Source organism: Rutidosis leptorrhynchoides, chromosome 6 (assembly GCF_046630445.1).
Source record: "Rutidosis leptorrhynchoides isolate AG116_Rl617_1_P2 chromosome 6, CSIRO_AGI_Rlap_v1, whole genome shotgun sequence".
NCBI classification, from domain to species: Eukaryota; Viridiplantae; Streptophyta; class Magnoliopsida; order Asterales; family Asteraceae; genus Rutidosis; species Rutidosis leptorrhynchoides.
The window spans coordinates 148,638,110-148,710,198 of record NC_092338.1 but is presented as its reverse complement, the minus strand read 5'-3'; the positions used below and the strand labels follow the sequence as shown (position 1 = coordinate 148,710,198).

Below are 72,089 nucleotides of genomic sequence, written 5' to 3'. Positions count from 1 at the left end.
ATTAAATACAATAACAATAAATAAAAGTGCAATAATTAGAAGTGCAATTAAATATGAAAATAAAGGAATTATGCTTATTTAAACTTCCGTAATCATGATGTTTGACGTGTTGATTTTTACTTTTATGCCCATGGGTTAATTGTTCTTTGTCCTGGATTATTTAATATGTTCGTCTGGTTTTTGTCCATAACAGTCCATCAATCATAAATATAAAGTGCGAGTGTCCTCGTCAAATTATCCTTATACCCGAAGTCAAATATTCCAACTAATTGGGGACTTAAACTGTAACAAGGTCTTAATACTTTGTTTAATAATTACACCAGGATATCGACTGTGTAACCCAAGGTTTTAATACTTTGTTATCAATTATGCCAAGTGTCCTTGTACATAATTTCACCCCTGTTTTAATAATTCCATAGACTATTAATCCATTCCCGTGTCCGGTTAAATGAACGATTATTCGTACATATAAATATCCTGCCCATCGTGTCCGATCGAGTGTATATGGTTATTTATAGGGACGTCCAATTGTAAATCTTTATATTAAAATTAACAAACTATCATTTAGTTAAACAAGTATAAAGCCCATTAATAGCCCATAGTCTAATTTCCACAAGTGTCGTTCTTTTGTTCAAACCCCAATTATGGTGCAAAGCCCAATTACCCAATTTTAATATTTTTAGCCTAACATCATGATTACTTCGGTATTAAATAAGCATAATAATAACTTAGCTACGAGACATTAAATTAAAAAGGTTGAACATAACTTACAATGATTAAAAATAGCGTAGCGTTACACGGACAGAATTTCGACTTACACCCTTACAACATTCGCTAACATACCCTTATTATTAGAATTAAAATTAAAATTAAAATTAAAATATAATACATATATATATATATATATATATATATATATATATATATATATATATATATATATATATATATATATATATATATATATATCGTATGATGAATGCGGAGAAAAAGATGTGTTTGATGTTCACCAAAAACGCGATTTTTATAGGCATGTGGGCTGGAAAAGTTAGCCATGCGATCGCATGGGATTTCTTCCTCCAGGCCATGCGATAGCATGGCCGTCGGTGACAGCTCAAAGTTCCTTGTTTTCTTGTTTGTCAACGTTTTAATTAAATAAATATAATATATAAATAATTATAAGAATTATTTAAATATTATATTATATTTATGTGCATAGTTGACTTGTAATTTTTAGTCCGTTGCGTCGAGCGTTGAGAGTTGACTCTGGTCCCGGTTCCAGATTTTCGAACGTCCTTGCGTATAATTTAATATCTTGTACTTTGCATTTTGCTTCTTGTACTCTTGTAATTTTGTGACGTTTCTCATCAATAATTGGAACCTTTTTGATTGTATTTTGTACTTTTGAGCTTTTTGGTCGTTTGCGTCTTCAATTCGTCGAATCTGTCTTTTGTCTTCACCTTTATTTATTTAAACGAATATCACTTGTAAATAGAACAATTGCAACTAAAAGCTTGTCTTTTTTGAGGGATAATGCTATGAAATATATGTTCGTTTTTAGCATTATCAGTAACCCTTTTACAAATGCGTCGAGTTTCTCCTCTTCATCTTCGAACGCTCTTGGGCACAATAAACACAACTCCGTGAATTGTCGTTCGTATGTGGTAATGTCAAAACCTTGTGTTTGTAATTCTTTAAGCTTTACTTTGTGCTTATTGACCTCATTTCTGGGACAATACTGCTCAGTCATCAGATGTTTGAATGCTGACCACAGTAGTGCGTACGCAGCATCTTGTCTCACTTACTCTAGGTAGGTATTCCACCATGTTAACGCAGTACCTGTGAAGGTATGCGTAGCGTACTTTACTTTGTCTTCTTCAGTGCACTTACTTATGGTAAACACTGATTCAACCTTCTCAGTCCACCGTTTTAATCCGATTGGACCCTCGGTTCCATCGAATTCCAAAGGTTTACAGGCAGTGAATTCTTTGTAGGAGCATCCTACACGAGTTCTCATGGCGTTAGTTCTATTGCTGGATTCTGAGTTATTGTTATTTTGCATCGCAGCCTGTACTGCGGCTATGTTTGCTGAAAGGAAAGCACGGAAGTCTTCCTCGCTCATGTTCAAATTCTGACGAGTCGTCGGTGCCATTTCCTTCAAAAATATCCCAAAAGAATTAAGTTAATCATATAGAATATTAAGAGTAGTCAATAGTATTTCGTAGCATAATATGAACTCATTTATAAAAGCTTTTTCTTCATATTAGCGTTTTATAGTTTTAATTCGGGTAGTACCTACCCGTTAAGTTCATATTTAGTAGCTAATATACCATTCAACTACTACAATTCTATATGAAAAACTAATTATAATAATATTTCGCGTTCAAACTTTTATACAATATTTTACAAACTTACAATACCGCTATAATACATATAGCATGAAATATAGCACACAATAACTTTGATACAAAACAGTTGTGACAACAATCCTAGTTAATACGCAAGTCGTTCAGCAAAGGAAATAAAAACACGTAATTCATAAGTCCAGAAACAAGTCATGCATTCTGGTATTACTAAGACTACTTCCCATCCTTGGTCTTGTGGAACATAACCGGTGTGGCCGTTGACAACACAGCATGTTGTAACGTCGTCAAAGGGACGAGGGTTTCGTAATGCCCAACAGCCCCGTAATAATCTAAAAACCTTGTTTCTCACCCCAACTATTGAATCCATCACTTGTGGGAAGGTTTTATTTAAAAGTTGTAATCCGATGTTCTTTTTCTCACTTTGGTGAGAAGCGAACATCACTAACCCGTAAGCATAACATGCTTCTTTATGTTGCATGTTAGAAGTTCTTTCTAACTCACGAAGTCCTACGTTGGGATATGTTGAGTCAAAATAGGTTTTTAACCCGTAGCGTAAAATTGCATCTAGTTTCCCCGCATTTAACGCTTTAAAGAAAACACGGCGTAACTTACAGTGTCCCCAATCTGATATACCCCATCTTTCAAATGAAAGCCTTTTATAAACTAAGGCATGCCTGGAACGTTCATCAAATGTTCTACACACTAATTTCGCCGTAAATAATTGTGCCGATGAATTCTGACCGACTTTAGACAAGATTTCCTCAATCATGTCCCCGGGTAGGTCTTCTAAAATTTTTGGTTGTCTATCCTTAACATCCATTTTTGTTTTAATACTGTAAAAATAGACGAGGGTTAGATTCGTAAAAGATAATTATCAAATAATACAAGCAATTTTCACATACAACAAGAAAAGTACAAGCACACTTATTTTACATATTTTACACCTCATGATTACAACTCTTTATTCCGACTCACTAGTTTCTTCCTCTTCGGACCTGTTTCATTTTGCTAATTTTCTAGAGATATATGATGTTCCTCTAATACGAGCCATTGTTTTCACAAATGGTTTAGAAAAACCTGGTGGCTTAGAGGTTCCCGGGTTATTGTTACAACTTAAGAAATACGGGTGTTGACGATACATATAAAGTTCGTCGGGGTTGGAATCAGGTTTCTCTATTTTTATGCCCTTTCCCTTATTATTTTCTTTTGCCTTTTCAAATTGGGTCAAGGTAATTTCTATAACATCATCGGAATCCTCATCGGGATCCGATTCATCGAAAAATTGGTAATCTTCCCAATATTTTTCTTCCTCGGTGAAAACACCAATGACCATTTTTAACTTTGGTCCATTGTTTGAGGATTTTCTTTTATTTATCTGTTTTTATATGGTTCCTAATATTTCCTCCTCCGGAACCTCTTCTTCCGGTTCCTCCTCTTCCGGTTACTCTTCTTCCGATTCCTCCTCTTCCGGTTCCTCTTCTTCCAGTTCCTCTTTAGGAATTTGTGAATCTTCCCAAACTATATTCGACTCTTCATTATTATTAGGTGCGTCGATGGGATTTGTACTAGAGGTAGACATCTAACACAAAATATCAAACACGTTAAGAGATTAATATATCACATAATATTTACATGTTAACAATATATAGTTTACAACAAAAATGTTAAGCAATCGTTTTTCAAGTAAACACGTTCGAAGTCCAGACTCACTAATGCATCCTAACGAACTCGATAAGACACACTAATGCAAATTTCTGGTTCTCTAAGACCAACGCTGGGATACCAACTGAAATGTCCCATTCATATTGATTATAAACGTTCTATATTAATTGATTTCGTCGCGAGGTTTTGACCTCTATATGAGACATTTTTCAAAGACTGCATTCATTTTTAAAACAACCATAACCTTTATTTTATCGATAAAGGTTTAAAAAGCATTACGTAGATGATCAAATAATGATAATCTAAAATATACCATTTACACACGACCATTACATAATGGTTTACAATAAGAATGTATTACATCAAAAATAAGTTTCTTGAATGCAGTTTTTACACAATATCATACAAGCATGGACTCCAAATCTTGTCCTTATTTTAGTATGCAACAGCAAAAGCTCTTAATAATCACATGAGAATAAACATGCTTAAAATGTCAACAAAAATGTTGGTGAGTTATAGGTTTAACCTATATATTATCAAATCATAATAATAGACCACAAGATTTCATTTTTATAACACATCTCATATTAGGCATTTTGCAAACTGCATATAGATAAAAATCATTCATATGGTGAACACCTGGTAGCTGACCTTAACAAGATGCATATAGAATATCCCCTATTGATAGTGCTCCAAATGAACATATATTTAGTAGCAATATCCTCCCAATATGTAAATTATTTAGTTGTAATTGTCCTATTTTAAGTTGTAATTGTTTATATTAAATAAGTGCGAAGATAAAAGGCGAAAACGAAGATTTGAAGACGTAAACGTCCAAAAAGCTCAAATGTACAAGATACAATCCAAGTGGTTCAAATTATTGATGAAGAACGTCTAAAAAAGACAAGAGTACAAGTTACAAAACGCAAAGTACAAGATATTAAATTGTACGCAAGGACGTTCGAAAATCCGGAATCGAGACATGAGTCAACTATCAACGCCCGACGCAACGGACTAAAAATTACAAGTCTACTATGCACAAGAATATAATATAATATATAAATAATTATATTAATTATTTATATTTTATATTTATATATAAATTATATCGACAAGCAAGGTTCCAAAATTATGTGAGCTGGATTTTCAAACTCCACGACTCGCGGAGTTTGCAGGCTTAAAACTCCACGACTCGCGGAGCTGTCAGAAATCAAAACGCCTATAAAAGGCCATGCATTCTGTCGAGTAAAAATAATAATAAATAATAATAATAATACTCTGTAATAAATAAATAAATAAATAAATAAATATATATAATATATATAGTATAGGGTAGTTTTATATTAGATTAGTTCGGGTTATGTAAAGGTTATTTTACGGGTTTTAAAGTTGGAGCTCTGTCCGTGTAACACTACGCGATAAATAATCAATGTAAGCTATGTTCTCCTTTTTAAATTAATGTCTCGTACTTAAGTTATTATTATGCTTATTTAATACCGAAGTAATCATGATGTTGGGCTAAAAATATTAAAATTGGGTAATTGGGCTTTGTACCATAATTGGGGTTTGGATAAAAGAACGACACTTGTGGAAATTAGACTATGGGCTATTAATGGATTTTATATTAACTAAACAATACCTTGTTAATTTAATATACAAACTTATAATTTGACGTATTTATATATAACCACATACGCTTGACTGGGTACGGTGAGCGGGATATCTATAAATACCAATAATTATTAATTTTACCGGACACGGAACTGGATTAATAGTTAATAGACTCATTAAAACAGGGGTGGATTACATTCAAGGGTAATTGGTGTAATTATTAAGCAAAGTATTAAAACCTTGGTTTACACACAGTCGATAACCTGGTGTATTCATTAAGCAAAGTATTAAGACCTTGTTACAGTTCGAATCCCCAGTTATTTGGAATATTTGACTTCGGGTATAAGGTTAAATTTGCCGAGCAGTTTATAATTATGACCGATGAACTATTATGGACAAAAACCAGATAGGTTTCAAATACATCCAGGACAAAGGACAATTAACCCAGGGTAATAAATAATCAAAACGTCAAACATCATGGTTACGGAAGCTTAAATAAGCATAATATATTTTATTTCATTTTTCCTCGTACTTTTATTTATTGTTATTTTAATTATTGTTATTTATTTTATATTGTTATTTAAATATCGTCATTTACTATACGCTTCGCTTAAAATATAAATCGACAAACCGGTCATTAAACGGTAAACCCCCCTTTATATATTATTATATATAATTATATATATTTTGTACAAATATAGTTGTTTAAAAATATAGTGTGCAATAAGCCCGCTCCCTGTGGAACGAACCGGACTTACTAAAAACTATACTACTCTACGATTAGGTACACTGCCTATAGTGTTGTAGCAAGGTTTAGGTATATCCCATTTGTAAATAAATAATTAAAACTTGTGTACTTTGTAACGTATTTCGTAGTAAAATATAGTACTATCACGTACCCCCACGCTACGACATCAAGTTTTTGGCGCCGCTGCCGGGGACTCGGCGAAACGCTATATTTTTAATTTATTTTTGTATAAATATATTTATATATATTTTTAGAAAAACAATATAAAATTTAATAAAAAAACACGTTTTTCAAACTCCACGACTCGCGGAGTTTGCAGGATTAAACTCCACGACTCGCGGAGCCACCCTGACGCGCCTGCAGAAACCCTAAATTTGCATTTATTACGGAGTTTTAATTATTATTATTAATTATTTAGTATTTAGGGTTAATTAATTTATTATTTAGTTTAAGTTTTAATTAATTTGTAATAATTAATTTTAATTAGTTTTATTTAAATTGTAAAATTAATAGTTTTATAAAATAAATAATATAAAAATAATATTTTTATAAAAATTGTACTTTTTACAACTTTAAGTTTATTTTTATTTTTTGTTTATTTTTATTTGTTTTTAGCGTAATATTTGTATTTTTCGCTCGTATTTAGTTTTAAGACATAGTTTTTGCCGTAGCTTATTTTTATTTCTAGATTTTTAGGCTTTGCCGTAAAATCCCTTAAGTGCTTTTCCTTTAGATTAAGATTTAGGCGCTTTAGAATTTTGCGACGCCATTTTTAGATTTTAGTGCCTAATTAAGTTATTGCCGTTTTGGATATAGAATTCCTTTAAGCTTTAATACCTTTAGGCGTAACTTTTTAGATTTAATTTTTAGACTTTTAAGTTACGACGCGCTATTTTCTTATTTTTATTTTTCGACGCGCACTCTTTTTCTTTCTTATTTCTCGACACGCTAGTTTTTAGGACTTAGAAATTTTCTCTATTTCTTCTCTAAAATTTCAAAACGAAAAATTATTTTAAGCGGTTAAATTGATAGACATCCAAATTTTCTTCTTCGTAGTAATAGTTAGATTTGTTAGTGGCTGAGTTGCGAGCTTCCGATTTAAAGGGTTCTGGCTCCCTGCTGCATCTATTGGCTATTCGAAACGTGGGCAAAAATAGAAAAGTCTATTAATTGGACAACTTATATAAGTTTTTCTATTTTTATAACTAATAGGATAATTAAAATTTGGTAATAAGCGCATTATGAAAAGTCTCGAAGATATTTTGGAAACTCTTTATGAAATACAAAATCAATACTCTCAACCGAGTGTTGATGACAATTCGATCAGTCAATCTTGGATCACGAACGACGAAACAATAACTGGTTGTGAAATCTGTGGAGATTATCACTCAACATGGGAATGTTACTATTACGTTCCTATGGAATGGAATGATTATGAAGAATACAATTTAAATTGGGATTATTCCCAAGAATATTTTCAAACTCAACAACCAGTAGACGAGGAAAATTGCGTGTCTGAAAATTTATTAGACAATATGAAAATCAAACTCGAAGAACTCAATGCTCAAAATGAACAAATGAGAGAGTTTGTAAACCGGCAAGCTGAAACTCTATCAGACTACACACATGTTGATCTGAGGAGTATTGTGCAAGAAAATCTCATATCATCGAATTTTGATTAATTCGAGAGCTCCGAAATCACCAACTATCCCGATGATACTTTTTATTCAGTCTTACCAATTTCACAACATATCGACACATTAGCCTCTACCGACGAAATCATCGATCCATCTATGGATGAAGAAGAAATAAGGAAGACAAATTTGTACTCTTGGGAAAACGATAACGTTGAAAATTTTACCCCCAATACCAAAGTGGTGGGACCGATAAGTACCGTTAATGAAGAAGAATCTACTTCGATCCCGAAATTCACCATTCCACAACCTTCCAACCCAATATTCTCAATAGATGAGTCATCTATCGAAGATGAACTACGAGCTGTAATAGATAATGACACCTCAGATTTCACCCAATTGGGTAATAGAGGTGAAACCTTTAATCCCGAGAATAAAAGGAAGGAAATGTTAGGAATTGTCCACCCTATAATATGTATGTCGGTGTATATCGATCCATTTAACCAAGAACCAGAAAAGAGACATATCCATTTACTACAAGCTACACTTAAAAAAGAATTAAGTAGTGACGATCGGGTTAGTCTAAACTTTAAACCCATTGATATATTATACACCACCCGAGATGTAAATAACTGGCTCACTATTTTAATTCGTGGAACTTATTCTACCGACTTCACATGTCGTCAGCTAAGTATGGGGAAGTCTAACCCCACTTAACGTTAAATTCGGGGTTCGGGTTAGTGCATAACTCGTTAATAAATATGCATGATAATTTAGAGTAAAATATGTATATTCAAAGATTAGCAAATAATTCAGAAAAACAACCGTTTTTGAAGAAAAACATGTGTGAAATAACAAAAGAAGGAATGAACGATGAGGCGCGCCATCTATCATTCGACGAGCTTTGTAATTACAAACTGGGTATTTTCAATCACTTTTCTACACTAATCACCCTCATGAATTTACAATTAGAGTCTGATATCATGCAAATGAGGGCATTGCATGATCTCAAGTGTGGGGAAGGGTTATAAATTCTCTCAGGTTTATACTTGGTTTATTTTCTAAATTTTATGAAAATTTGAAAAATTTTCAACTAAATGAATTCAAAATCATGTTTATATATATTTATGAACGGTGAAAACTAGGTGTTAATACCGAAATTATCGTTACCTCGAAAAGGACATAAATTGATAAACACCCTAAAACGCTTGAATTCATTTAAAATGGAATAAAGGAGAATAAAAAGGCAAAGAAAGAAACTAAGTGTGGGAAGAATGTACCTAGTTATTCAATTAAAAACTATCTAGCACATGTTTCTGTAAAGTTTATTGCAGGTGCTTTTGTTTTGGACTAAATTAACTATTTTACCCGATGAAAGAAAAGAAAAGATGGATCTACACGATGAATCAATTCCATCATTAAAAGGAAGTAAAGTCTTCCGAAAAAGACACGCGCTTCTTGATTTAGGTCAAGAAGTTGTCGTCCAGACCAGCTGTAGGTTGATGAAAAATCTAGAAAAGTCATCACTAAAATCAGCAGGAAATCCACGGACCTCAGCATCAAACAGGGTCGCCAAGTGGTCAGACTTATCCTAACCATGAGAGGATCTGTCTCGTAAAATGGGGAGGGCACCGTGCAAATTAGCTTAATAAGACTAATGAATCAGACCCCCAGAAAGGATAATCTTCTTAAAGATTAAAAATCAGCTTTTAAGACTGATATTACTCAATCCTTGAGATTGACCTTAAAGATTGAGAATTACAAACTCATGGAATTCAATGATATCTAAACTCGAGCTTGAACGAGAAAATATTTTGATCAAAATTACAAATCGATTTGTTTTCTGAAAACCCATTTTTAATGCGTTCATTACCATTGAACGTAAAATCCCGAGAATTCATTGGAATTCATTAGGTCACCTGAACCAAATCGGGTGTCAACCGTAAGAACGGTGGTTGCATAGCATGGTCGAAGACAGGACCTTGTGCCAGACCGAAAAATTATAGGATGATCTTTACTATTGCTCCTACAAAGGATAGTACTAGCATCCGACACGTTATAGACCATAATTAAAAGTATGTCAGGGGACATTGCCTTAACAGTTGCTTGTTCAACGCTTTCCTTTACAACCGAACGGTAGTTTGCCGAAAGGTAACATACGGGACAAGTAAACTGGACGTGTTGCTTTCCTAATACAAGGTTACCAAGTGGGTGACACAAAACCATAAGTTTTGAGCTAAAATTTTCAAATCTGAAACCCACAAAACCCACAAAAATATTTTGCAACACCGGTGAAGGGTTATTCCAGAAAACTTCTCTAGGGTAAAAGCTAGATTGAATTTTCAAAAGATCAAATGTTTTCAGAAAGATCTAATTTCCTAACGGATCTAAATTTTCATAGTCATGTGGGACTGTAAACCGCCTTTCAAATGTGCACTTTGCTTTGGAAACCGAAAGTAAATCGGCTATTTGATTGCAAGTGTCGTTGACCTAAACCCGAGGCAACTGTGGATGACACACCCACCTTTAACCATGGTTCTATCATTACTATCATTATTTATACCGCCATATCAAAATCACTGATGTACAAAGTGTGAAGAATAAAGAAGTGATTCGTGTGATGTATTATATTATTTCAAGTTATGTATTGCTTGAGGACAAGCAACGTTCAAGTGTGGGGATATTTGATAGTGCTCCAAATGAACATATATTTAGTAGCAATATCCTCCCAATATGTAAATTATTTAGTTGTAATTGTCCTATTTTAAGTTGTAATCGTTTATATTAAAAAAGTGCGAAGACAAAAGGCGAAAACGAAGATTTGAAGACGCAAACGTCCAAAAAGCTCAAATGTACAAGATACAATCCAAGTGGTTCAAATTATTGATGAAGAACGTCTAAAAAAGACAAGAGTACAAGTTACAAAACGCAAAGTATAAGATATTAAATTGTACGCAAGGACGTTCGAAAATTCGGAATCGGGACATGAGTCAACTATCAACGCCCGACGCAACGGACTAAAAATTACAAGTCTACTATGCACAAGAATATAATATGGGGGATGATTCTCACACACACTTTTTTGATCCTCACACACCTATTTTAACCTTTTACTCTTCTAATAATACTCAATTGGTGTGTGAGGATCAAAAAAGTGTGTGTGAGAATCATCCCCCATATAATATAATATATAAATAATTATATTAATTATTTATATTTTATATTTATATATAAATTATGTCGACAAGCAAGGTTCCAAAATTATGTGAGCTGGATTTTCAAACTCCACGACTCGCGGAGTTTGCAGGCTTAAAACTCCACGACTCGCGGAGCTGTCAGAAATCAAAACGCCTATAAAAGGCCATGCATTCTGCCGAGTAAAAATAATAATAAATAATAATAATAATACTCTGTAATAAATAAATAAATAAATATATATATAATATATATAGTATAGGGTAGTTTTATATTAGATTAGTTCGGGTTATGTAAAGGTTATTTTACGGGTTTTAAAGTCGGAGCTCTGTCCGTGTAACACTACGCGATAAATAATCAATGTAAGCTATGTTCTCCTTTTTAAATTAATGTCTCGTACTTAAGTTATTATTATGCTTATTTAATACCGAAGTAATCATGATGTTGGGCTAAAAATATTAAAATTGGGTAATTGGGCTTTGTACCATAATTGGGGTTTGGATAAAAGAATAACACTTGTGGAAATTAGACTATGGGCTATTAATGGATTTTATATTAACTAAACAATACCTTGTTAATTTAATATACAAACTTATAATTTGACGTATTTATATATAACCACATACGCTTGACTGGGTACGGTGAGCGGGATATCTATAAATACCAATAATTATTAATTTTACCGGACACGGAACTGGATTAATAGTTAATAGACTCATTAAAACAGGGGTGGATTACATTCAAGGGTAATTGGTGTAATTATTAAGCAAAGTATTAAAACCTTGGTTTACACACAGTTGATAACCTGGTGTATTCATTAAGCAAAGTATTAAGACCTTGTTACAGTTCGAATCCCCAGTTATTTGGAATATTTGACTTCGGGTATAAGGTTAAATTTGCCGAGAAGTTTATAATTATGACCGATGAACTATTATGGACAAAAACCAGATAGGTTTCAAATACATCCAGGACAAAGGACAATTAACCCAGGGTAATAAATAATCAAAACGTCAAACATCATGGTTACGGAAGCTTAAATAAGCATAATATATTTTATTTCATTTTTCCTCGTACTTTTATTTATTGTCATTTTAATTATTGTTATTTATTTTATATTGTTATTTAAATATCGTCATTTACTATACGCTTCGCTTAAAATATAAATCGACAAACCGGTCATTAAACGGTAAACCCCCTTTTATATATTATTATATATAATTATATATATTTTGTACAAATATAGTTGTTTAAAAATATAGTGTGCAATAAGCCCGCTCCCTGTGGAACGAACCGGACTTACTAAAAACTATACTACTCTACGATTAGGTACACTGCATATAGTGTTGTAGCAAGGTTTAGGTATATCCCATTTGTAAATAAATAATTAAAACTTGTGTAATTTGTAACGTATTTCGTAGTAAAATATAGTACTATCACGTACCCCCACGCTACGACATCACCTATCATTCTGGGACTCCCTTCGAACATGATAAATTCGAAGTACTAAAGCATCCGGTACTTTGGATGGGGCTTGTTGGGCCCAATAGATCTATCTTTAGGATTCGCGTCAATTAGGGTGTCTGTTCCCTAATTCTTAGATTACCAGACTAAAAAGGGGCATATTCGGTTTAATAATTTAACCATAGAATTTAGTTTCACGTACTTGTGTCTATTTTGTAAAAACATTTATAAAACTGCATGTATTCTCATCCCAAAAATATTAGATTTAAAAAGTGGGACTATAACTCACTTTCACAGATTTTTACATCGTCGGGAAGTAAGACTTGGCCACTGGTCGATTCACGAACCTACAACAAATATGTACATATATATCAATTTATGATCGGAATATATTCACAACATTTTTTATTACGTTTTTATGATTTAAGTTTGTTAAGTTAGCAGTCCTCGTTAGTAACCTACAACTAGTTATCCACAGTTAGATGTACAGAAATAAATCAATATATATATATATATATATATATATATATATATATATATATATATATATATATATATATATATATATATATATATATATATATATATTATATATATATGTATATATATATATATATGTATATGTATATATATATATGTATATATATATATATATATGTATATATATATATATATATATGTATATATATATATATATATATATATATATATATATATATCTTGAATCAATCCTCGACCCAGTGTATACACGTCTCAGGCTAGATCACAACTCAAAGTATATATATTTTTGGAATCAACCTCAACCCTACATAGCTAACTCAAACATTACTGCATATAGAGTGTCTATGGTTGTTCCGAAATATATATATAGATGGGTCGATATGATATGTCAAAACATTGTATATGTGTCTATGGTATCTCAAGATTACATAATATGTATAATACAATATAAATTAGTTAGGATATGATTAGTGTAGATTTATTATAAAATTTTCGTAGCTACAAGTAAAATTTTCCAATTTTGTTTTACCCATAACTTCTTCGTTTTAAATCCGTTTTGAGTGATTCAAGTTGCTATGGTTTCATAATGAACTGTAATTTATGAAACTAAAAAAAAAAGTATAAGTTTATAGTCAAAAATACAGGTTACAAGTCCTTTACTAAAGAGGTAGTCATTTTCGTCGTAAGAACGACATCTTGATGACCATTTTGAAAAACATACTTCCACTTTGAGTTTAACCATGATTTTTGGATATAGTTTCATGTTCATAAGAAAAATCATTTTCCCATAAGAACAACTTTTAAATCAAAGTTTATCATAGTTTTTAATTATCAAACCCAAAACAGCCCGCGGTGTTACTACGACGTCGTATGTCCGGTTTTACGGTGTTCTTCGTGTTTCCAGGTTTTAAATCATTAAGTTAGCATATCATATAGATATAGAACATGTATTTAGTTGATTTTAAAAGTTAAGTTAGAAGGATTAACTTTATTTGCGAACAAGTTTAGAATTAACTAAACTATGTTCTAGTGATTACAAGTTTAAATCTTCGAATAAGATAGCTTTATATGTATGAATCGAATGATGTTATGAACATAATTACTACCTTAAGTTTAGTAGGTAAACCTACTGGAAGTGACAAGAAATGATCTAGCTCTAAAAGATTCTTGGATGGCTTGAAAGTTCTTGAAGTAGAATCATGACACGAAAACAAGTTCAAGTAAGATTTCTGCTCGAATTAAGATTGTTATAGTTATAGAAATTGAATCAAAGTTTGAATAAGAGTATTACCTTGAATTAGAGAGAGAACCTACTGTAAGTAACAAAGGTTTCTTGATCTTGGATGATTACTTGGAATGGATTAGAAAGCTTGGAAGTAATCATGCAAACTTGAAAGTGTTCTTGATTTTATGAAACTAAAACTTATAGAATATATGAAGAACACTTAGAACTTGAAGATAGAACTTGAGAAAGATCAATTAGATGAAGAAAATTGAAGAATGAAAGTATTTGTAGGTGTTTTTGGTCACTGGTATATGGATTAGATATAAAGGATGTGTAAGTTTGTTTTCATGTAAATAATTCATGAATGATTTATAATATTTTTTGTAATTGTGTGAGATATTTCATGCTAGTTGCCAAATGATGGTTCCCACATGTTTAATGACTCACATGGGCTGCTAAGGAGCTGATCATTGAAGTGTATATACCAAAAGTATATACATCTAGAAGCTGTGTATTGTATGAGTACGAATACGGGTGCATACGAGTAGAATTGTTGATCAAAATGAATGAGGATGTAATTGTAAGCATTTTTGTTAAATAGAAGTACTTTGATATGTGTCTTAAAGTCTTTCAAAAGTGTACAAATACATCTTAATACACTACATGTATATACATTGTCGTTACATGTAAGTGTTGTTTTGAAACCTTTAAGTTAACGATCTTGTTAAATGTAATTAATTCATTGTTATTATACTTAAATGAGATGTTAAATTGTTATGTTAACATGATAACATGGTGTATGAATATATCTTAACATCATATATATATATTTTAAAATACTATTACAACGATAATCGTTACGTATATATATTGTTTCTAAATTCTTAAGTTAGTAGTCTTGTTTTACATATGTAGTTCATTGTTAATATACTTAATGATATATATAATTATCATTTTATCATGTTAAATTTAGTGTAACAATATCTTAATATGATACATATGTATTTAGTAAGACGTTGTTATAACGATAATCGTTATATATATCGTTTCGAGTTTCTTAACTTAGTAGTCTCATTTTTATGTATATAACTCATTGTTAATATACCTAGTGATATACTTACTAATCATAATCTCATGTTAATCATATATATCCATATATATATCATCATGTAGTTTTTACAAGTTTTTAACGTTCGTGAATCGCCGGTCAACTTGGGTGGTCAATTGTCTACATGAAACTCATTTCAATTAATCAAGTCTTAACAAGTTTGATTGCTTAACATGTTGGAAACATTTAATCATACAAATATAGTTTTCATTTAATATATAACCATGGAAAAGTTCGGGTCACTACAGTGAGTATACTTCTTACATACTCCATGTTACTACATGCACTGCTTTTATTCTTTACATACATGCTACTACAAACTACATACATACTACTACATACATCCATACTATACTTGCAATTGACCAGAATAAGAACTTTCCCACTAAATTAACCTGCTGTAGCACTGCTCTGTTTTTAGTCTTTTTTCATTTTTGATTCGATTTACGCTGCATCTTGGAACAATGACCTTTTAGATGAGGTATTTCCTTGTTATTCATTCCCTTTGTTCAGAGTTGGGGGAATTGGAGTTTGAATTGTGGTGGTGTCTTTTTGAGGCGTTATGGGTGTCGCTTGCTAGCTTAATGTTTGTAGAGGTAGTACTTGGTGGAGGATAAATTCTGGCACTCCATAATCATTGTCACTGGATTGAAAAAGTAGTGGGTTCCTCATGTCGCAGGGAGTTGGATTTTTCTTGTGACTATTGAATTAACAAAATGAAACAATGGCAGAGGCATGAATAGCGAGAATACAATTACGTGAACAATAATGAAGAGTACCAAATTAAAATAATGGCAGATGCATGAGTAGCTATAATATGATTACTTGAACAATTACAGGGAAATCAAATATGGTGTAGTTAATATTGTTGACTAAATTAAATAATGCAGTTTAAGTTTAAATAGAACTAACATATGTTGTGTTTCACCCAGCATGTTGTAGCTGCTATTATGATAGGGGGTGGAAGTGAATTGTAGGTTTCCATATTGAAGTTTCTTGCCATTTCACTCCATACTGTTAGTTGTATTGGTATTTCGCTAGCGGAAAGAGTTAAGTTAGTCTGTATTGGAGTATGTATTTGTACGTAATTAATATTATAAATGTGATTATCTAAATCACTTACTTGAGGTTGATGATGTCTAGAACTTGACGGTGTATGATTTCCTGACGTGGTCCCTTACATATGAGTTCTTCGACGTTTCCGATGTGTTGTATGCATCCAATGTAATCTGTGTTTTTTCTTTTGTGAGTATTGGATAACTGTTCCATACTGATATATAATGATATGTTTTTTTTGTATCTGTTATTGTTGAGACTTGTAAACGATTGAAATCGGTAAATTCGAAGTGTTCTCTTGGATAGCCTTCAGCGGGTATATTTTTGGAGACTAATTTTTCGCCGATTGATATGCAGGTAGTGTTTGCTATTGGTTAGTCAAATTTGTTGACTGGTTCACACCTGAAGTTAGATAATCGGTAAGCTGAATTAAGTTGCAAAAGGTTCGTGAAGTGGCGTTTTTCACTATAAGCTGCTACAACTTGAATCGCATTGCCCTGTATAATGAATCAGTTGTATATATCAGATTTTTTTTAAATGATCTGTGTATGTTTTATTCTCATCCAATTGTCTATAATGTTACCATATGTGCATTTACATATTATGCTAATTATGCAACATAAAATTGGAAATGAATTTTGTAACTAACTCCCGTAGGTTATCATCAGTGCATCAATAAAGTATGTGAAAGGCAGGAAATTGTCATGATACAACCAATAATAAACACAACATATATAACTTTGAGATTGAACTTCATGAGACTGTTGATATTATCTAATAATATATAACCGAGTTTTTAGACACATAGTACTATATTTAACCTATGTAAGTATCTGAATCAAGCATCAAAAATATAGCATGGCATCAGGCATCAAAAATATAGCATGGCATTTAAAATACTTACATGAATTTCTATTAGTAAGATGCAGAAGCCAACAGGTTTGGAGCTTTTTTCTCTCTTCATTACCCAATGCATGTAGACTAATGCTTTAATCATTTTAGAGTGATCGCCTGGGCGTAAAGAGGCGATTTGTACCAGATCATGCCGTTGTTCCATTCTGCCATTAATTTAAAAGGAAAATATTAGTATATTTTCATAAATGAGATATATGTAAAGATATGCATACATGTATAATTTAAGGAACCCAAACACAATTACAGTCACCGACATCTTCATAGGCATTAGTTACATCTGACATATAAAAAACACATAAAAGAAACTAAATCAGTTAATATCAGGCCATAAGCATTAAATTTCTTAATAAACGAAATATAGCAACCAAACCTTGTAGAGCAGTCGAGCCTTGATGGAATGACGAAGCAAACAAAGTAAATGGAATTTCACCTAAAGTAACAAATCACAAAAATAAGGACAACAATCAACAACATGTATATAAACGTCTATAAAGTAAAAATAAAAATAAAAATAAAATTCTGACATCCCTGCATAAGCAGATGAGCCACCAAACGATACGCCACCACCATCACAGGCACCAAGGGCAAAAGAAATGAAAGATCCCACGCATTCATTACGAATGTTGTGACCACCATTGATGTTAAAGCTAAGGGGTATAAAAGACTATTAAATTTTAGCAGGAAATACTATTAAATACGATAAAATTTTACACAAGATATTTATTTATTTATAGAATGGATATACTTAAACCTTGCTACAACACTTATAGGCAGTGTACCTAATCGTACAGTAGTGTAGTTTTTAGTAAGTCCGGTTCGTTCCACAGGGAAAATCTTTAAACAAAGCTTAACGCTATATTAGTTTACTTTTATAAAAATACAAATATATATATAAGTAATATTATTATTATTATAAAGGGGGGTTTTTACCGTTTAATAACCGGTTTGTCGATTTTAAAACTTTAGTCGCAGTTAAAACAAAATGTAAAATATTAAATAAATAAAAGACTTAATTTAAAGCATAAAGTAAATAACGATAATGAAATTGTGAATAATAAAAGTGCGATAAAATAAACTTGCAATAATTAAAAAGTACGATAATTAAAAGTGCAATTAAATACAATAACAATAAAAATGCGATAATTAGAAGTGCAATTAAATATAAAATTAAAGGAAATTAAATATGAAATAAAATAATTATGCTTATTTAAACTTCCGTAATCATGATGTTTGACTTGTTGATTTTAGTTTTATGCCCATGGGTTAATTGTCCTTTATCCTGGATTATTTAATATGTCCGTCTGGTTTTTGTCCATAACAGTCCATCAGTCATAAATATAAAGTGCCAGTGTCCTCGTCAAATTATCCTTATACCCGAAGTTAAATATTTCAACTAATTTGGGGACTTAAACTGTAACAAGATTTTAATACTTTGTTTAATAATTACACCAGAATGTCGACTGAGTGTAACCCAAGGTTTTAATACTTTGTTAACAATTATGCCAAGTGTTCTTATACATAATTTCACCCCTGTTTTAATAATTCTAATGACTATTAATCCATTCCCGTGTCCGGTTAAATGAACGATTATTCGTACATATAAATACCCCGCCCATCGTGTCCGATTGAGTGTATATGGTAATTTATGGGTACGTCCAATTATAAATCTTTATATTAACATTAACAAACTATCATTTAGTTAAACAAATATAAAGCCCATTAATAGCCCATAGTCTAATTTCCACAAGTGTCGTTCTTTTGTCCAAACCCCAATTATGGTACAAAGCCCAATTATCCAATTTTAGTAATTAGCCCAACATCATGATTACTTCAGATTAAATATGCATAATAATAACTTAGCTACGAGACATTAAATTAAAAAGGTTGAACATAACTTACAATGATTAAAAATAGCGTAGCGTTACACGGACATAATTTCGACTTACACCCTTACAACATTCGCTAACATACCCTTATTATTAGGATTAAAATTAAAATATAAATTATAAATATAAATATTACGTATAGATAGATGGATGGATATATTGATGATAAAAATGATCAGAATTCGTTGGGTTTTACAGGGATTTTCGTATTTGGTTGCTCCGCGAGTCGCGGCATTTTTGGCCTCCATACTCCGCAACTCGCGGAGTTCGTAATTCCAGCTCACAAAGGTTTGTCTTTTAATTTGCCGACGTTTTATAAATATATTATAATATATATATTAATTTTAAGAATTAATTATATATTATATTATATTTATATACATAGTTAACTTGTAATTTTTAGTCCGTTGCGTCGAGCGTTGAGAGTTGACTCTGGTCCCGGTTCCGGATTTTTGAACGTCCTTGCGTGCAATTTAATATCTTGTACTTTGCGTTTTGAATCTTGTACTCTTGTAATTTTGAGACGTTTCTTATCAATAATTGGAACCTCTTTGATTGTATTTTGTACTTTTGAGCTTTTTGGTCGTTTGCGTCTTCAATTCGTCGAATCTGTCTTTTGTCTTCACCTTTTAATATTTAAACGAATATCACTTGTAAATAGAACAATTGCAACTAAAAGCTTGTCTTTCTTGAGGAATAATGCTATGAAATATATGTTCGTTTTTAGCATTATCAAATATTTCCACACTTGAGCGTTGCTTGTCCTCAAGCAATATAGTCTTGAAATACTAGAATCACTTCTTTATTCTTCACACTTTGTACATCAGTGATTTCTATACGGCGGTATAAACAATGGTAGTAACGATATGGTTTACAGTCCCACATGACTAGAAAAATTTAGATCCATTAAGGAAATTGGATCTTTATGAAAACATTTGATCTTTTGAAAATTAAATCTAGTTTTTACCCTAGATAAGTTTTCCGGAATAACCCTTCACCGGTGTTTGCAAATTATTTTTGTGGGTTTGGTGGGTTTCATATTTGAAAATTTTAGCTCAAAACTTATGGTTTTGTGTCACCCACTTGCTAACCTTGTATTTGGAAAGCAACACGTCCAGTATACTTGTCCCGTATATTACCTTTCGGTAAACTACCGTCCGGTTGTAAAGGAAAGTGTTGAACAAGCAACTATTAAGGCAATGTCCCCTGACATGCTTTTAATTTTGGTCTATAATGTGTCGGACGCAATTACTATCCTTTGTAGGAGAAATAGTAAAGCTCACCCTTATAATTTTCCGGTCTGGTACAAGGTCCTATCTTTGACCATGCTATGCAACCACCGTTCTTACGGTTGACACCCGATTTGGTTCAGGTGACCTAATGAATTCCAGGTGAATTCCTAGGATTTTACGTTCAATGGTAATGAACGCATTGAAAATAGGTTTTCAGAAAATAAATCGGTTTTAATTTGATCAAAATATTTTCTCGTTCAAGCTCGAGTTTAGATATCATTGAATTCCATGAGTTTGTAATTCTCAATCTTTAAGGTCAATCTCTAGGATTGAGTAATATCAGTCTTAAAAGCCGATTTTTGATCTTTTAAGGAGATTATCCTTTCCGGGGATCTGATTCATTAGTCTTATCCAGCTAATTTGCACGGCGCCCTCCCATTGTACGAGATAAATCCTTCTCATGGTTAGGATAAATCTGACCACTTGGCGACCCTGTTTTATGCTGAGGTCCGTGGATTTCCTGCTGATTTTAGTGATGACTTTTCTAGATTTTTCGTCAACCTACAGCTGGTCTGGACGACAACTTCCTGACCTAAATCAAGAAGCGCGTTTCTTTTTCGGAAGACTTTACTTCCTTTTAATGATGGAATTGATTCATCGTGTAGATCCATCTCTTCTTTTCTTTCATCGGGTAAAACAGTTTAGTTTAGTCCAAAGCAAAAGTATTTTCAGTTATTTGTTACAGAAATATGTGACATATGTTTAAAATATCTTAGTAAATTTTCCCACACTTGGCTTTTATTTTCCTTTTTATTGTCCTCTATTCCATTTTAAATGAATTTTAACAATTTGGTTTGTTTCTCAATTTATGTCCTTTCCGAGGTAACAATAATTTCGGTGTTAAAACCTAGTTTTATCATTCATAAATATGTATAAACATGATTTTGAGTTCATTTAATTGAAAATTTTGAAAAATTTTACTAGAATTGGGTAGTCAGTATATAAGACTAGGGCTGTTCTTTATTATCAGAGAGCGCTAGATTCTAATACAACTACTGCTTTACTAGTATTTTTAATGGTAACCAAGTGTTTAAGATAAAAATTTTAAAAATCCGAAAGAATTTAACCCCTTCCCACACTTAAGATCTTGCAATGCCCTCATTTTCAAGAAATCAGTAACAATTTAAATTATTGAGGGTGATTTGTGTGAAAATGATTAAATTTTACCAAAGTTTCCAAACATATTTGTGTTTGTGTTGAATGATAAATGGTGCACATCATTTGTTCATTCCTTCTCGTTGTTATTTCACATATATTTTGCATCTTGTCGTCAAAATTAGTTGCTTTTGCTGAACTTAATGTCAGTCTTTGAAAATGCGTTGTTTTACCCTGTTGTGTACATAAGATAAACTGCAAACATATATACATATTTTTGAAGTTTGATATATTACCCCACATTCAAAAATTATTAAAATCTAATAATAAAAGTTAGAAAATTTAAAAACTATTACAATATTAACATAAGTATTAAATGTATTAACATTACAAATTATAAAATAAATAAAACTAAGTAGACTAGGGATGATACTGATACCAGTAGGGGTTCCATGCATAACCATATGTGTTATAAAATGCTTCGGCTGGATTATACGTAGGATACGGTGGTTGGATCTCTATAGACCAGGGAGGGAATATGGGCGATGGAGTAGGAATATAGTTTCTACCTATATGTTGGCAATAAGCTATGATTTGGTTTTGATGAACTTGTCAATCTTCAAATGCTCTATGTCTAGCATTTTCATACTCTTGTGAAGCTATAAACCTTTGCATTTCTGCCATTTCATTTCCCCCTCCTACATTACCTTGCTGTTGGTTTCTCTCAACCTGTGGATGTCTACCATTATATCGTGCTGCGGCGTTATTTCACCTCTTCAAAACTTTCGCACCATGGTATACATTTAAACCTATTGTATCTCGGGGTTCTGGTTCTTCGATTAGTAATCCCCCCCGACTTATATCCACACCGAGATATTCAGCAATCAAAGTAATAAATATACCACCTCCTATTATGCTATACGGTCTCATCCCCCTAACCATAGCTGATAAATAATAACCCACACAATAAGGTATACTTACAGCGCTTTGTGGGTCTCGAATACACATGTGGTAAAACAAATCCTGTTCATTTACCTTTTCCTTGTTCTTACCTCGTTGTGTAATTGAATTGGCTAAAAACCTATGAATTACTCTTAATTCAGCTCTATCTATATCCAAATAAGAGTAATTTCCCCCTTTAAATCGGTGATGGCTAGTCATTTGACTCCATACACCATGCGTATCAAAATTTTCGTCTATCTTTCTACCATTTAGTATCAACCCTCTACAATCGGCAGATGCTAGCTCCTAGGGCGTATATATACGTAAAGCCTGAGCCATGTCTAGTAAAGACATGTGGTGCATCGAACCTCCTAACAAAAATCTAATAAAAGATCGATTGGTTAAACTAGCTACCCGATCATTTAATTCTATACTACACAACAATTCTTCATACCATACTTTATATACAGGTCTACGCATGTTGAATAACCGTACCCAATCGTTAAAAGTAGAATTACCATAACTCTGTGCAAGTAATTCCCTAATTGGCCCGGCCAATTCTACAGCTTCTAATGGTCCCCATTCTATGACCCTAGGTACTTAAACAGCTTTAGAATGAAGAGTATGCAAACCCCTTTGGTATTTTGGATAATCTATCCAAAGTCTGTCAAATCTCAGGTTCGGGTGCAAATCTTCCAAGTGCATATCAGAAAATGTCATGACTGGATGATGTATATCTTGTTTGTAGTAGTTATCCACCTCCTGTTGTTCCGTATTCTCAACAGGAGCATTGCGAGCTTGGAATGAAGATTCACCCCTTTCAGTCTGCAAAACACATCAAACACATTTTTTTTGCATCCAAATATGCATTAGTGTCAGCAAAATCATCAATCAAAATAATTACAATGACATGATCAATTTATATCAAACTTAAGCTCATTTTCATATTTTCATCAAATCTACACTTTTTCAAATAAGCATATACGAAAATGTTCGCCAAGTTCATAAGTATTCAACTCAAATAACATGTCAAAATAATCATTACTAGCAATTAAACAAGTTTCAAATGGCATTATCTCTCAAAAATTAAGTTCATGAATTTTAGACTTGAAAAAGTCCACTTTAATTCTCAAAATCATGTTTAGGCTCAAAGTTTGGATCATTTAACTACCAAAACATGTTACACTACTTAATTTAGCAACAATTCATGACAAAAATCAGCCATAACCTGTTTATATCAAAAAGCCCCAAATTTGCTCAAGAACACAAACCCTAGATTACTCAAAATTTGAAGTTTAAGGCTTCTAATCATGTTAAATAGCCTCAATCTAGGTTATACAAGCATAATACATAAACAATTTAAGCATAATTACACTAAAAAGCATCAAAATCAAATTGGGTATAAAATTGCTCAAGAACACTAATTTTCGGATTAAATGGTGTTTAGGTGTAGAAAATTACCGTTTTTCTTGAGTAATTCCTTGATAGCATCCTTCTCAACATGATTTTAGTAAAAGATTTGATGATTAACGGTCAAAAATTGCGAATTTAGTGTGTGTTTTTCGGGTTTTTTAGGGTTTATTTTGCAGTTTATTTTTGTGTTGTGGTGTGTGGACTGAGCTGATTACGTTTTTATTTTTTCTGGGTTTTGGTCCCTCCGCGAGTCGCGGTGTTTGACCCTTCAAACTCCGCGAGTCGCGGAGTTTGTATTTTTTTTTATATAAAAAAAAAACCTTAACTTATAAAACAATTAATTAATTAATTTTAAAATTTTGTTTCCCTTGTTATTTAGGACGAGGTCGTTTCGGATCGATGTCCTAGTCCGTCCTTCCACAAAATTTTAAAATTTGTCTTTTTGTAGCGATTGTTTTAAAAGCTAAGATTTTTGGGTTTTTTTTTTTTAATGTTTTTGGCATACTTTAATTCAATAAGATTAAAAATAATGATAATAAAAGTTCTCGTCCCTCACTCGGGTAAAGCAATTTCGGTTCAATGACCTAGTCTTCAACTTACGACGAATTTTAAAAATCATATTTTTAACTTAATGAGATAAAGTAAATTTTTGTTTTTAAATTCTCACCAAACTTAAAATAAAAATACATAAAATTCAAAATTAATATTAAAAATTCACACCATACTTAAAATTTGAAATACATAAAATTAAAAATTCTTATTTTAAAAATTAAAAATTCACACCAAACTTAATTTAAAAATTCATATTATAAAATCACACCAAACTTATATTATATATTTCAAATATTTACAATTTTAAATATATTGTTTTTACAAAGTTTAAAATATTAATTTAAGATTTATATATTAATTTTAAAAACATGGTAAAAATAAAATTAAAAATCTTTTTGGCTTTTTATCCCACTTTAATCAATCAAATATTATCAAAAATATGCGCCCCTCTTTTCGGTAAAGTAATTTCGGTTCCAAGACCTAATTTAACTCATGACGAATTTTTGAAATATTTTGAGTTGATTGATTAAAGATATTTATACCTTAAGAATAAACGTTAAATTTCGCAGTGATGTAATAAATTTTTGAATGATATCAATAATTTTGGTCACCAAACCTAATTTTATTCAATACCAATTTAATACTTTATAGCGAACAAATTAGCGTTTATTATCAAAAGGTTAAAAATAAAAATAAAAACTGTACGGACTTACCTGTGAGATAGTATTCTTAGTTATATGATCTATCCCATTCATAAGATAGTCGGTTTAATTGGTTTTCCATGGCTACATAGGCGTAACCTCGAGCATTCAGTGTTTTTTCTTCTAAACATATGAACGGTCCGTCTCTGCATAAAGTAACAAATTCGGTATTTGAATAGGTTTGATTATTTGAACATTTACCTCCATGTGACCATTTTCCGCATTTGTGACATCTTTCAAGGTGTCGTGCTCTTCTTTTCGCTGCGGATTTTGATTTTCCTTTACCAAATTGTAACTTATTATCTTCGCATCTGGATTCTTTTCTTACTCCGTCCAATCTTTCTCTGATTACTGATACTATTTCACTCGGTAGTGTGTCATTATTACATTTAGTGATCAAAGCGTGTAGCATTAGACCATGGTTTAGTTCACAGGCAGTTTTCATTTCCTAAAAAAAATAAAAATTCAGAATGGGGGGAGAAGACTAGTTCTTTAGGGTCTGCTAGGGAAAGACCATTCAGGTTCCATTTTCGAGAACTACACGAAAACAGACAATCTAACTCTAACAGAAATACATAAAATCCTTAAAGATTTGATTCTCCCCACACTTAGTTAGCTGTGGTATCGAAATTGTGATTAACTTCGTTGTCAACTTCCATTGGACTATCTACGTAGTGTTTAACTCTGTGACCATTAACTTTAAATTCAATCCCATTTGAATTTATTAATTCTATCATTCCGTATGGGAAAACTCTTTTGACTATGAATGGTCCAGACCATCTTGATTTCAATTTTCCAGGAAATAGCTTGAATCGTGAATTGAAAAGAAGAACTCTATCTCCTTCTTTAAATTCTTTTAAACTTCTGATTCTTTTATCATGCCATTTCTTCGTTCTTTCTTTATAGATTAACGAATTTTCGTATGCTTCATGTCTTAATTCTTCTAATTCGTTTAGTTGACTTAATCGTAGACGTCCAGCTTCATGTAAATCAAGATTACATGTCTTCAAAGCCCAAAATGCTTTGTGTTCAATTTCTACTGGAAGATGACATGCTTTTCCATAAATAAGTTTAAAAGGTGTGGTTCCAATTGGAGTTTTGTAGGCTGTTCTAATAGCCCAGAGTGCATCCTCCAATTTAATGGACCATTTCTTCGGATTTGATCCTACAGTTTTCTCTAGAATACGTTTTAAAGCTCGGTTGGTATTTTCAACTTGTCCACTTGTTTGTGGATGATATGCGGTGGAGATTTTATGAGTTACTCCATATCTTTTAAGAACTTTTTCAAGTTGATTATTACATAAATGAGTACCCCGATCACTTATTAAAGCTTTCGGTGTTCCAAACCTTGCAAAAAAACGTTTTAAAAAGTTGACTACAACTCGTGCATCGTTAGTTGGGAGAGCTTGTGCTTCCACCCATTTAGATACATAATCAATGGCTACGAGAATATAGAGATTATTATGAGATTTTGGAAATGGACCCATAAAGTCAATACCCCAAATGTCAAATACTTCACATACTTGGATAACATTTTGTGGCATTTCATCACGTTGACTTATTTTTCTGGCCCTTTGACAAGTATCACAGGATTTACAAAGAAGGTGTGCGTCTTTGTAAATTGTAGGCCAATATAATCTAGCATCGTAAACTTTTCTTGCTGTTAGTTGAGGCTCATAATGCCCTCCTGTTGGTCCTGTGTGACAATGGTTTAAAATTTTACTAGCTTCATCTCCAAATACACATCGGCGTATTATTCCATCTGGACAACTTTTAAACAGATGTGGATCTTCCCAAAAATAGTGTTTTATATCACTAAAGAATTTCTTTCGTTTTTGCTACGATAATCCTTTTTCAAGGAATCCACAAACTAAGTAGTTTGCATAGTCTGCAAACCATGGAATTTCATTATAATCTATCTTCAATAGATATTCATCAGGAAAGTTGTCTTGTATGGCCGATTCATTTAGAACTTCTAATTCGGGATTTTCAAGACGAGAAAGATGATCAGCGGCGAGATTTTCTGCTCCTCTTTTATCTCGGATTTCAATATCGAACTCTTGTAAGAGTAAGATCCAACGGATTAATCTTGGTTTAGCATCTTGTTTCGAAAATAGGTATCTAAGAGCAGAATGGTCGGTATAGACCACCGTTTTTGCTAGAACGAGATATGAACGAAATTTGTCAAAAGCAAAGACAATAGCAAGGAGTTCTTTTTCAGTAGTTGTATAGTTCGTTTGTGCTCCTTGTAACGTCTTACTAGCATAATATATAGGTTGAAATCATTTTTCAATCCTTTGTCCTAAAACGGCTCCCATTGCAAAATCACTTGCATCGCACATTAGTTCAAATGGTAGATTCCAATTTGGTGTTATCATGATCGGCGCATTAGTGAGTTTCTCTTTAAGAATATTAAAATATTTGATACATTCATCTGAAAAGATGAATGGAGCATCCTTTTCTAGGAGTTTATTCATAGGAGTGGCAATTTTAGAAAAATCTTTTATGAAACGTCGGTAAAAATCGGCATGCCCTAGAAAACTCCTAACTCCTCTAACATTAGTGGGATGTGGAAGTTTAGCAATTACATCTACTTTAGCTCTATCCACTTCAATTCCTTCTTTTGAAATTTTATGTCCAAGAACGATGCCTTCTTTAACCATGAAATGGCATTTCTCCCAATTAAGTACTAGATTTGATTGTTCGTATCTAATAAGAATTCGTTCCAGATTAACTAGACATGATTCAAATGTATCACCGAAGACTGAAAAGTCATCCATGAAAACTTCCATGCATTCTTCTATCATGTCGTGAAAAATCGCCATCATACACCTTTGAAAGGTTGCAGGGGCGTTGCAAAGTCCAAATGGCATGCGTTTGTAAGCAAAAGTACCATAAGGGCATGTGAATGTGGTTTTCTCTTGATCTTCGGGTGCTATTGGAATTTGAAAATATCCGGAAAATCCATTTAGAAAACAATAGTAACTATTTCCGGCTAATCTTTCCAACATTTGATCAATGAAAGGTAAGGGAAAGTGATCTTTTCTGGTGGCGTCATTTAATTTTCTATAATCAATACATAAACACCATCCTGTTACAGTCCTAGTAGGAATAAGCTCATTTTTTTCATTTGTAATGACAGTCATGCCACCCTTCTTAGGTACGCATTGAACTGGGCTTACCCATGGACTATCAGAAATTGGATAAATTAGACCTGCGTCTAGCAGTTTAATAATTTCTTTTTTAACTACATCTTGTATATTAGGATTTAGTCTTCGTTGGCGTTGCACATACGTTTTATGACCTTCTTCCATAAGGATTTTATGTGTGCAATACGAAGGACTTATTCCTTTAATATCATGAATCTTCCATGCAATGGCTGGTTTATGAGCTTTCAACACAGAAATGAGTTGTGATTTCTCATTTTCAGTAAGAGAAGACGATATTATTACAGGTAATTCAGATTCACCATGTAAATAAGCGTATTCCAAATGGTTTGGAATTGGCTTTAACTCTAATTTCGGAGGTTCTTCTATCGATGATTTGTATCGATATCTGTCTTCTTCTTTTAGCATTTGAATTTCTTCTCTTGTTGGTTCATATCCATTAGCTATAAGTGTAGCTAACATTTCAACTTCATCAATTGGTTCAGTTCTTTCTCCTAAAGAACATTCTCCTGTTCCTTGTAATTCTGGAAATTCTTCTAATAATTCTGCATGTGAATCTATAGTTTGAATATAATAACATGTATCATCTGCAGATTGTGGTTGTTGCATTGCTCTATCAACTGAAAAGGTAACACTCTCGTCCTCTATACCTAGGGTCAATTTCTTACCAAACACGTCTATCATTGCTTTAGCCGCGTTTAAGAATGGTCTTCCTAATATTAGAGGAACTTGAGAATCTTCTTCCATGTCCAGAACAACAAAATCTACTGGAAACACTAAAGTACCAACTTTAACTAGCATGTTCTCCATTATCCCTCTAGGATATTTTATTGATCGATCGGCTAGTTGTATGCTTATTCTTGTTGGTTTCAATTCTCCAAGGTCTAGTTTAGCGTATAGTGAATACGGCATTAAATTTATACTAGCACCTAAGTCTGCAAATGCTTCTATTGAACTAAGACTACCCAGAAAACATGGAATTGTGAAACTTCCTGGATCAGATAGTTTTTCTGGTATCTTATTCAACAGCACTGCTGAACAATTAGCGTTCATGGTAACAGCCGAGAGTTCTTCCATTTTCTTTCTATTCGTGATCAGATCTTTCAAGAATTTAGCATATCTAGGCATTCCTGAAATCACATCAATGAAAGGAAGATTTACATTTATCTGTTTAAACATATCCAAGAACTTGGATTGCTCGGCTTCAAGTTTCTCTTTCTTCATTTTACTCGGGTAAGGAAGTGGTGGTCGGTATGGTTTAACATAAGGTTTAGCCTTAACTGTGTTATCTTCATTAACCTTCTCAACTACCGGTTCTTTTTCCTTATCTTGTTCAGGTTGTGGTTCTTGTGGAGTAGGAATAGCTTCATCAGAAGTTACAGGTATTTCAGGTGGTTTAAGTGTTGTACCACTTCTTGTGGTAATGGCTTTAGCTGTTTCATTCCGGGGGTTAGCATTTGTATCACTAGGTAAACTTCCCGGTTTTCTTTCACCTATTAACCTTGCTAGGTTACTTACTTCTTGTTCCAGATTTTGAATAGAAGCTTGTTGATTTCTAAATGCTTGAGCATTTTGTTCATTGGTTTGTTTTTGAGATGTAAAAAACTGCGTTTGAGTTTCAACTAGCTTCGTCATCATATCTTCTAAATTCGGCTTTTTATCATCGGGTTGTGGTGGTTTGTTTTGAAAATTAGGTCTTTGCTGATTGTAAGTATTGTTGGATACTTGTTGATTGCTAGGACCTTGTTGGTTGTTGTATGGAATATTTCGGTTATAGTTCTGATTTTGATTGTAAATAGGTCTTGGCGGTTGATAATTATTCTGATAATTATTTCCAGGCCTTTGGTTTATGTATGAAATATTCTCTCTTTGTTCCATTGTTAATTCAATACTGAGACAATCTTTTGTCAAATGTGGTCCTCCACACTGCTCACAACTAATTCGTATTGAGTGAATATCCTTAGTCATCTTTTCCATTCGTCTCTCCACAGCATCTATCTTTGCGGAAATGGAATCTAAGTCAAGGCTAGAATCGGCTCTAGCTGCTTTAGATGATCTAACGATATCTTTTTCTTGGTGCCCCCCAGCTGCTATATCTATGTCTTTCCTTGTAGTGATGTCGCATCCTTGGTAGAATATTTGTACTATTTGGCAGGTATCTAAACCATGTTGCGGACATCCTCTTAATAACTTTTCAAATCTTGTCCACGCCTCATATAGAGTTTCATTCGGTTTCTGTGTAAACGTAACAATTTCTCCTTGAAGTCTTACGGCTTTAGATGCAGGAAAGAATTGTTTAAGAAATTTTTCAACTAAAACGTCCCATGTATCAATCGCCCCTTCAGGTAACGATTCCAACCAATCTTTGGCTTCTCCCTTTAAAGTCCAGGGAAATAACATGAGATATATCTGTTCATCCTCCACTTCTCGGATTTTAAATAGAGTGCAGATCCTATTAAAGGTACGAAGATGTTCATTTGGATCTTCCTTCGGCGCACCACTAAATTGGCATTGATTAGTCACCATGTGTAGAATTTGTCCTTTGATTTCATAATCTGGCGCATTAATGTCTGGATGAGTAATTGCGTTACCTTGGCCAGTACGTTTAGCTCTCATTCGGTCTTCCATACTTAAAGGTTCCAGATTCTCCATAATTGAATTTGTTGAATCGGAATCACTAGAGAATTCTGATTTAATGGTTCGTTCCTCAACAATCTCTGTTTGAATGATTGGTGGTTCCGGAGGAAAATTTAATGGTTCAGGATCTATGAATCGTCCCTGAATATTCTCCGGATTCTCAATTGTGAGGTCGGGTTCAAAAAATGGATTATCGGAAATTTGAATTGGAGTACTTGGTTGACTGGATGACGATTCTAAAGAAAAATCAACGGCGGTAATATTTGCTAAATGTCTTGATCTAGTTACAAGTGGTGAATGTACAAAAGGTGGTGAACGTCTTGCTCGGTGCATTCACTGAATATCGTATTAGTTTTTAAAAAGGAAAGAAAAATTATATAAGTTATCCAATTAATAGACTTTTCTGATTTTGCCCACATTTCGAATAGCCAAAAGATGCAGCAGAGGGGCAGGATTCGTTTGGTCTCAATATAATTGAGGACTGTTTGGCTCCAATAACCCGGTCCACGTACAAATCCAACTATTACTACGAACAAGAAAATTTTGATGTCTATCAATTTAACCACTTAAAATAAATTTTCGTAATTTTAAGAAATTTAGATAAGAAGTAGAATAAAAAATCTATGTCCTAAAAACTAGAATAGCGAGAAATAAGAAAGAAAAAGAGCGTGTCGGAAAAAGATCGAAAAATAAAAATAAGAAAGAAAAAGAGTGACTTATAGAACTTAAAAACACTAGACTAACCCAACCTTATTACTATCACTAACTTAAAATTATAATCGCAAATTGAGATTACTAATTGGAATGATAATTGATACATAGGTAAAAGGTGTCTAAAAATATTAAAGCTTACAAGAAAAACTATATCCCAAATGGCAATAACTTAAAAAGAAACTAAAACTTAAAAAGGCGTCGCAAAATTCTAAAGTACCTAAATCTTAGTCTAAAGAAAAGGCACTTAAGGGATTTTACGGCAAAGCCTAAAAATCTAGAAGTAAAAAATAACTATGACAAAAACTATATCTTAAAACTAAATACGAGCGAAAAATACAAATATTACGCTAAAACAATTAAAAAGGGACAAAATATAAAAATATACAAAAAGTTATAAAAATTACAATTTTTATAAAAATATTATTTTTATATTATTTATTTTATTAAACTATTAATTTTATATTTTAATTAAACTAATTTAACTAAAATACAATTTAATTTAAAAACTTAAAACTAATTATAATAATAAATAAGTAATTAGGGTTAATAATAATAAATAAATAATAATTACTCCGTATTTAATGCTGATTAGGGTTTCTGTCAGCGTGTCAGAGTGTCTCCGCGAGTCGCGGTATTCGAAGCTGCAAACTCCGCGAGTCGCGGGGTTCCAATTTTCAGATGACAGGTTGATTAAAATTCGACGCGTTTTTTTTTTATATTCTGTTTTATATTTTCTGTTTAAATAAAAATATTTATATAATAAAAACTTATATTTAAAAACTAAAATAAAAATAGAACTACTTTAGAATTTTAAAAATATCTTAAAAATAGATTTATATATATATTAATTTTTTTTCGGTTTTTTTTTGTTTTAAATAAAAATATTTAAATAAAACTTATATTTTTATAAAATAAAAATAAAGAAACTTTATAAAACTTAAATATTTAACAAAATCTTAAAAAATATATAAATTTTTGTTTTCTTTTTATATTTTTGAATAATTAAAAACGTATTTTTACAAAAGTGAATTTTAATAAAAGTAAACTAAAAATAAAAATCTTTTTTTTTTTTTTAAAAAAATTTAGCGTTACGCTTCCGGCTTTTAAGCTAGATTGTTCCCCGACAGCGGCGCCAAAAACTTGATGTTAAAGCTAAGGGGTATAAAATACTATTAAATTTTAGCAGGAAATACTATTAAATACGATACAATTTTTCACAAGATATTTATTTATTTATAGAATAGATATACTTAAACCTTGCTACAACACTTATAGGCAGTGTACCTAATCGTACAGTAGTGTAGTTTTTAGTAAGTCCGGTTCGTTCCACAGGGAAAATCTTTAAACAAAGCTTAACGCTATATTAGTTTACTTTTATAAAAATACAAATATATATATAAGTAATATTATTATTATAAAGGGGGTTTTTACCGTTTAATGACCGGTTTGTCGATTTTAAAACTTTAGTCGCAGTTAAAACAAAATGTAAAATATTAAATAAATAAAAGACTTAATTTAAAGCATAAAGTAAATAACGATAATGAAATTGTGAATAATAAAAGTGCGATAAAATAAACTTGCGATAATTAAAAAGTACGATAATTAAAAGTGCAATTAAATACAATAACAATAAAAATGCGATAATTAGAAGTGCAATTAAATATAAAATTAAAGGAAATTAAATATGAAATAAAGTAATTATGCTTATTTAAACTTCCGTAATCATGATGTTTGACGTGTTGATTTTAGTTTTATGCCCATGGGTTAATTGTCCTTTGTCCTGGATTATTTAATATGTCCGTCTGGTTTTTGTCCATAACAGTCCATCAGTCATAAATATAAAGTGCGAGTGTCCTCGTCAAATTATCCTTATACCCGAAGTTAAATATTCCAACTAATTTGAGGACTTAAACTGTAACAAGATTTTAATACTTTGTTTAATAATTACACCAGGATGTCGACTGAGTGTAACCCAAGGTTTTAATACTTTGTTAACAATTATGCCAAGTGTCCTTGTACATAATTTCACCCCTGTTTTAATAATTCTAATGACTATTAATCCATTCCCGTGTTCGGTTAAATGAACGATTATTCGTACATATAAATACCCCGCCCATCGTGTCCGATTGAGTGTATATGGTAATTTATGGGTACGTCCAATTATAAATTTTTGTATTAACATTAACAAACTATCATTTAGTTAAACAAATATAAAGCCCATTAATAGCCCATAGTCTAATTTCCACAAGTGTCGTTCTTTTATCCAAACCCCAATTATGGTACAAAGCCCAATTACTCAATTTTAGTAATTAGCCCAACATCATGATTACTTCGGATTAAATAAGCATAATAATAACTTAGCTACGAGACATTAAATTAAAAAGGTTGAACATAACTTATAATGATTAAAAATAGTGTAGCGTTACACGGACAGAATTTCGACTTACGCCCTTACAACATTCGCTAACATACCCTTATTATTAGGATTAAAATTAAAATTAAAATTAAAATATAAATTATAAATATAAATATTACGTATAGATATATAGATGGATATATTGATGATAAAAATGATCAGAATTCGTTGAGTTTTATAGGGATTTTCGTATTTGGCTGCTCCGCGAGTCGCGACATTTTTGGCATCCATACTCCGCACCTCGCGGAGTTCGTAATTCCAGCTCACAAAGGTTTGTCTTTTAATTTGCCGACGTTTTATAAATATATTATAATATATATATTAATTTTAAGAATTAATTATATATTATATTATATTTATATACATAGTTAACTTGTAATTTTTAGTCCGTTGCGTCGAGCGTTGAGAGTTGACTCTGGTCCCGGTTCCGGATTTTCGAACGTCCTTGCGTGCAATTTAATATCTTGTACTTTGCGTTTTGAATCTTGTACTCTTGTAATTTTGAGACGTTTCTTATCAATAATTGGAACCTCTTTGATTGTATTTTGTACTTTTGAGCTTTTTGGTCGTTTGCGTCTTCAATTTAAACGAATATCACTTGTAAATAGAACAATTGCAACTAAAAGCTTGTCTTTCTTGAGGAATAATGCTATGAAATATATGTTCGTTTTTAGCATTATCAACCATCCTCAATGAAACATTGATTAATTGATCGTTTTCTTTTTTTGCCATAATTAGATTGTGTATCGCCACTGAAACCACCGGATTTAGATCGAACAGCGGGATCCACAGACAATTTAACCATTTTTTAGGCGGCGTTTTATATCTTCTTTTAAACCCAAACACAAACAAACCAAATACAACACAAAAACCAACAGCCTCCACATAATTATCAATACAAATACCAGGTGACAAACCATTGTAAATAAAATTAGCTAAAAGGAATTACACTAAATAAAGGATTGAAACTAAAGTAGCATAAATTAAATGATTGATACTACAGTAACACCAATTAGCATCATCAAAAATCTCACACGCATTCAATTAAAAATTGAAAGGAATAAAGGTATTAACAGCAACAGAAGAAAAAGAGAGGAGAGAGTTTACCTTATAACCCAGAAGAAGATGGACAAAAAAGAAGAAGAAAGAGTATCCGATTGAGTCGAGCGGAGTGAATTAGGGAAGAAGATGACCAAAATCAAGATCGGATTTTGGGGAAAAAAAACTGCATGTAGATTAACCTAACCAATTCAGAATACAAAAGAGAGAAATAGATAGAAAGTGGAAACCACGTATACACAAAAGCTTAAGACACGTGTTTACCCAGCCCACGTGTTAAATCGAAAAAAAGAAAGAAAAAAACTCCATAAAAAAAGAAAAAAAATGAGAATCGATCCCTGGTGTTTTATCCTAAAAACACACCCAGCAACCACTGAACCAAAATCTTTTTATATATCTAAATTAAAAACGTGTTTTATATTATTTATTGAAAACGACAAAGCTTAAAGGGTAAAACGACACAAAACCGGGTGGCTATTAGTATATAAGGTTGGTTAATGAGTTAAAGGGTTTGTCGCGCGTTGCTACGAACTCCCTTCGTTTGAGGTAAGGTGTTTTTACGAATTTATAGGTTTAGGCTCAACAACAACTATGCTTGATAGTGCATTATATTTTGGTGCATGCTTTTTGTAACGTTTTTGTAATTAGAATACGTAAAAAGTAGAAATAATATTAAGGAGCAAAAAGAGAAATAGTAAAAACTAGTCCGGGTCCGGCACGCGCGATGTGGCGGGGGCTTTCGGCCTCCGTATTCATATTTAACGTAGCTTTATGTATTTACATAAGGGAAAACGACACATGTGATAAGCGCCGTTGTTGGTGTTGTCGTCTTTAGTGTTTTTTAAAATATGTCCGGTTTGAACGTAGTTAGTTTCGTTTTGTTGATAAAATTATTTCGAGTCTGACGGTGCTGTCGGAAAAATGTAACTCGCGACGAGCAGGAAGATACGGGTTGTCATTATTTTTAGCGTTTTTTAAAAAGTTTCCGTTTCAAACGTACTTTTTATCGTTTTGTTCATAATATTATTTCGAGTCTGGCGCTCATGTCGAAAAAATTTAACTCGCGGCGAGCGGAAAGATACTGGCTGTCGTTGTGTTTAGCGTTTTTGAGAAGTGTCCGTTTTGCGTATAGTTAGTCCCGTTGGGTTCGTAAGACTTTTTCGAGTTGAAGGGTGGTCTCGAAAAAATTTAACTCGCACCGAGCGAGAAGATATGGCCCGTTATAAATTTGGTGGAATTAATTTCTTTTATTTTAATAAAATTATATATTTCCACTTTTTAACCCTGAAAAAATGTAAACTTCAGGGGACGTTATGTAAATATAGCCAAAGTTAAGGGACCGTTTGTAATGTGAACGCAAACTCAAAACGACAATCGGATATTCAGAAGTGTCCGTTTTGCGTATAGTTAGTCCCGTTGGGTTCGTAAGACTTTTTCGAGTTGAAGGGTGGTCTCGAAAAAATTTAACTCGCACCGAGCGAGAAGATAGGGCCCGTTATAAATTCGGGTGGAATTAATTTCTTTTATTTTAATAAATTTATATATTTACCCTTTTTAACCCTGGAAAAGTGTAAACTTGAGGGGACGTTATGTAAATATAGTGAAAGTTAAGGGACCGTTCGTAATGTGAACGCAAACTCAAAACGACGATCGGATGTAACTGAAATTACAAAAACTTGTACCACTTTTAGTACGATCGGATGTAACTGAAATTACAAAAACTTGTACCACTTTTAGTATGTAAAGGATTAATTAATAAAGACTGAAAGTTGAGGAAAAACAATGAGAAAAAAATAATAATGAGAGAAGGTAAAAAATTTAAAATTTTGATTTTGGTGAAGATGTGAAAAAAATTGTAGGGGAATGATGAAAAATAGGAACTTAAAAGGGTGTGAAATATCATTCTCACTCTGACATCTTTTTTCATTTTTTCACTAAAATAAAATACTGTATATCAAGGGTAGTTTTATCTTTTTGTTTCAGGTTAAAAAAATCACTCAGTTTGATGCTTAAGTATAAATTTGGGCGTAATAAAATTGAAAGTGTAATTAGCTGAGGAGTAGCTAGAGTGCGTTTTTTTTTCTATTTTTTAATTTTCTTTTCCCTTTTCAAGAATTTCTATTTTATATATTTATAACAACTTATTCAACAAATTTTTAAGTCCAAAACATTCATCAAAGCAAATATAATATTGAGAATTCTGCAGTCAATATTTATATTAACGATTGATTTATTGTGTTAAATCAATCATATAATTATAAGTGTCGCTGTATGTACAAATGATAATATTGTTCAACTTTTAAAAGACGCAGTTATCCTGTCACTTAATCACTTATATTTTCAATTAACTTCGTCATCATTTCTTATGGTATTATTCCTAGGGCAAATGGTCTAAAAATGTGTGACGATCCGGAAATTTCCGACCAAATTTAAACCTAACCTTTATATGTTTCCGACACGATAAGCAGAATTTATAATGTTAAATCTCAAAAAGTTTGGAACTACATTCATGTAATCAATTACCCTATGACCGTGTTCGACGATTCACGAACAATTATGTGTATATAGATATGTATATATAATATATAATAACTGAAAACATTAACAAAGTATTTGATATATATCATACTTTACATGAACGTATTTGTTTCGATATATTTATCGACAGAATTAAGAGATAATATCAAATGATTGAATTATCAGATACATTATGATATGATTACGAGCCAATGTTATGAGGTCCACTGTGATTTAAGAAATCTATTCTTTTTGACAATATTCGGAAAATGGTAAAGTGATCTATAAGTAAGAACGTGGAGTGTAAATAACTTAGATGTTGGATATCGACAAGTTAAGTAACTCGACATTTTTCATTAAGATGATTTCATACGTTTATTAAACCTTTGGACTTTATCTCATGCTTCACCAACAGACTGTAATTTAAAAACTTGAAACCTATTATGAATATATATAATTCTACTTTTCTAAAATGTTTTATGATATAACGATTTAAATTAATATTAAATATATTTATACGCGTATTATACGTACATAGTTTTATACTTTTACTATACTTTAACTTTACCTTTACTTTACTTTTACTTTACTTTTACTTTACTTTAACTTTAATAATTCACTTTAATAATTCATACTTTAATAATTCACTTTAATAATTCAAAAATCTACTCCCTCCGTCCCAGATTAATTGTCCCCAGACAAAAAACACACCGTTTTAGGAAATCCCACTAACTTTATTTTTCCACCAATGAAATAACTTCTCTCTCCAGATCCACCAATGAAATATCTCCTTTCCTTTTTATTTATGGAAGTAGACAATTAATTTGGGACATCCTAAAATGGAATACTGGACAATAATTTAGGGACGGAGGTAGTATTATAAATAGAATTCAATAGGTTTCATTATTTCATAGAAATTTGAAAATATATTTTTCTAAACTCTATCAATCAAATTACATATATATATTTACTTAGTATTATTTCAAGATATTATTAGTATACATAAAATACTACGATGGAGTTATATTCAGACGATTTCAAAATAAGTTTTCAAACGGGATAGAGCTAAGGAAATTATGGGTTATAGCTATGGAGGTTATGGGTATTGTTGGAGGGTATTGCTCGTGAGGTCAACCTAACGTTTATCATTTTCATTGCGTCTACGTACTTTCCTGCAATATTGAATCACAATATTGATACGTGAGCATTCATATCTTATCTTTTATATATTAATAGTGTATCCCTGACTAGTGCTCGAGTATATATGATTATGCATGTTTGTATGCTTAGTTTCGTCGTTAAATAGTTTATGATAAATCACGAATTTGATACATATGCTACTGAGATAAGGTATATGATATTCATGTCGTTGAAAACCTAAAGAAAAATTAATAACTTTTCATTTAGAAATCGTGTGGGTTCGATGAATGGATTAAAAGATATGGTCAACTGAATTATTATTAATTTTAATATTATTATTAAAACAATTATTATAATTGTTATCAGTTGATGTTATTACTAAAATTATCTTTATTACTAAAAATTAATATTTTTATTGAAACTATCATTTTATTATTTTTATCATTATTATTATTATCAATATTATTTAATCAAATAAATATGCGTACAAAGATATTTTTACCACACGTAATATAATTACATTAATAATACATACCATTATATTTTTATGATATTAAGTGAATTTTATAAATTTTATTACTTGAGATATATAAAAGTATATTTTTATCATATATAAATTTAAATATAAATTTTTATTTATTAATAAATGACTGGTATTATTTAGTATAATAAGATCTGATAAATATATTTAAATATATAAAACGACTGTATATAAGTTATATAATAAACATGTATAGATTTTGGAAGTCATTTTGGGTCAAGTTGACTTTTGTTGACTTTTGCATGTCGGTCTCGAGCATTAGGATTGTGATACACTACGACTTTGACCTAAATTGTTAGACAGATATTGACCAACATATAAATATATATACTTAATATAGGTTCGTGAATCCGAGGCCAACCATGCACTTGTTAAATGACGTTATATGTATTTTTACTATGAAATACAGTATGGTGAGTTTCATTTGCTCCCTTTTTATATATATTTCTGGGCTGAGAATATATGCGCTGTTTTATAAATGTTTTACGAAATAGGCACAAGTACTAAAACTAATTATATGTGGGTTTAAACCAGAAATATACCCTTAGCTTGGTAACATTAAACTACTTGTCTATGTATAGTAGGCGTGAATCCTAAAGATAGATCTATTGGGCCTGACAAACCCCATCCTGACTATGGGATGCTTTAGTACTTCGAGGTTATTTTAAACACACCTGATCTGGTGTACTTCAGAGGGTAAAACATGAACGTTAAGGCTTGTTACCGGGTGCCTACAACTTATAGAATACTTTTATACACTTGCGAGTGTACATATATTTATAAACGGAAATCTTGTGGTCTATTAATATATTGAAATGATTGTTATAATAAACCTATGAACTCACCAACCTTTTGGTTGACACTTTAAAGCATGTTTATTCTCAGGTATTAAAGAAATCTTCCGCTGTGCATTAGCTCATTTTCAGGATATTACTTGGAGTCATTCATGACATATTTTGAAAGACTTTGCATTCGAGTCATTGAGTTCATCAAGATTATTATTAAACCAATTATAGTTGGATGTATTATGAAATGGTGTGCATGCCGTCAACTTTCGTTGTAAAGAAAGTTTGTCTTTTAAAAACGAATGCAATGTTTGTAAAATGTATCATATAGAGGTCAAATACCTCGCGATGTAATCAACTATTGTGAATCATTTATAATGTATATGAACGGGTCCTTTCAGTTGGTATCAGAGCGGTGGTCTTAGCGAACCAGGTCTGCATTAGTGTGTCTAACTGATAGTCGTTAGGATGCATTAGTGAGTCTGGACTTCGACCGTGTTTGCATGTCAAAAGTTTTGCTCATCATTTTTGTCGGAAATTACCTGCTTATCATTCTTAGTCTAGACACATCTTATTGCATTGATTGCATAAATAGTGTATAGACAAAATTCATATCTTAGCGTATCTGTTACTGTAAACTTTGACTGACATATTTCGTAAATTCCTCCGTAATCTACGAAACCTTTTGCTCTATATAATTAGAATACCACCCGATAGCCGGAAAATCATTTGATATCGAAAAAAAATTCTTTATTCAATCGTACGAAATGGAATTCGTCATTAGTTCAAGTCCCTCGGATTCCGAAATGGAATTCCACTCAAGTTCCGAAAGCAGTGTGATCGGAATGGATTAACCAATTATCCATCATCTATTTTGGATGAATTGGGGATGGGTTCGTAATCTACTTAACCATTGGAGACAAGAAGAAGGTGATCCCTTTCATCCACCACATTGCCCTCTTGGCAATGAACCTGAAGCACTTACCGGCGAACTTGTCCGAAACACCATTTTCTCTCTCATTTCCAGAGTATCTCGTCATGATTATATACTACACCAAATTCTAGATCTTATCTATCCACTCGTCTGAACCGACAATCACCCCAGTGTAATAGAAGAAGTCAACGAGCTTCGTGCTCCGGTAGTGGCTTTGGAGAATATGGTGCAAAGGTTACAAACACCAGCAGCAGCACCAGCAGTATAACAAGTACCACCATCAACAACATCAACAGTGCCATTACCACCACCAACAACAACCGCATCGCAAACCTCAACTTCACAATCTGTCCCACGAGCATCGACGTCATACGCCATGTAGATACCAAGGAATACCACAACGATGAAGTATTGATTCATAACTTCATTGGGAAAACATTCTACGACGATTATGTAATTTCTAAAGTTTAGAAATTATCTATCCTAGCCTTAACCATAAATCAAATGAGTTTAATTTAATATTAACTCATTAAATCTATATTACATCTGAAGAAATATACACATATATATTTTCATAAAGACTGTAATAAAATTATTTTGTACAAAATATTAATTGTGAAATATTTTTTAACAGGTAGGTAATACCCGAGAGATATATAAATTCACAATTAATATGTTACGTTGTTCGAATCAGATTCAGCAAATCATCCATTATACTCCCTTCTTTCACAACAATATACATTCTTTTATAGAAATCAAAACAACCATACTCATTCAAAATCTAATTACATATTCTGATTTTGAAATCTCAGAATTCGATTCAAGATATAACTGAAATCATCACTCTTAGATTTCTACATCTTTCAAAACTATACTTTGACTTCAAAACTGTCCTAGAACCTCATTTCTATTCATGGAACTCACAAAATATTTGTATCATTCAAAATCTTAGAACATCATATGTATATTAACAATTACAATATGTGTTTAAACACTTCAAAATTCTTAAAGACATGCGAGATGATGATCCAACCACACATTACCCACTGTCATGCACCTGAAAAGCTCTCGAAATCAAAGTTATAGTTTAACACGTATCCTTGTCAGATCCTTTGATATTTATTACTAAATATAATTTTTCAATCTCTTTCCAAAATAGACAGTTTTGTCATAGCTTCAACAAATCACCTTCATTTGTTTATACAAATAAACCTTATTATAACAATTACCCCTTCATCATTGTTACCGGGGAACCTTTCATATCTCGCCACATTAGCAGTAAACTTATCAACAACTTCATTAACCTTCGACTTAAGCCTCTCCAAAAAGCCACTATACTTATTCATTAAAATCCCATCATGTACTCACCTACATCCTGTAACAATAATTGTCACACCAACTACTGGGAATTAGCAATCAGTATTTTGAATTCCGCGACAATTTTACGTCAAAAGTTATATGTATACATATAACATCTATCTCCTAGACTTACATACTTCGAATGTGAATTTTCTGAAAAACATCCCAAACTATGAACTAGTTCTCCGAAATTGGAAAAATGCTGATGAAGCAGCAAAAACTGTAAACGACTTTAACAGTCAAAAGTTTGATGATAAAGAATAGTATGGTGGTAAAGCTGAGAAAAAGAGAAGGTTTGATACTGGAAAACAGATTGAGCAGACCATGAAGGAGGCTGTGGACAAATCACAAAGACTAAACCTGCCTTCAAAGGATCCAAATGATTCAGTGTCTACTGAAATCGTTAGTAAACACCTGACTTCTTATTCTAAACCTTCACAGACAAATCTTCTTCATCATCCATCTATGTTAAGAATTCTAAGATATCATCGTATCTTTTATTATAAATATCATCGATATTCCTGAAGATATTTTCACAACTATTCTTATCCGAAATATTCTATCTATTCACAATATCTGCGTTACAACATAAAAAGAAACCGTGTTAGTTTCTAAATTCTGAAAAAAAAATTCGAATTTAAAATAGGAATGTTTTTGAAGTAGTGTTGGGAACTGAAGCATGAGTTAGTATAATATAATGACACTTGATCAATGTGATTATATTACAGTAAGTCATACTGAGTTTCTAATGGAACGTGATGATTCACAGAACATACCGTCATCATGTACTATTTACACGACTCTTACATTCTACCCAATTTCCAAACATATTAAGAACATATCATCTTGATAGCTCTATATTTTCGGATATTCTGGTAATTTGCCAAATCAAGATCGTTCCATTACGATTTTCTTCTTGGAACATTAACTATGTTCATCCAAAAATTCATATCTACAAATTCTGGACCATTATCCACTTGACTTAAGGTCGGGAAGAGAAAACGAAAGCATGAAGCTCCGAAATATAATGGAGAATATAAAGCCCGATAACAACCCCGAAATTACAAACCTTGTATATCAATGCGTATAGCAATATAAAGACACGGGAGAATGAAAAACACAATAACCCCAAGGTAATGGTAGAAGAAAATAACTTCCTCCGGTGGTAGATGAAAAAGAAGAATGACAGATATGAAAGTTAAGAGTATATCAAGAATCAATACTGGATGAAGCATATTAACGAATGCTTTAAAGTATGAATTGGGGAGAAAGACTAGAAGGTGTGAGCTGTGGAAATAAAGAAACGAAGGAGGTGGATTTATAGTAAAATATCAGACAGAGAAATCGAGACAGATTATCGCATTTAATCAAATAAGATCATGATTTCCTTAATCGCCGAAGAACCAAATCTTATTGCAAAGATTTTCTTTAAATTCCATGAATTCCGAAAATCAATCATAACTACGTCATAGGTTAAAACGAATATACGTTTACTCATTTCACTCTCTTGCGATAACTTCACTTATACTCTTCGCGTAATCAAATTGTTTTATCTATATTACTCAATGATGATAAAACTCTATTTATCAACTCATATTCGTCATGAAAACATTTTTAAAGTTAGCCATGACGACCTCGATCAAATTTCGGGACGAAATTTCTTTAACGGGTAGGTACTGTGACGACCCGGAAATTTCCGACCAAATTTAAACCTAACCTTTATATGTTTCCGACACGATAAGCAGAATTTATAATGTTGAATCTCAAAAAGTTTGGAACTACATTCATGTAATCAATTACCCTATGACCGTGTTCGACGATTCACGAACAATTATGTGTATATAGATATGTATATATAATATATAATAACTGAAAACATTAACAAAGTATTTGATATATATGATACTTTACATGAACGTATTTGTTTCGATATATTTATCGACAGAATTAAGAGATAATATCAAATGATTGAATTATCAGATACATTATGATATGATTACGAGCCAATGTTATGAGTTCCACTGTGATTTAAGAAATCTATTCTTTTTGACAATATTCGGAAAATGGTAAAGTGATCTATAAGTAAGAACGTGGAGTGTAAATAACTTAGATGTTGGATATCGACAAGTTAAGTAACTCGACATTTTTCATTAAGATGATTTCATACGTTTATTAAACCTTTGGACTTTATCCCATGCTTCACCAACAGACTGTAATTTAAAAACTTGAAACCTATTATGAATATATATAATTCTACTTTTCTAAAATATTTTATGATATAACGATTTAAATTAATATTAAATATATTTATACGCGTATTATACGTACATAGTTTTATACTTTTACTATATTTTAACTTTACCTTTACTTTACTTTTACTTTACTTTTAGTTTACTTTAACTTTAATAATTCACTTTAATAATTCATACTTTAATAATTCACTTTAATAATTCATACTTTAATAATTCACTTTAATAATTAATACTTTAATAATTCACTTTAATAATTCATACTTTAATAATTCACTTTAATAATTCAAAAATTTATTATAAATAGAATTCAATAGGTTTCATTATTTAATAGAAATTTGAAAATATATTTTTCTAAACTCTCTCAATCAAATTACATATATATATTTACTTAGTATTATTTCAAGATATTATTAGTATACATAAAATACTACGATGGAGTTATATTCAGACGATTTCAAAATAAGTTTTCAAACGGGATAGAGCTAAGGAAATTATGGGTTATAGCTATGGAGGTTATGGGTATTGTTGGAGGGTATTGCTCGTGAGGTCAACCTAACGTTTATCATTTTCATTGCGTCTACGTACTTTCCTGCAATATTGAATCACAATATTGATACGTGAGCATTCATATCTTATCTTTTATATATTAATAGTGTATCCCTGACTAGTGCTCGAGTATATATGATTATGCATGTTTGTATGCTTAGTTTCGTCGTTAAATAGTTTATGATAAATCACGAATTTGATACATATGCTACTGAGATAAGGTATATGATATTCATGTCGTTGAAAAGCTAAAGAAAAATTAATAACTTTTCATTTAGAAATCGTGTGGGTTCGATGAATGGATTAAAAGATATGGTCAACTGAATTATTATTAATTTTAATATTATTATTAAAACGATTATTATAATTGTTATCAGTTGATGTTATTACTAAAATTATCTTTATTACTAAAAATTAATATTTTTATTGAAACTATCATTTTATTATTTTTATCATTATTATTATTATCAATATTATTTAATCAAATAAATATGCGTACAAAGATATTTTTACCACACGTAATATAATTACATTAATAATACATACCATTATATTTTTATGATATTAAGTGAATTTTATAAATTTTATTACTTGAGATATATAAAAGTATATTTTTATCATATATAAATTTAAATATAAATTTTTATTTATTAATAAATGACTGGTATTATTTAGTATAATAAGATCTGATAAATATATTTAAATATTTAAAACGACTGTATATAAGTTATATAATAAACATGTATAGATTTTGGAAGTCATTTTGGGTCAAGTTGACTTTTGTTGACTTTTGCATGTCGGTCTCGAGCATTAGGATTGTGATACTTGACCTAAATTGTTAGACAGATATTGACCAACATATAAATATATATACTTAATATAGGTTCGTGAATCCGAGGCCAACCTTGCACTTGTTAAATGACGTTATATGTATTTTTACTATGAAATACAGTATGGTGAGTTTCATTTGCTCCCTTTTTATATATATTTCTGGGCTGAGAATACATGCGCTGTTTTATAAATGTTTTACGAAATAGGCACAAGTACTAAAACTAATTATATGTGGGTTTAAACCAGAAATATACCCTTAGCTTGGTAACATTAACCTACTTGTCTATGTACGGTAGGCGCGAATCCTAAAGATAGATCTATTGGGCCTGACAAACCCCATCCTGACTATGGGATGCTTTAGTACTTCGAGGTTATTTTTAACACACCTGATCTGGTGTACTTCAGAGGGTAAAACATGAACGTTAAGGCTTGTTACCGGGTGCCTACAACTTATAGAATAATTTTATACACTTGCGAGTGTACATATATTTATAAACGGAAATCTTGTGGTCTATTAATATATTGAAATGATTGTTATAATAAACCTATGAACTCACCAACCTTTTGGTTGACACTTTAAAGCATGTTTATTCTCAGGTATTAAAGAAATCTTCCGCTGTGCATTAGCTCATTTTCAGGATATTACTTGGAGTCATTCATGACATATTTTGAAAGACTTTGCATTCGAGTCATTGAGTTCATCAAGATTATTATTAAACCAATTATAGTTGGATGTATTATGAAATGGTGTGCATGCCGTCAACTTTCGTTGTAAAGAAAGTTTGTCTTTAAAAAACGAATGCAATGTTTGTAAAATGTATCATATAGAGGTCAAATACCTCGCGATGTAATCAACTATTGTGAATCGTTTATAATGTATATGAACGGGTCCTTTCAAAATGTAACGTAAGTTACTTAACTTGACAAACAAGGTAACCCACAATCTGCGTAAGCCCGAAAAAAATTACGATTTTAAATTTATCAAAGAAAATGTAACATCGTCAAATTCATTAACGATCGTTATTCAAAAATACGGTTGGTCCCTGGAATTTCTTAAAGGATTGCACCACTAGTCCTTTTCATCATCTTCATTAAAAACAAGAGTTTGTTTACAAATCTGGAAAATCTAAAAACGTGGAAAGGGTGGAAATCACCTAGTGATTATATCCTCAACTCTTAGATTCTAATTCAAGTTTTGATCAAGATCTGAATTTTTTTTGTTTCAAAAAAAAAAAGAAACCTGAAATCGAGTGTTCTAGTGATTTTGGATGTGATTGGAAACATTGATATCGGAGATATGTTTGAATAGTTCCAACGTTGCTTTATGCAAATTTTCATGTCGTAATTTTGTGGTTTTGACGATAATGGTGGTTTCTTTTCAGACCTTCGACGGTGATGGTGGTTTCTAACAATGATGATGAAGATTGCGGTGGTGGTGGTTTTCAACGATGATGATGAAGATGGTGGCGATGATGATGCAAATGGTGGCGATGAAAATGAAGATGGTGGTAGTTTCCTTTCAAACTTTCGATGGTGATGGTGGTTTTCGATGATGATGATGCAGATGGCGGTGGTGGTGGTTTCCGACGATGATGATGAAGATGGTGGCGATGATGATGCAAATGGTGGCGCTGAAGATGAAGATGGTGATGAAGATGATGAAGAGGATTATGGGTGTAATCTTTAAGAAACGTAAGGGACCAACCATGTATTTTTTATTATCGATCGTTAATGAATTTGACGATGATGACCTCAATTTCAAAATTTTTGAAACCGTAATCCTTTTTTTAATAAATTAAAAATTAGTATTTTTTTTCAAGATTAAGCAAATTGAAGGTTACCTTGATTGTCAAATTAGGTAACATAGTCATTTTGCCGTTATTCCTAATATGAATGCGAAGTGCATTTCGTTATTCAACCAACTTATGTTCTACAACATGTGAGAGGAATATCACACGCACATACACTTGGAATATAATAATATACCGGAAATATCAAACGCATATACACTTCGAATATAATAATACCCGAGTAGTACTTTTGTTGAATGGCCTTCTGCTGTAATATTCTTTTTGTATGATTGTACGTTGTGTATGTGTATGTATGTATTTGTGCATGTGTGGCGCATGGTTTATTAATTTAAGGGGTGATTTTAATTTGATTAATTAAATAATAAAATTATTTATATCGACAATAGATATTCTTTTCACCAAATATGAACTTGTACATGTTAGGCTCTTCCCTTTTGTTTAATGAAAAATGTCCTTGAAAAACGATCTCAAACCTGTCAATTTCACAAGTATGAAATACACGATTAGCCGATTAGGTCATTTCGATATAGCCGAGCAAAGCCGAGCTTGAGTTTGCCTAATCTTGAGCTCCCGTCACTTTGAAATTATATACAAACTCGAGCTAAGCTAACTTCGACTTGTTAACACCATTTGTATCGGAGGCAAGTGACGCCGTCACTTGCCTAGGTGGCGAGCAAGAAACGCCGGCGAAGGCCGTGTCGGGGTGTCATTCTACGGCGTCACTTAGGCGTCTGTTAGAAAGTGACGGAAGAAGAAACTTGTGTCACTTTTTTTTTATTAATTTAAAGATATTATTTTTAACTGCTTTTAATACTTAACCCAATTATATTTTAACACATCACCACAATACTCCTAACTAACACCAAAAAGAAACACCACCACTACTCCACTTTGTTAGGAATTTTGTAAATCTGATGAGTCAAAGAAGTGTTAGCTGAAAAGTATTTTGAGTCTGTATTATTTGAGTCTATATATTTAGAGTCTGTAATATTTAGAGTCTGGAAGATTGAAGAACACAGACTCTGTTCAACAAGAAATACAGATTCTACGGTTGCTGAAAAGAGATAAAGATCAAATCAAATATGCGTGAAATTATTGAAGATAAGAATGAAGAGATTCCATCTAAACGAATATCTCCGATTTCTAGGAGAAGATCATTGAAGAGATATGATATTATCTAGTTTCCTTTTGTTTAGCTACGTCTGTTTTGGAATAGATTTGATAAGATTTGAGAAGCGTGTTTCTCAAATTTATAAATAGGGAACATGTAATTTATTCCAATTCGCCAATTCTATAACAATTATCTTCTCTATTGTTTCATTCTCTTTGTGTCAATTTAATTGATATAGTTCAATTGTGTAAGACCCTAATCTTCATTGTACAGCAGAATAAATAGAGTACATAAAGTGTGGGAATGATTGTGCAGTTAAACAGAAGACAGAGACTGATCTGAGCTTAGTGCGCTCCGCGCACACATAAGGGTGCGCGTGGCGCACTCTTCACTGTAGCCGGGTTCTGCTTGTTTTATTCAGATATTTTGATGGGTATTTTGGTAATTTCATCTTTGGACGAGTTAAAGGCCAGTAGGTCAGTTTGTGGAGTATCATTCACTCCATTTTCAACAACCTTATCTTCTTCACTTTAATTTTAGAGAGAGAGAGTGAGATTCTTGTGTGAGAAAGCTCAAGCAAAGGAAGAAGGAGCTAGTTTTGAGTCTTAGCTCGAGTTATAAAGTTGTTCATCTCTTCTCTAGCTACGTTTTGGTTGTAGTGGTATGTTCTAACTTTAATTTCCTTACTTTGATTTTGTGTAAGGGTTAGGGTTTGGGATAGTGATGAACATAAAATCCATATTTAATGATTTTGGGTGTTCTTGGGTAAGATGGAGTCATGAAGACTCAATGGTAACTAACCTAGGGTTTCAAAGTGTTAATTGATGTTTTGGGTCCTAATTGGTTAGTTAATCACTAGCACACCTAGTAAATTAGTAAATGGGTGTTAGATGGGTTAGTGGATGACCCGAAATGGGTGTGTTGACTTTAAATTAGTCAAAGGGCTAATGATTTACCTAGTTGGGAAATATGGGTATGAAATACCCTAATTATGTAATAGTTAGTGTTGTTGGACCTTAATCACTAGCTTTTAAGTGATTAATGATGGTCTTGACCCTTAAGGGTGTAACATCCCGCGTTTTTCCGTTAAATTTATTTTTAACACTATCTTTTGTTTTTAATAATATCTTTCGTTATTTATATTCGTAGATTCCTTTGACAAACGTTCATAATATTCTCGTTATTTAATTATAACATCACTCGTTTACTTGAGCGTTTTTAAAATATTCGTTTGGTTAATTCCAGCACCCGCTTTGAAACTTGAGGGACCGAGATTGCCAAGTGGGCAAACTAGTTGACTAGGTCAACTAGTCAACCCACCTCATCCACCCATTCACTTCCACTCACCTCCTCATCTCTTTCTCTCCTTTCTCATCTTCCATTTTTGAACTTAAACACCCAACTCACAAAAATCATCATCTAAATCCGGATTAAGAGGCAAACATCAAAACAAATTACATATTCGTGATCCTCTCTTCATACTCTACATTTTGGTACCAATTTCATCTCGTTTGGGTAACATTTCTAAAACACTAAATTTCTCTAAATTCGTTTTATATACTTGAAATGGTGTTAGTTAGTGTCTATGGCTCGTGTATAACATGAATATATGATTTGTTTGCTCGATTTGTTGTTTTGAGTCACTAGTTTGAACATTTGAAAATGGGTTTGCTTAATCTTTGATTTTGGATGAGTTAATGTTGTTAAATTGTTAAAGTTCATGTTTTAATTGTGTTACTAGTATCACTTGCTTCGTTTTGATGCGTAGGTTGATTAAGAAAACTTCAAAAACATGAATATTGATTTTTGTGGATTTTGGTTAGGGTTTGATAGACTTAAAACGAGCTTTTGATGTTTCGAATGCCATGAAATGTTATTAGTAAGTGTTTAGTTGTAATGTATGTTTCATTACCTTCAAAACGGCATATCATATGTGTGAATTGGATTCCCGAAACTTAAAATGCATTTGATGAACTTGAAACTTTGAAAATAAATCTTTAATGATCACTTGACTAGATTTGGGTTATTGTAATTGATGCTTTTGATTGATGAAAAGTGGTTAGTTGTATTCCTTGTCAAAAGAGCTTTCCAACGATATAAGATACGAGTTCTAAGTGTTTGCGGTTTGTGATTTATGCTTGAAAGAGTTTTGATTTGAGACTTGGACATTTGAGACTGACCAGGTACCAGCACACGTAAAATGCCGCGGCGCGGCAGTCTTGGGTCGCGGCGCGACCTAAGCCGTGTCCAGGTTCTGACCTACATGGTCAAAATTCGAAAAATGTTTGCTATGCTACGCACCTCCGATTCACATGTAACTTGTTCTAACAAGCTTATATATGAATAAAAACCTTAGAAAAATAGTTCGGGACCCGATCTGAACGTGTTGACTTTTTCGTTGACTTTGACTTGACCGAGTTTGACTTTTAGTTAAACTTAACCAAACGTTTATGCAATCGTTCTAATCTTCTTTTATACTTTATTCTTGCATGAAACTTGACAACGTGATTCACATGCTATATTTAATCGAGTCGTAACGAGCCATAGGACTAATTGAACACATTTAGCCCGAACTTGTGTCGTAACTGGTTAATTAATACAACTTACTTGTTTAGGTCAAGGCTAAGCAACTATCATGCACACGTTTACTTTGTGAAGTACTTTTATACTCGTGCACTCGAGGTGAGATCATAGTCCCATCTTTCAAACAACTTTTATGCTTTAAACTATGGGATGAGAAACATATACGTATCATACTTTTACACGTTGAACACAAGTATGGAAACGAACATTCCACGTACGGGTTTGAACAAAAATCCTCAATTCAATTATCATTAGTTATACTTGCAGGGTGTAAACGTGAACTTATATTATGTGATCACATGGGCTTGACGAGCCTCATTCGGACGGTTCGCTACCGTTAGCGGATGAAATATATTTTCGGGTCTAGTGTATGTTCTAACACTACGCAAAGGGTGCAAAACAGTTAAGTTTGATAATTGGGTGCCCGCGAAACAAATAACAACTTTGGAATGCAAATGATTTTGATAATCATATTATATTAAATCTTGTGGTTCAAATGCAACGTTTACTAAAACACCTATGATTTCACCAACATTTTCGTTGACAGTTTTCTATATGTTTCTCAGGTTCATACTTGGCTATTTGATACATGCTTCCGCATACACTCATACTTGCTTGGAGTCAAGCATACATACATACGCTAGTGATAGCACATTTGGATTCAAACTTTTGTCTACATACTTACTGTAGAGACCCGTCCTAATCCATCCGGACGAAGTCCATATCGATTACAAATGATTCACAACAGTTGATTACATCGTGAGGTAATTGACCTCTATATGATAAATTTTACAAACATTGCATTCGTTTTTAAAAAACAAACTTTCGTTACATCGACAGTTGACAGGCATGTAAAGCATTTCATAATATATCCAAATATAATTGACTTAATAATAATCTTGATGAACTCAACGACTCGAATGCAACATCTTTTGAAATATGTCATGAATGACTCCAAGTAATATCTCTAATATGAGCAAATGCACAGCGGAAGATTTCTTTCGTACCTGAGAATAAACATGCTTTAAAGTGTCAACCAAAAGGTTGGTGAGTTCATTAGTTTATCATAAAGAATCATTTCATAATTTTAATAGACCACAAGATTTCATACTTCCATTTCTCATAATCATACGTCCCATGCATAGAGACAAAAATATCATTCATATGGATTGAACACCTGGTAACCGACATTCACAATATGCATATAAGAATATCCCCATCATTCCGGGATCCTCCTTCGGACATGATATAAATTTCGAAGTACTAAAGCATCCGGTACTTTGGATGGGGCTTGTTGGGCCCGATAGATCTATCTTTAGAGTTCGCGTCAATTAGGGTGTCTGTTCCCTAATTCTTAGATTACCAGACTTAATAAAAAGGGGCATATTCAGTTTCGATCATTCAACCATAGAACGTAATTTCGATTACTTGTGTCTATTTCGTAAAACAGTTATAAAAGTTGCGCATGTATTCTCAGCCCAAAAATATAAAGGGTAAAAAGGTAAATGAAACTCACAATACTGTATTTTGTAGTAAAAATACATATGACGACATTGAACAATGCAGGGTTGGTCTCGGATTCACGAACCTATATCAAGTATTAACACATTATAGTATAAATCAATTAAGTTTATATATTTGTTATGTATTAATTATTCTTATAATATATTATGATACTTATTTGATATTTAATTAATGTTATATCAATAATATTAGTTGAAACATAATTTTATGTAATATTAGTATATTTTATGTAATAATATATTTACATATATATCTTTTGTTTTGTAAAATTAATAATTGTAGAAATACCTAAGGATAATAATAATAATAATATTAATAATAATAATAATTTTTAAAAGTATAAAACTACCTTAGGAGTCAGTTAAAAAAAAATTGCACCAAGCCGGGCTCGAACCCGAGACCTCTCGTTCACTCATCAACACCCTTAACCATTCCTCTATTTCAGTTTTTCTGATTTATAATACAAACCCAAATACTTATCTATTACATGTTTCAACCCACTTCATCTTCTTCACCAAAATCTAAACAATCAAACAACTTCATTCTTAATAGTCAATCATCAAAATGGTTTTAGGACTTCTAAACAAACATGAAACAAAAAATAAAAATGTGTTCATGATATAAAAAAAATGAGGAAAAAAAAAAATCCTACTGCTTGCTCGTAGCCAACGGAAAAAAAATTGTTTTCAATTTTGAGTTCGTTTTGGACAATCTTTACAACATGAAACATGTTTCAAATCATTCCTAAAAGCTATTGAAATCGTCAATTGAACTTAAAACATCAAAACAAGCTCTAATTTCTCCAAGAACAAAACAGTTGACTTTTGACAATTTAACTTTGACTCGCAAATTCGAATTCGTTATCAAGAATTGGAACTTGAGATTTTGCAGGAAGTTTAAGTAAATGATTCCTAACAACTCTACATTTTTAGTTTTTGAAATTTATTTCGAATTCACGTTAGTGTATATCACTGTGAAGAACTCAAGAACTCAAAAATTGATTTTTAGATTAAGAGTGTTATAGGTTATGATTACAACATGAATTGTGTTGTAAATCATTCCTATAATCTTTATGGATCATCAAATTAACTGGAGATATCAAAACAAACTCGAATTTGATTCAAGAACACTTAGTTGACTTTGAAAACCAAAACTTTGACTCTCAAATTAGAAATTAATAGAAAGAATTGAGGATTGAAAACTTACAGATAGTTTAGATAGACGATTCCTAACATGACTGCATTATTACATTTTGAAAATTTGTTCTAAATCAAAATATGGTGAAAAAGATGAATGTACAGAGTGTCGAGCTTATTTTCTGGGTTTTCTTTGTTTTCAACTCAAATTGTAGTTTGTAACTTATATAGAGTGATTAGGTACATGATTTAACAGTTAAATTGATTTCCAATTGATTTGTGAAGTAGACTTGTAACAAACTGGAGACATGAAGTACGTAAATTATTTTCATGTGAAGAAAAAGAAAAAAAATTGATAGTTACTTCTAACATAATGGGATTCCCTATTTTTATTTTTAATAAATATTAATAGTAAATACCCTAATAATATTAATAATAATTCTAATAAAATAACTAAATAATATCATAAAAATGATAATAAATAAAAATAAGAATTCGTTTAAATCATAAATAAATTTTAATCTTAATTATCTTGTACATTATTTTACATTTTCAATTCAAATGATTAATTTGTATTTTATTAATACAACTTAATATGCACTCTTATATTTATACATGTATATATATTTACATATTTATTTATACACAATTGTTCGTGAATCGTCGGAAATAGTCACAGGTTAAATGAATCTATATAAATAGTTCAAACATTTCGAGACTCAACATTACAGGCTTTGCTTATTGTGTTGGAACATATAAAGATTAAGTTTTAATTTGGTCGGAAATTTCCGGGTCGTCACAGTACCTACCCGTTAAAGAAATTTCGTCCCGAAATTTTAGTGTAATGGTCATGGCTGACAATAAGTATGTTTTCATGACGTATCCGAGCTAGAAATTAGAGTTTTATCATCAGTGAGTAATATAGGTAAAAAAAAATTTGATTACGCGAAGAGTATAATCGAAGCTATCGCAAGAGAGGGAACTGATGACGTAGTTATGATTGATTTCCGGAATTCATGGGATTTAAAGAAAATCTTCGTAATAAGATTTGGTTCTTCGGCGATATAGGAAATCAGATCTTCTTTGATTAAATGCAATAATCTGTTTCGATTGCTCTGTCGGATATTTTACTATAAATCCACTCCCTTCGTTTCCTTATTTTCACAGCTCACACCTTCCATTCTTTCTCCCCTGATTCATATTTTTAAAGCATTCATTAATATGCTCCATCCAGTTCTGATCCTTGATATACTCTTAACTTTCATATCTGTCATTCTTCTCTTTCATCTACCACCGGAGGATTATATTTACTTCTACTATTATCTTGGGGTTATAGTGTTTTTAATTTTCCCGTGCCTTTACGTGGCAATACGTATTGATATGCACGGTTTGTAATTTATGTGTTGTTGTTGAGCTTTATATTTTCTTTATATTCAAGAGTTCCATACTTTCGTCTCCTCTTCCCGACTTCAAGTCAAGCGAATAATGGTCCGGAATTCGTAGATATGGATTTTGAAATGAACATAGTTAATGTTCTAGAAGGAAATCGTAATTGCACGATCTTGATTTTTCAAATTACTAGAATATCTGAAAAGATAGAACTATTAAGAATATATGTTCTTGATATACTTGGAGATTGGGTAGAATGTAAGAGTCGTGTAACATGGCACATGATGACGTTATGATCTGTGAATCATCACGTTCCATTAGAAACTCAGCATGACTTACTGTAATATAAACACGTTGATCAAGTGTCATTATATTATACTAACTCATGCATCAGTTCCCAACATTACTTCAATAACATTCATATTTCAAGCTCGAAAGTTTACAGAATATAGAAACTAACAGTTTCTATATGATGTAACACTGATAGCACGAAGAGATTAATGATTTCAGATAAGAATTGTTATGAAAATATTCTCGAAAATATCAAAGATATTTATGATGATATTTTCAGAATTTCTGAGATCGAATGTTGATGAAGAAAATCCTTTCGCAAGGATTTAGAATAAATAAGGAGCAAGATATTCACTAAAGACTTCATCAGAAACAGAATCATCAGGGTTCTTTATGTACAAGTTTAGTCCTTGTGATTTGCTCAGAGTCTCCTTCATGGTTTGCTCAATTCGTTTTTCAGTACCAAACTTCCTTTTGAGCTTTTCCAACGTATCTTTTTTTTTTTATCAAACTTTTGACTGTTAAAATCATCCATAGTTTTTGTTGCTTCATTCAACTTTTCAAAATTTATAGCATTAATTCACAGACTGGGTGCTTTTCTAAATTTCAGAATGGAAGATCATAGTTCTAAGAGATAAATGTTATATGGATACATATAACTGTTGATGTGGAAACGTTGCGAGACTCAAAATATAAATTTGTTGATTCCCTGTAATTGGTATGGAAGTTCTCGTTACAAGATGCGGATGAGTATATGATAGGGTTTCAATGAATAAATATAATGATTTGTCAGAGAGATTTAAGCAAAAAAAAAAAAAAACAACGAGGCTGCTGGTACGTCTTCTGCTAATATGGTGGAATATAAAAGAATTCTCCATTATAAAAAGGGTAATTGTATATATCAGGATTATAGTAAGGCTACTTCGAATGAAAAGTCGAAGTTGACTTGCTGGAGCTGTGACAAAATTGGCTACTTTGAAAAGGGATCGCAAAGTTATTTTTGCTAATAAATGCCAAAGGATCTGATGCGGCTACGTGTTAAACTTTTACTCAGTTGCCGAGAGTTTCTCAGGTGCATAACTATATGCATAAACCTTTCCTTCCATAGATGAAGTGCGGTTGATTCATCCTATTGATTGAGGTGTTTTCAAAAATCATGAAAGGTTTGAACGCAGATTGTAATCGTCAAGATACAGATGAGGTTTAAGATGAGATCAAGTGGCAAACTTGAAGATATGTTTAGTTTCATATGTTATAATCAATATTTTAATTCATTTTAATTATCCAATGTTGACAGTCCATATTTGATAGTCCACAATTAACAGTCCGATAATACATATATAGCTTAATATATAATATCCGAATTAATTAATATGTATCGGGACCCGTGTACATGTCTCAGACTCGATCACAACTCAAAGTATATATATCATTATAGAATCAACCTCAACCCTGTATAGAGAACTCGATCATTACTGCATATAGAGTGTCTATGGTGATTCCAAATAATATATATAGATGCATCGATATGATATGTCAAAACCTTGTATACGTGTCCCGATATTTAAAGTGCGTAAAATAAATAACAGGAATTAAATAACGATAACTAAAGTGCGTAAAGTAAATAACAGAAATTAGATGACGATAAATAAAATTGCGAGAATGTAAATTGCGATAATTAAATTGCAATAAATAAAATGCGATAAATAGAATGTAATCAGTTAGCTAGGAACAGTTAGCTGGAACAGTTAGCATGATTTCTTAACAAAATTCCATATTGTTAATTAGTCTGTTTCTAATCAATTTTTATTGTGTCCATTATTTCTTCATTATGCCACTTGTTGGATTCTGGTAAGTAAAAATCCAAATATGAAATTGAATTTGAATGAAAATGGTTATTCTATGGTGAACGAATTCGTATATCGATAGATGTAGGTAGGATGGTAATCGACCGTTGAATCAGATTCGAAGACTGTACAATGTAACTTATTAATGTGAAATCTTAAATATTTCTCGGGTATTACCTACCCGTTAAAATATTTTTACCATTAACAGTTTGTACGAAAGAATTTTTAATCACAATCTTTATGAAAATATATTTACATATATATTTTCTTCAGATGTAATTATGGATTTAATGAGTCAATGTGATATTAAACTCATCAGATTTACGATTAGAACTATGATACATAATCTCTAAAACATTAGAGTTTACATAATCGTCATGTCGAACGAAGATAAATGATGTAGAATGATTTGTGGAACGATAATTATACTCGAGGTACAGAATGAGATGTTGAGGCATGGATTGTTGAAACTTGGGTTGTTGGTGGTACTGGTGCCATTGGTGCTAAGGCTGGTGATGTTACTGGTGTTGGTGATACTGTTGATGATTGCAAATTGTATATCGTGCTCTCTAAAGTTAATACTCGAGCTCGGAGTTCTCTAACTTCTTCTACTAACCCGAGTTGTTTATCAATGTGAGGTAGAGGTCGGATATCTTCTCTAGTTCCATTAATGGTAGTTTCAAGACGAAAAATTCTTGCAAATATGGTATAAACGGTATTGCGAACGGGTTCGCCGGTGAGCGGGTCAAGTACTCCAAGGTTAGGTGGTAGATTTGATTCATGATATGGAGTACCTTCTTCCTTTCTCCATAGGGTGAGTACGTCGCGAACCCATCCCCATTTTCACCAGTAATCACGGTAGTTGATTGGTTGGTGTGCTCCTGTCACGCTGTCTTCGGAGTCAGAGGAACTTGGTCGATTCGTAGAGGCCATCTTAAACGATCTCAGGAAAGATTTTTGGTATGAAGAGTTTAGTGGCATCAATTGATAGTTAGATGGTATTCTCAATGCATAATTTGCATAGATATATATAGTACCAGGATCCCTTAAATTAAGGAGAAATTTACGAAAGATATCAGGCAAGGTCTACAGTAACAGATACACTAAGATATGAATTGTCAGATACGCTAAGATATGAATTTTGTCTATACACTATTCATGCAGTCAATGCAGTAAAATGTGTCTAGACTAAGAATAATGAGTAGGTAATTTCCTAAGGATGATAAGCAGATGTTTTCCGATAAAAATGATAAGCAAAACTTTTGACATGCAGACACGGTCGAAGTCCAGACTCACTAATGCATCCGAACGACTATCAGTTAGGCACGCTAATGCAAGACCTGGTTCGCTAAGACCACCGCTCTGATACCAACTGTAGAGACCCGTCCTAATCCATCCGGACGAAGTCCATATCGATTACAAACAATTCACAACAGTTGATTACATCGCGAGGTAATTGACCTCTATATGATAAATTTTACAAACATTGCATTCGTTTTTAAAAAACAAACTTTCGTTACATCGACAGTTGACAGGCATGTAAAGCATTTCATAATATATCCAAATATAATTGACTTAATAATAATCTTGATGAACTCAACGACTCGAATGCAACATCTTTTGAAATATTTCATGAATGACTCCAAGTAATATCTCTAATATGAGCAAATGCACAGCGGAAGATTTCTTTCGTACCTGAGAATAAACATGCTTTAAAGTGTTAACCAAAAGGTTGGTGAGTTCATTAGTTTATCATAAAGAATCATTTCATAATTTTAATAGACCACAAGATTTCATACTTCCATTTCTCATAATCATACGTCCCATGCATAGAGACAAAAATATCATTCATATGGATTGAACACCTGATAACCGACATTCACAATATGCATATAAGAATATCCCCATCATTCCGGGATCCTCCTTCGGACATGATATAAATTTCGAAGTACTAAAGCATCCAATACTTTGGATGGGGCCTGTTGGGCCCGATAGATCTATCTTTAGAGTTCGCGTCAATTAGGGTGTCTGTTCCCTAATTTTTAGATTACCAGACTTAATAAAAAGGGGCATATTCAGTTTCGATCATTCAACCATAGAACGTAATTTCGATTACTTGTGTCTATTTCGTAAAACAGTTATAAAAGTTGCGCATGTATTCTCAGCCCAAAAATATAAAGGGTAAAAAGGTAAATGAAACTCACAATACTGTATTTTGTAGTAAAAATACATATGACGACATTGAACAATGCAGGGTTGGCCTCGGATTCACGAACCTATATCAAGTATTAACACATTATAGTATAAATCAATTAAGTTTATATATTTGTTATGTATTAATTATTCTTATAATATATTATGATACTTATTTGATATTTAATTAATGTTATATCAATAATATTAGTTGAAACATAATTTTATGTAATATTAGTATATTTTATGTAATAATATATTTACATATATATGTTTTGTTTTGTAAAATTAATAATTGTAGAAATACCTAAGGATATTAATAATAATATTAATAATAATAATAATTTTTAAAAGTATAAAACTACCTTAGGAGTCAGTTTTAAAAAAATTGCACCAAGCCGGGCTCGAACCCGAGACCTCTCGTTCACTCATCAACACCCTTAACCATTCCTCCATTTCAGTTTTTCTGATTTATAATACAAACCCAAATACTTATCTATTACATGTTTCAACCCACTTCATCTTCTTCACTAAAATCTAAACAATCAAACAACTTCATTCTTAATAGTCAATCATCAAAATGGTTTTAGGACTTCTAAACAAACATGAAACAAAAAAATAAAAATGTGTTCATGATATAAAAAAAATGAGAAAAAAAAAATCCTACTGCTTGCTCGTAGCCAAGAAAAAAAAATTGTTTTCAATTTTGAGTTCGTTTTGGACAATCTTTACAACATGAAACATGTTTCAAATCATTCCTAAAAACTATTGAAATCGTCAATTGAACTTAAAACATCAAAACAAGCTCTAATTTCTCCAAGAACAAAACAGTTGACTTTTGACAATTTAACTTTGACTCGCAAATTCGAATTCGTTATCAAGAATTGGAACTTGAGATTTTGCAGGAAGTTTAAGTAAATGATTCCTAACAACTCTACATTTTTAGTTTTTGAAATTTGTTTCGAATTCACGTTAGTGTATATCACTGTGAAGAACTCAAGAACTCAAAAATTGATTTTTAGATTAAGAGTGTTATAGGTTATGATTACAACATGAATTGTGTTGTAAATCATTCCTGTAATCTTTATGGATCATCAAATTAACTGGAGATATCAAAACAAACTCGAATTTGATTCAAGAACACTTAGTTGACTTTGAAAACCAAAACTTTGACTCTCAAATTAGAAATTAATAGAAAGAATTGAGGATTGAAAACTTACAGATAGTTTAGATAGACGATTCCTAACATGACTGCATTATTACATTTTGAAAATTTGTTCTAAATCAAAATATGGTGAAAAAGATGAATGTACAGAGTGTCGAGCTTATTTTCTGGGTTTTCTTTGTTTTCAACTCAAATTGCAGTTTGTAACTTATATAGAGTGATTAGGTACATGATTTAACAGTTAAATTGATTTCCAATTGATTTATGAAGTAGACTTGTAACAAACTGGAGACATGAAGTACGTAAATTATTTTCATGTGAAGAAAAAGAAAAAAAATTGATAGTTACTTCTAACATAATGGGATTCCCTATTTTTATTTTTAATAAATATTAATAGTAAATACCCTAATAATATTAATAATAATTCTAATAAAATAACTAAATAATATCATAAAAATGATAATAAATAAAAATAAGAATTCGTTTAAATCATAAATAAATTTTAATCTTAATTATCTTGTACATTATTTTACATTTTCAATTCAAATGATTATTTTGTATTTTATTAATACAACTTAATATGCACTCTTATATTTATACATGTATATATATTTACATATTTATTTATACACAATTGTTCGTGAATCGTCGGAAATAGTCACAGGTTAAATGAATCTATATAAATAGTTTAAACATTTCGAGACTCAACATTACAGGCTTTGCTTATTGTGTTGGAACATATAAAGATTAAGTTTTAATTTGGTCGGAAATTTCCGGGTCGTCACACTTACGCTATTTATAGAAACCGTGATTTTCAACTAATTATGTCGCAAGTTATTTCATTTATACTTTATACTTTTGTAAACTTAAACTTGTCGTCGAACGGTTTCATAAACTAAACTTTGCAAGCATGATACGTTTCAAATGAACGCGACATAATTTTAGTCAAACGAGTCTCATATAGGGACTACGACCACGCAACGGGACCTAAGTAGTCGGCGCCGTCAAACATGATTTGGTCGGGTCACCACAGATGGTATCAGAGCGTTGGTTGTAGGGATCTAGGATATGCATTAGTGTGTCTGACAGAGTCGTTAGGACGCATTAGTGAATCTAGACTACAACCGGATAGTTAGCCATTGCATTCTGACATACATTTGCTATAGATAACACTTACTTGACTACTTGTGCATTTATACTTGAATCATTCTTAGGTAAACTTCTTAATGGTACTAAACTTTCATCATACGAACTCGTATTTTACACATTCTGGCAACACACGTAAATTCATGATTAATACCCGTAAGGATGATGACGACTTCATTAGTCACACTTGTTCGGGAACTCTGTCTCCCAGATTGTTTTTTCGCCACCGTTTCAACTTACTATTGGTGTCACACCGGTGTTCCTTGCTATCTACCACTTCTTGTTACTACCATCACTACTCTAGGTGAGTATCGTCATCACTATTTATCACTACGGTTGCGTGCTATTCATTATCATGATTCGTAACACTTATCGTACCGGAATACATTATTGTTTGACTTGAACCGCATTGACGTGAACAATCATTTATACACTTCCCTCGGGGAACGCTTCTTTAGAGTTGCGCTAATTCTTTCGATTCAATAAAAGTCACATTAGAGACGTCGTTACACTTTATTCATTTTAAATCTTCACGATTATACGAACTTGAGTCTATGGAGTGATGTGGGAATGGAGGTATGAGTTAGTATAATATAACGATACTCGATCAACGTGGTTATATTATAGTAAGTCATACCAAAGTTCTAATGACACGTGATGGTGGTTGGACTCGATCAACCTAATCACCACCATGTGCCATGTACATAACTTCATTTTTCTTGTTGGATATCTGAAAACTCTGAGAATACTGATAACAACTATACCAGGGACACACCTTCGATTATTGTCGAACCACATTTATGCTTCCGAATGAATGACAAATTCTTTCGACTCCAAATATATGTTACACGTGTATACTATCTCGTTTTCTTACAGTTTTATCGACGAACTACAATATGCTTGTTATGCTCATATCGAGGCGGAAACTTCTTCCGCATTACACTCGTACTTTCGTATAAAGAAACCTTCTATCTAAATTCTCAATGGAGGGAGAGACTCTTCACACTATACTAGCATTCGCCACGAGGGTGAATATTCCTAACGAACGTTTTCGGAAACCGATAAATCTTCCGCGGCTCGAAATTCTTGAGAAACAGAAACTTGTTCCAACAAACGTTTTCAAGTCCTAACAAACTTGTTCAAATATACCTTAAAGAAATGTACCTCGTCTCGGATCGAGATCTTCGTTTCACTTCTAGATTTCGGAGTGCCTTACAAAAAGCCTCGGGACCACGTTTAAACATGGGTACCGCGTATCATCCACAAACTGACGGACCAAGCAAACACATGATTCAAACCTTGGAAACCATAATACGAGTTGCGTTATCAACTTCAAATTTACTTGAGAACTGTTTTTGCCTTTAACCAAATTCTCTTACAACGATGGTTATCATTCAAGTCTTAACGTCACACCTTTTGAAATCTTATATGACCGAAAACGTCATTCTCCTTTTGTAGAACCAAGTAAATGATAATCAAGTCACCGAACCCGGACTCATTCATGGAGTAACCGTTAAAATCGTTCCAATCAAAGAAAGGCTCGAGACGGTCCGTAGTCGCCAAAGGAGCTATGCCAATGTTAGACATAAACCTTTCGAATTCCATATGGGAAACCGCGTAACGTTAAAAGTCACACCTTTAAAAGGTGTAGTGCATTTCGGAAACGTAGAAAGCTAAATCCGCGATATTTTTAGTCCTTTTGAAATCTTAGGGCGTGTTGTGCCCGTTGCTTACCGCTTCGCACTTTCGACTCACAAATTCCGTTCATCCTACATTCTGTGTATCAAACTTAAAGGCGTGTCTTGCGAAACAAGAACTTGTTATCCTCTTCGATGAACTTACTATCAACGATAAACTTCACTTCCTAGGAGGACCGGTTGAAACTATAAATCGTGAAACCAAACTTTAAACTAACGTAAAATCCCGACTGTCAAAGTTCGTTGAAATGCCCAAGGAAGTACCTTCACATATCCGTAGAATTTGCAACGCAAGGTTTCGAAGAATAAACAACAACTACTACTTTCAACTAAATTTCGGGACGAAATTTCTTTTAAGGTGTAGGTAATGTAACATCCCGCGTTTTTCCGTTAAATTTATTTTTAACACCATCTTTTTTTTAATAATATCTTTCGTTATTTATATTCGTAGATTCCGTTGACAAACGTTCATAATATTCTCATTATTTAATTATAACATCACTCGTTCGTTTGGTTAATTCCCGCATCCGCTTTGAAACTTGAGGGACCGAGGTTGCCAAGTGGGTAAACTAGTTGACTAAGTCAACTAGTCAACCCACCTCATCCACCCATTCACTTCCACTCACCTCCTCATCTTTTTCTCTCCTTTCTCATCTTCCATTTTTGAACTTAAACACCCAACTCACAAAAATCATCATCTAAATCCGGATCAAGAGGCAAACATCAAAACAAATTACATATTCGTGATCCTCTCTTCATCCTCTACATTTTGGTACCAATTTCATCTCGTTTGGGTAACATTTCTAAAACACTAAATTTCTTTAAATTCGTTTTATATACTTGAAATGGTGTTAGTTAGTGTCTATGGCTCGTGTATAACATGAATATATGATTTGTTTGCTCGATTTATTGTTTTGAGTCACTAGTTTGAACATTTGAAAATGGGTTTGCTTAATCTTTGATTTTGGATGAGTTAATGTTGTTAAATTATTAAAGTTCATGTTTTAATTGTGTTACTAGTATCACTAGCTTCGTTTTGATGCATAGGTTGATTAAGAAAACTTCAAAAACATGAATATTGATTTTTGTGGATTTTGGTTAGGGTTTGATAGACTTAAAACGAGCTTTTGATGTTTCGAATGCCATGAAATGTTATTAGTAAGTGTTTATTTGTAATGTATGTTTCATTACCTTCAAAACGGCATATCATATGTGTGAATTGGATTCCCGAAACTTAAAATGAATTTGATGAACTTGAAACTTTAAAAATAAACCTTTAATGATCACTTGACGAGATTTTGGTTATTGTAATTGATGCTTTTGATTGATGAAAAGTGGTTAGTTGTATTCCTTGTCAAAAGAGCTTTCCAACGATATAAGATACGAGTTCTAAGTGTTTGCGGTTTGTGATTTATGCTTGAAAGAGTTTTGATTTGAGACTTGGACATTTGAGACTGACCAGGTACCAGCACACGTTAAATGCCGCGGCGCCGCAGTCTTGGGTCGCGGCACGACCTAAGGCGTGTCCAGGTTCTGACCTACATGGTCAATATTCGAAAAATGTTTGCTATGCTACACACCTCCGATTCACATGTAACTTGTTCTAACAAGCTTATATATGAATAAAAACCTTAGAAAAATAGTTCAGGACCCGACCCGAACGTGTTGACTTTTTTGTTGACTTTGACTTGACCGAGTTTGACTTTTAGTTAAACTTAACCAAACGTTTATGCAATCGTTCTAATCTTCTTTTATACTTGATTCTTGCATGAAACTTGACAACGTGATTCACATGCTATATTTAATCGAGTCGTAACGAGCCATAGGACTAATTGAACACATTTCGCCCAACTTTGTGTCGTAACCGGTTAATTAATACAACTTACTTATTTAGGTCAAGGCTAAGCAACTATCATGCACACGTTTACTTTGTGAAGTACTTTTATACTCGTGCACTCGAGGTGAGATCATAGTCCCATCTTTCAAATAACTTTTATGCTTTAAACTATGGGATGAGAAACATATACGTATCATACTTTTACACGTTGAACACAAGTACGGAATCGAACATTCCACGTACGGGTTTGAATAGAAATCCTCAATTAAATTATCATTAGTTACACTTGCAGGGTGTAAACTTGAACTTATATTATGTGATCACATGGGCTTGACGAGCCTCATTCGGACGGTTCGCTACCGTTAGCGGATGAAATATATTTTCGGGTCTAGTGTATGTTCTAACACTACGCAAAGGGTGCAAAACAGTTAAGTTTGATAATTGGGTGCCCGCAAAACAAATAACAACTTTGGAATGCAAATGATTTTGATAATCATATTATATTAAATCTTGTGGTTCAAATGCAACATTTACTAAAACACCTATGATTTCACCAACATTTTTGTTGACAGTTTTCTATATGTTTCTCAGGTTCATACTTGGCTATTTGATACATGCTTCCGCGTACACTCATACTTGCTTGGAGTCAAGCATACATACATACATACGCTAGTGATAGCACCTTTGGATTCAAACTTTTGTCTACATACTTACGCTATTTATAGAAACCGTGATTTTCAACTAATTATGTCGCAAGTTATTTCATTTATACTTTATACTTTTGTAAACTTAAACTTGTCATCGAACGGTTTTGTAAACTAAACTTTGCAAGCATGATACGTTTCAAATGAACGCGACATAATTTTGGTCAAACGAGTCTCATATAGGGACTACGACCACGCAACGGGACCTAAGTAGTCGGCGCCGTCAAACATGATTTGGTCGGGTCGCCACAAAGGGCAGTTTTGGTGAAAATGGGGCATTTAATGCATTTAAGTCATTAAATGCACATGAGTGAATTGTTGGTATTTAGTCCAACAAGTTTGTTTGTTGATCGAATACTTATTATATTAGGTGCCTTGCTTTGAAGCTTGTGGAGGTATAAATCGTCACCAAATCGTTAAGGTGAGTGGAATGATTATATGCATATGTATGTAATGTATTTATTTGTATGCTATGGTATGAACCAAAGAGCCGGTAGTGCCATAGTATGTGCGAGCGTGCTATGATGTGAACCAAAGAGCCGGTAGCGTCATAGTACGTGTGTTGTAGTGTGAACCAAAGAGCCGGTAGCACTATAGCATGATTTGTTAGGGTGTGAACCAAAGAGCCGGTAGCACCTTAGCGTTGTTAGAGTGTGAACCAAAGAGCCGGTAGCACTCTAGCGTGAGTATGACTCGAGTTGTGATGTGAACTAAAGAGCCGGTAGCATCATGACAAATGCGTATGGTGTGAACCAAAGAGTCGGTAGCACCATGATGCGATAATGGTTAACCATGGTTGTGCATTGTTTTGTAGCATATTATATTATGTCGATTATATGTTATTGATTATGCTAGTAGCGGTTTGTTGGAGATTATTAGCTTTGTACTTGAGATGGTATGCTAATTGTATTGCTAGCGTGTACGCGGTATATGTGTAAGTGATTGCAAGTAGGTATATTATATATATATATATATTTGTATAATTATTTCATTTACTAAGCTTTGCTTACCCTCTCATTGTTTATCTTTTTATAGGCTCCGACGTTGACAAGGGTAAGGGCATTCGATTGGATTAGAGATCCCGCTTGTTGTTTAGGGGACGCTTTTTGGATGTTATGGCTTTTGGAGTTTGACCGAGACTTGGGTAGTTTAACCCCAAACACCATGCTCATAGTGTCGTTTGGAAATTAAACTAATGTGGTCGAAACTCATGATTTGTATGAAACTCGTAAAACGGCCGATGTGGGCCCCGTTTTGTAAAACTTGTTTTATGATTGATTCGTGTTAGTTTTACATATATGAACATGTGGTAAAAAGCGTTTCGCCTAAATGTGTCGGGAAGTGGGAGATCTTTATTTGAAAAATTGTAAAACCGGATAGAACTGAAAATGGGCCTGTGCGCGCCGCGCACCCTGAGGTGGTGCGCGTGGCGCACTCTACTGTTATAAAAAAAATTGTTTCGCGTGTTCGGTTGGTTATTGGTTTGGGTTGTTACAAAGTGGTATCAGAGCATGGTCTAAGGGATTTAGGCGACTTGAGATAGGTGCCTAGACTTAGATTTATTTGTGTATGCGCTTTATGCGGGACTTGTAGGAGACGGGTTGGACCGGGAGTTGATTAGTGCTTAGGTTTATGTGAACTAACCTTGCGCTAATTGTTTTGTGTTGTGTTAGCAATCATCAAGCGAGATAGACGTTTTACTAGCAAGTTAATGTGACATGCTAGCGTAACAATGATTAGCTACCATTGTTACGGGTTCAAATCGTGTCAAACAAGCAATGTACGACGATTGTTGAGCAAGATGGGGTAGTGTGGTGTATATACATATGTATTAAGTCTTTTCATTTCGTTGCTTAACCTTTTCCATTTTATAGTATGAAGACGAGAAACGGACCCGAGACCAATGAAGGGGGTTCGAGCGAGGATGTTGAGTTTACGGCAAAGGTTGAGGCCATTATGCAAAGGCGTCATGAGGCCTTCTTAGAGGATGTTAAGAAGATGTTCTTGGATTCGATTGACGAACAAGTAGTCAATCTAGTCAAGGAACAAGTTAAGATTGTTCTTAAAGAGGATAAAGCGGGAAGGCGAGACTTCCACTATAAAAACTTCAAAGATACTCAACCTCCCACCTTTGAAGGTGAACGAGATCCACTCAAGAGTGCTCGATGGATCTCCGATATGGAGGGGGCTTTCCATACAAGTGAGTGCCCTCTCGATAAAAAGACGAGGTTTGGTAGTAGCATGATGAGGGGTGATGCCAAGTTGTGGTGGGACGCGAAAATCCGACTTTATGGCGAAGAACAAAGTATGAGTTTGACGTGGGACGAGTTTATAGAAGAATTTTTCAAGGAGTATCGAACTTCGGCCGATCTTTCAAAACTTAAGGACGAGTTACGTACTTTAAGGCAAGGGTCAATGGATTTGAACACTCTCAAGTCCAATTTTTTATCAAAGACCCAATTTTGCCCGGAGTATGACGGGAACGATCATATGTTGAAAGAAGATTTCTACTGAACCTTGAATGATAACTATCAAGAAAGGATTAGTAGGAATTCGGCGAAGACTTTTGACGAGCTATTTGATATCGCTAAGGGTTTTGAGTCACTTGCTCCAAGAAAGAGTGACTTCACCTTTGGCAAACGAAAATTTGAAGCTACTAGCCACTCGAACAAGAAGAGCAAGCGTGTGACTGAGAGCGTCAGTAGTGCGAAAAAGGGGGCTTCTAAGAGTTTTGGGCCCACGTGCTACAATTGTGGTCGACAAGGGCACTTGGCCCGTGATTGTACGAACTCATCTTCCAACAAAATCGTTTGTTTTAATTGTAACAAAGAAGGACAGAAGAGGCCGGAGTGTCCCGAATTGCGCAACGATAATGTTAAATGGCTAGAGAAGGCGACGGGTACGGCTAGGGGTCGTAATTATTTGATGACCAATGAGGAAGCCAAGTAATCTAACGAAGTTGTCTCAGGTACTTTCATGGTTAATTCTAATCCGGCAAGGATACTCTTTGATAGTGGTGCAAACTTGTCGTTTGTGTCACCGAAATTTGTACCTAAACTTAATAAACCGTTAGCTAAGTTAAGTCGTCCGATAGAAGTTGAAATAGCGGATGGCATGACAGTGCTAGTGGTTGATGTGTGTAAAAATTGTAATGTTGTGTTTGGTACCGAAAATTTTAAAATCGATCTCATCCCGATGACTTTGGGTGATTTTGATATCGTTGTTGGTATGGATTGGCTCGATCATAATAGAGTCGATAATGCATGCCATGAAAAATCTATTCGAGTGAAGACCCCTAGTGGGGGAGAGTTAATTATTCATGGCGATAAGCGGAGAAGACTTGTGCCGATATGCACTTTTGCACGGGCACGTCGTTTTCTTGTTGGTGGTGGCATGGCTTTTCTTGCCCATGTTGTTGATACTTGTGATGAGCCACCACCCATTCGTGAAATTCCGGTGGTTAATGAATTTGAAGACGTTTTTTCGGGGGAGTTACCGGGTGTTCCGGAGGAAAGACAAGTAGAATTTCGCATTGAGTTAGTTCCGGGGGTGATAAGGCTAAAAAGGAACATATATTTCATAGCAATATCCCTCCAAAATAATAGGTTTTCATATGTAATTGTATTATATTTTCATTGTAATTGTTTAAATAAATAAGTGCGAAGACAAAAGGCGAAAACGAAGATTTGAAGACACAAACGTCCAAAAAGCTCAAATGTACAAGATACAATTCAAAAGGTTCAATTTATTGATGAAAAACGTCTAAAAATGACAAGAGTACAAGTTACAAAACGCAAAGTACAAGATATTAAATTGTACGCAAGGACGTTCGAAAATCCGGAACCGGGACATGAGTCAAATATCAACGCCCGACGCAACGGACCAAAAATTACAAGTCAACTATGCACAAGAATATAATATAATATATAAATAATTATATTAATCATTTATATTTTATATTTATATATTTATTATGTCGACAAGCTAGGAGCCAAAAGTTTGTGAGCAGGATTTTCAAACTCCACGACTCGCGGAGTTTGAAGGCCAAAAACTCCACAACTCGTGGAGCTGCCAAATTCCAAAATGCCTATAAAAGGTCACGAATTCTGCGAGTAAAAATATAAAAAATAAACATAATAATAATAATACTCCGTAGTATAATATAAATAAATATATATAATATATATATATATATATATATATATATATATATATATATATATATATATATATATATATATATATATATATATATATATATAGTATAGATTAGTTTTATATTAGATTAGTTCGGGTTATGTAAAGGTTATTTTACGGGTTTTTGAAGTCGAAATTCTGTCCGTGTAACACTACGCGATAAATACTCAATGTAAGTTATGTTCTCCTTTTTAAATTAATGTCTCGTACTTAAGTTATTATTATGCTTATTTGAGCCAAAGTAATCATGATGTTGGACTAAATATTAAAGACTGGGTAATTGGGCTTTGTACCATAATTGGGGTTTGGACAAAAGAACGACACTTGTGGAAATTAGACTATGGGCTATTATTGGGCTTTATATTTGTTTAAATAAATGATAATTTGTTAATTTTAATATAATGATTTACAATTGGACGTCCCTATAAATAACCATATACACTCGATCGGACACGATGGGCGGGGTATTTATATGTACGAATAATAGTTCATTTAACCGGACACGGGAATGGATTAATAGTCACTAGAATTATTAAAACAGGGGTGAAATTATGTACAAGGACACTTGGCATAATTGATAACAAAGTATTAAAACCTTGAGTTACACGCAGTCGATAACCTGGTGTAATTATTAAACAAAGTATTAAAACCTTGTTACAGTTTAAGTCCCCAATTAGTTGGAATATTTGACTTCGGATATAAGGATAATTTGACAAGGACACTCGCATTTTATATTTATGACTGATGGACTGTTATGGACAAAAACTAGACGGACATATTAAATAATCCAGGACAAAGAACAATTAACCTATGGGAATAAACTAAAAATCAACACGTCAAACATCATGATTACGGAAGTTTAAATAAGCATAATATATTTTATTTCATATTTCCTCGTACTTTTATTTATTGTCATTTTAATTATTATTATTTATTTTATATTGTTAGTTAAATATCGTCATTTACTTTACGCTTCGCTTAAAATATAAAATCGACAAACCGGTCATTAAACGGTAAAACCCCCTTTTATATATTATTAATATAATATAATTTGTACTAATATAATTGTTTAAAATATAGTGTGCAATAAGCCCGTTCCCTGTGGAACGAACCGGACTTACTAAAAACTATACTACTCTACGATTAGGTACACTGCCTATAGTGTTGTAGCAAGGTTTAGGTATATCAATTTTGTAA

The 72,089-nt window shown here is 32.5% G+C and overlaps 1 non-coding gene across 1 annotated transcript; it reads left to right on the top strand.

Moving 5' to 3' along the window:
* Nucleotides 1–30,691: 30,691 nt before the first annotated feature.
* On the top strand, nucleotides 30,692–30,798 carry LOC139856305 (small nucleolar RNA R71). Its single transcript, XR_011761795.1, has one exon. It is a non-coding gene; the product is annotated as a small nucleolar RNA R71 (small nucleolar RNA).
* Nucleotides 30,799–72,089: the final 41,291 nt, after the last annotated feature.